Below are 72089 nucleotides of genomic sequence, written 5' to 3'. Positions count from 1 at the left end.
AAAAAAAAAAAAAAAAAAAAACATATGGGGAAATTAGTGGGTACCTATCCCCAACCCATCCCCTGTAGATATTTAAAGAATATCACCTACCTTACCCAATGGATAAGAAAAAGAGGGGAAAACCCATGTATTTGGGTTGGGTCTCCATGGATACACATTTATTTTATTTGGTTCAACAACAAAATCAAATACACATTAATTAATTAATTAACAAGTTTGTTTTATAATAATCAAATATATAATTTTGAGAAAATCAAAAAGTTTGTTTGAAGAAAGTGTTATAAGACTCATATTAAATTGCATCAGGGCATAAACAAGGAATTGTTAGCCACAGACAATTTAGACATTAAACCATCTTTCTCTTAGCAAATTTGAACAATTCATTTTAATTTATCCAAAATCTAATTATACCTTTAACAAATCTGAACCACTCATTTTAATATATCTATGCATTACCACACCCAATCCATCCTCCATCTTCTTCCTTTAGTCCCCCACGAATTTTGTTGTTTGTTACTTTTAAAAAACAAAAAATGTTTTTTCAATTAAATTTTTACTAATTTCACAACACCATCACCACTATTCTCACTTTCACTGTCACACTACCATCACCATAGCCACTACCATCATCACTGCCGCCATCACCCCACCACTATGTAACAATTTCTACTTTCACCTTCGTTCCATCACCACCACCACCAAATATAAAAAAATATATTTTGAATTTTTTTTATAAAAAATATTTTCTATCTAAATAAATGAAGCATAACATTGGGAAACAAGCTGATTTCAGTTAAATCTGTTCATAACTAAGAAAAATTCTTTTAATTTAAAAAAAATTATTTAGTATGACTTTGTATCCCCTTTTTGTTTTTCTAGCAAATAAATCTATGTACCCATCATTTCTAACCAATCACAACTCATGCTTGTTTTGATTCTCTATAATTTCCTTATTTTCAAATACATTCATATATATATATATATATGTTGTATAAATTGTGTGATAACATAAAACAAATAGATTCATACTCGTTAATTGAAATTTCAGAACAAGCAAACCATTCTGAAAATTACAATACACAACAAAATAAAATAACATGGAAAAGCAAACCGAAACCTACACTAGACAATGTCCTTAATTTTTTTTAAATAAATTTAAAAAATTCTAGATATGCATAAAATTTGACAAGAATAATGTGACAATGTTAATTAATGTGTATTTGATTTTATTGTTGAGCCAAATAAAATAAAATAAGATTGAATGTATAGCTTTGGTTGTGAATCTTAAAAAAAAAAAAAAAAATGGTTGTGAACCTTAAAAAAAAAATTAAAAAAAAAGGAAAAAAAAAATTAAATATATATTTAGCTTTGGTTGTGAATCTTAAAAAAAAAAATGGTTGTGAACCTTAAAAAAAATTTAAAAAAGGAAAAAAACTAAATGTATATTTAGCTTTTGTTCTGAATCTTAAAAATTAAAAAAAAAATGGTTGTGGACCTTAAAAATAAAATAAAAAAAGATTGGAGGTATATTTTGTTTTGGTTGTGGATCTTAAAAAAAAAAAAATGGTTGTGAACCTAAATAAATAAATAAATAAATAAAAGAAAAAAGATTGAATGTATATTTAGTTTTAGTTGTGAATCTTAAAAAAAAAAAAAAAAAAAAAAAAAAAAAACATATGGGGAAATTAGTGGGTACCCATCCCCAACCCATCCCCTGTGGATATTTAAAGAATATCACCTACCCTACCCAATGGATAAGAAAAAGAGGGGAAAACCTATGTATTTGGGTTGGGTCTCCATGGATACCCACAGGGTAGGTTATCCATTGCCATCCCTAATTGAAATTAGAAGTAGGGATTCATTCATTGAGTCTGAGAATAACCTAACTGCTAATATCTGTCGCGATGACAACCACTATTAATAAATAATACACACAAATTACGTATATAGAAAAATATTATGCAGATAAATTTTTTTTGCAAATCTTTTTTATAAATTGATGTAAAATGGATTTATACAATTTTAGAATATAAAATGAGGCTTAATTTGTTAAGATTTTAGGTGACACATCAGTTTATAAAAAAAGTTTGTAAGAAAAATTTGTTTATCACTACTCACATATATATTACGTGACAATAATGTTAGGTATCATAAAATAAATGTCATGAAAAATTTTCATAAAAATTCTCTACTATTAAATTAATTTATAGTGTTTGTTTTATTTTATTATATATTATATAATTACTCTTAAATTAACTTCATAATATTTATTTTATAATGCGTAGCAATACCCATTACATGATAATCCAAAGGAAAATAGGTAGCGAAGCTTTAAGTGAAGAAGACCATTCACGAAAAATGCATGACCCCAGACTATGACACCTACGTAGAAAAATTAAGTTAATTAATAATATAATTTTTATCAAGTTAATTAATAATTTATAATGATATTAAAATTTTATTTTAATTAATAATTTAAATAATTTTATCATTTATAAGAGAGTAGTTAAAAATTTTATTCTTTTAATTAGTTCTATTAAATAAATAATTATAACCGAAAATATTTATAATTTTTCAAACTATAGTAAACAATTTATATTTTAAACAAATTTTATGAGATATATTTATAATTTACTAAAAAAAGAAAAATAAACGCATGTTACACAATAAAAATGAAATAAAATAATGAATTTTGATATAACTCTTTACCCTTGGCTTGTCATGGGGATTTAGGCCTCGTTTGGTAAGTGACTAAAGTAGTTAAAAAGTCAAAAAGTTACTATTTTAGCCAAAAAACTAACAATTTATACCAAAAAATCAAAGATTCTCTTTTCTCTCTACTTTTTGCATATCTTTTCGTAAAAAGTCATACTAAATTTTTTTACATCATATTTTAAGTAAAAAATTAAAAAATTACTAAAAAAGTCTATTCCCAAACGAGACCTTAGATTTGCTATTATGTAAATTATTTATCTATTTAGGTGGTTAATTAAATTAAATTTTATGTTCTAATCAAGTCAACATCAAGGTGGTTAATTAAATTAAATTTTATGTTCTAATCAAGTCAACATCAAGGAAAGTTCACTATATTAATTTTTTATTCTTAATTAAATAGTGAAGAACTATGTGTTTTTTATTTTATAAATAAGTGATATTACATACATCAATTAGTGTACTAATTAGTATACCAACACTAGTTATGACTTTATTATTAATCTCACTCATTATACAAATTACAAATATAAAAAATATATTAAATTATACCATATTATCAATTGATATATTAATTAGTACATTAATTGATACATATAGCATTACTCTTTAAAAATAGGACATTAAGGTCCGTTTTGGTGAACTTTTTTGATAAAAATAATAAAAAAGACAAAACAGTTGATTAAAATAATTTAAAAGACAAAATAGCCAATCGTACTATTTTTTTTGATTTTTTTACATATTTTTTCATAAAAAATTTAAAAAATTAATTAAAATAATTAATTCGCCAGCCTAAGTTTAATATTTTTAATAAAAGTAAATGGCATTGAAATTGGTGTGTTGAAGTAGTGGCACGGTTAGAGGCCTCAATTCTAATGACATGGAAGAGAAGTTATTTGTGATTTTTTAATAATGTTTTTCACATAATTTATATAATATTTGTTTTATTATCTCTTAAAAATTAATATAAAGTGATAAGTTTTACCACTTAAATCAATAGAAATCAATTTGGGCAATACAAGCCCACTTTTTGTTAAAAATAATTATTGAGTTCTCTTTCTTGATGGAATTTTTTAGGAAGATGGTAAAAAGTCATCTTCCCAACTTTTTACTCATTTTGAGTCACATCACCTCTTACAAAACTCAACTACTAAAGGACAAAATAAACTAAAAAGGTCAAAAAGTCAACCTTTTACCAACTTTTCAAAACACTCTAAAGTCAATTGATGCTAATGTTCTAATTTGATATAAATTAATTTAAATAACAAAATCTATCACTTTTATGTTAATATTTATACTAATATTTTAGACAAGTATCATTTGATAATTAGGAGTATTTTGAAAAAATAATTAAAAGCTTACTTATAATTTTTTTTAAACTTTTTTTTATAAGAAAAGAAATGAGTTAAAAGTTGAAAAGTGACTTTTAACTCACTTTTCAAAATAAGCCTCAGTGGAAGTGTCACTCTAACGTTCTCTTTTAAGAGTACCACTCTTTTCTTTTCTTTTTCTTTTTTGGTTTGGAGAGTACCAGCACCTGACACTGTAAATTCTTGTATTTTTTAAGGGACAATTATGACATGTACCATCCTACCAGAGAAATTGGATAAATTAGAGCGCTGCAATTAGTAACTTATTAGATTTTTTGGCTTTCAAAAGTTAATAGTGTAAATTTAAATGTATTAATAAAAATCAATCAGTCCTTACAGAGAATTTAATTGCCAACCAATTATCAGACGATTGCGTTAAAGTTCTTTCAGCCTCAATGAAAATGACTTTTACTGATGGCTTTGTTTAGGAGAAACTGGCAAATAATAAAAGGTATAAAACAATTCAAAAACTGAATTTTATTAAGTAAATGAGAACTTACAATGAAGTTACAATAACCCTACCTCGAAGAGGTTCACAGCAATAAACTACTTGAAACTATTCCTAGGGAATAAAGTGCAGTGCGGGAATTGAAGAGCTGGAAATGTAAAAACTAGATAGAAAATATGAAATAAATAAACTAATTTCTAAATCTAAGTCTGCGTCTCTCTTCCGTTGGCCTTCTCTTCTATTTATACTTTCTAATGGTAACCGTCGAAGTGGACTTCTAACCGTCGAAATGCACTTCCATGATATCTGGTCATGGCCTCGCACAGTTAACTTCCACTATGCCATTCTTTCAATTAGGCTTCCCTCTTGAATTTGAATTTGAATTATGAATAACCGTTAAGCCACGTCATTTTGTGCCTTTTAACTGCTTCAGTGCTGCGCAGATCCATCATTACCAATATGAACTGCCACATGTCTATTGCTGATTGGAGACTTGCATTAACTCCCTGAATTACTCTTTGCAATCCATGTGTTAAGCTATGATTGACTTATACAAAATATGTAGCCAACATAACTTATTAATTATTTTGAACTCTTTATTTTCTTGGACCACCATTTATAAATTGTAAATTTTTTTAAATTTTATTTCGTTTTTTAAATAATATCAAAATTATCCTTATAAAAATATTCCACCCATTCAAATGCACACCCCAACACCCAAAAAGCATTTATCTCAAAACCCTAACAAAACCCACGACGTTAGAACCTCAAAAAACTAGTGAAAAAAATTTGTAATGATTAAGAAATTTTTTTCTTTACTTCATTACGAGGCTTGTCAATCTGTTTGATCTTTTTTTTCCTATTACTTCTTTTCATACACACAACACAATTTACTTTCATACTTCTCTGGTTGGTTTTATGTCATTCATCCATGACCTCACTGTACTTGTATACTCTTTGTGTGAGCAAAATTGGACAGGATTTCACTTCTGGGTCGATCGGCCAGTCGACCACCCAATGGTGGTTCAACTTCCTTTGTTTGCCTATTTCCACTGCTGCTTTGGTTATCTATTCCCGAACAAATAAATAATGTTCAGTTACCTGTTCCTACACAAATAAATAATGTTCGGGAGTTCAATCCTAAAAAAATAACGAACAGTTTTTATTATTGTTTTCATTTTTTTCAAAAAACTTATCCTTACAAGGCCAATCTCCTCTAAGCTAAGAACACCATGAAAGCTATGAACCTCTTTTAAACTTTTATTGTTTTACTCCTTCGTCTCATAGAGTTGTGATTGTCGAAAAAAATTTCACTCATTGTCATTATTGGAGAAGTGTATGTAATCAAATGGTTGCCACCGAAATATTGCCGCCGAAATATTGCCCCCCAAAAGATTTTTAAGGTTTTGAGGGTGTGTAGGTTTTCAAGGTGGGATTTAGGAAAGATGAATGAGTGTTGATGAAGTTGAGTGCTCTCATAAAACCTAACTCATGATATAATGGGTATGTAAGCTTAATTGTGAGATGGGGTGTCTCAAAATTATTGATGTCATTTTTAATAATTTCACTTGAGGTTATTATTGTAATAAAAAAAAAGCTAAAAAATAGGAGGTGTGCTGCTATTAGCATCCTATCAATTATTTTGGATTCTCCATTTCTTTGGATCCCTACTTATAATTTTGGAATAATTTCACTTGAGGTTATTATTGTAAATAAAAAAAAGAGCTAAAAATGGTAGGTGTGCTGCTATTAGCACCCTATCAATTATTTTGGATCCTTCATTTCTTTGGACCCCTACTTATAAATTTTAAAATCCTTAAAAAAAATTTATCCCCTTAAATAATATCAAAATTATCCTTGTGAAAACATTCCACCCATTCAATTGAATGCACACACCCCACCACATCCCAAAAAAATCTCTCCTAAAAACCTTAACAAAATTCTCGAAGGTGATTCTAATCCATCTCCAAATACTTGTTCATGACCCTATAGTGAGAAAATATATGTATGATTTTTAATCTTCAATCCTTAGAATATATCAACAAGAAATTGGGTTGGGGTTTTTATGCTTGAGAAAGAAGAAGAATAGCCAAGTGTGATTACTCTCAATTGCCCTAGCTTGGGTTGTGATCTTTGTTGCTTCATCATTTTCTTTGGTCTGACCATTGTCAGAGTTAGTTATTTATTACCGAACAAATAAATAATGTTCAGAGGCATGTATTCCAGAATTTTGGTCATATGTTTGGGAATTTAGTCTAAAAAAATGACGAATAATTGTGTGTGGAATTAATTATGAGATGGAGTGTCTCAAAATTATTGATTTCCTTTTTAATAATTTTATTTGAGGTTATTAATGTAATAAAAAAAAATTAAAAAATAAGGGGTCCAAAAAAATTAATGGGGTGCTAATAGCAACACTCCCAAAATAATTGATGGGGTACTAATAGCAGCACTTATAAATTATTGTGGAAATTACAATTTAGTACATGTTTTTTTTTTTTAAAAATAATTAGTGTAAATTTTATTAATTTTAATAATCAAAATTATAATTTTTTTAATATAAATTTACAAATATTTTGTGAAGGTACTATTAATTTGTAATATTTTGGATAACTTCATATCAGTGGATGTTGGGAAAAATATCTTCAAATGAGTAGTAAATATTATAAACATTAAAAAGTAAAATCATAAATTTTTTCATGAATTTATAATTAATTTTTGAAGATATCTTCTTACATGTAAATTTTTTATTTTTTATTTTTATTTTTTCCAAGTTATTTCATTTCTCTTATAACCTATATATATACTTCGAGAGTATTATATATATATATATATATTTATTTAAATAAATTATAATTAGTGAAAAAGATGAAACTCACTAATTTCTCTTGGTGATAAAGAAGACAACAAAGAAGTATAACATTTGGTTATTGATACATGACTTTAACCACGTTGTAGTCCACATGTGCTGAATAATTTGAAAAATGTTATAGAATATAAATTTTCCATCGAATAAATGATTAAATGTCTTATATGGACATGGGGTATACAAAATTACAGACTATACACCTATGTAAAATATTTGATCATTTATTAAAAAAATTTATATTCCTAACATTACTCGAATAATTTTTATCCAAAATATATAATCAATTTGAACTTCTTATTTAAAATGTCCATGGAGGTTAGCAAAATCCTTTCAAGCATAAATAAGGTAATCCCAAAAAATGCAACTGACGCTGCTTCCAGCAATAATTTCAATCTCAAAGTTCAAATATTTTGTGAGTTGGCAATAAAAAATAATGTATCCACACTCAAGACTCTTATATGAATCCCCCATTCACTGAAATTTTAACACAGCTGATTTTGAAATCTCAGTCACTCATTTGCTAATGAAAGAAACCATCAAGCATACAAGAATCATAAGAGTTAAAAAAATAGGTTTAGAAAGCCCCATTGCGTAAAATAGAGAAATAAAAATAAATAAAATTGTGCACTTTTTTTTTTTATTTCTACCATTAGCAACAAACTACTGCACCCAGTGACCTCAACAACTAATAAGCTTATGCATATTGTGATTATGATTATGATGCACTAAGGTTGGTCCATTAATCTAAATCCTCCAATAAACTAGGTTTACTTATTGGTTTTATTATGGCACACAAAAAATGTCAGAATAGCCAATTTTCCTTCAACTGTGGTACAAAACATGAAAGTATTCAAGTAAAAGCCAGTAGAGGACCAGGAAGATGGCGCAGGCGACACAAAATCAATTCCCCTTATATCATGTCTTAAAATTTTAATGGACCAGCTGAGAAGCAATTAACATCCACAAATCCCCTTTTTCAGGAATATTATTGTTGAGGGAGAACCAAACCAGGTTAATGAATACAGTAATAGCCAAAATGGAACTCTCTGATTCACATCATACCAGAGATAAATAAAAACTTGAACTTGCATGGATTGAAATATTTCACACACACAAACAAAATCCAACTATATAATATATTTCCATTCAAATTTCAATTGAAAGTTGAAACAATTGAAGACCATGCTTCAATTTGAAATATATACTTTCACATCCTGATTTGTTTTCCAATGACTCCATATATACACCTAAATAATAATATTTCCATTCTTTGCGCACCATATCATGCACTACTTTTCTACATTTTAACTTGCAGTAGAAGAGCAAAAAGGCTGGCATCTATGAGGACTTAATGCTTACATTTACTACAGTAGTGAGCTATTATAGGAGATCCGTAGTTGTAACAAAAAGTATGTCCGCACCTGTGATAATCCACAAAAACACAATATACACATATAAGTAAGCAGATAATTGAAGGTAAAAAAAAAAAACAAAAACAAAAATTTAAATGAATCAATATAATCAATTGGAAATGGTTCAGACTGAGTTTGAATCTTCATCAACTGAAGAGAAGCCATGCTTGCTAAAGAAGATCAATCAAACACTACAAATGATATTTATGTTCTCAACTTGAAGACCAAGGTCATATGACATAGGAAGTAGAAATGGAAGAAGGAAAAAAAAAATGAGAGGAAGTTTGACAGAGTTGAGAACTATATCAAGAACAGTACTGTTTATACACCAAACTTACACCATAAGTCGCATTGTCTTTACTTCAGAATAACAAAATTTTGGATCAAAAACATGGCAGCACCATTCAAATATGAATAACCAACTACGAAGATCAAAAGTACAGGACCAAGAAGCAGCTGTCCATGCCACATGAACATTATAACACAAGGGCTACAAAAAGTTATGATCGTAGTTTCTCATCCGGTTAAGAACATAAAATAAATTACTTTTTCTTTCTTTATATATTGATGTACAATTTTGGCATTATGAAGATATACACCATCCATTTTTGTTTGTCACTAAATTTCACCATTTTTTGTGAGAAATGAAACACAAAATAAGAGAAATTTCTTTTTCTTTTTTTCCCTTTCTATTCAGTTCTCATCATTTTTCACTATTTCTCACTTAATTTATAAAGCAAATATGAAAAAGAGTTCAGTTTCTCATAATTTCTTGTCAAATTGTTCAAAGTCACTCTGGAAGCCAAAATTTTAGTTTATAAAGCAAACATGAAAAAGAGTTCAGTTTCTCATATATATATATATATATATATATCTACATATAACAAACAAAGGCCATGAAATCTTACCTTTTTGGTACAGATCAACGGAAAACAGGGAGGAATGGAGTTCAATCGGCTGCGATCTTCCAGATGTGCCAGAGTTCTCGTCGTTGGTCGCCGAAAGGAAAGCAAAAGAGGAGAGGAGAGTGTGAGGGAGAGGCGTCGGTCGCTGACAGGAAAGTAGAAGAGGAGAGTGTGAGGGAGGGACGTCGATCGCCGAGAGACAAGCAGAAGAGGAGAGGAGAGTGTGGAGAGGCGTCGGTTGCAGAGAAGAGGCGAGGAGTGTTGTGAGGGAGAGGAGTGTGCTAGGGCAACCGAAAGAGAGTTTATATAATGGCAATTCTGTAATTTTTGAAGTTTTAGAGGGGCACATAATCCGTGAATCTATCATAAGAGTCAAATGCAATATCGCGGAACTCACTTCGCCGGATGAAATTATGAATTGTCATTGTTGCACAGACAAGTTTAACTTGGGTTGGCCACTTGTAGTTCGGTGGAATATCCTTTATCATCGGCCATCTGGCTTTCCAAACCCCAAACGTTCTTTCTATTACACTTCTAAGTGATGAATGTGCTTGGTTGAATTTTTCTTCTGCATTTTGGGGGGGTTGACCTTGTTCAAATTGAGCTAGATGGTATCTCTCTCTTTTGTGAAAGATGATTGAGATAATACTTCTCACACAACTATAAACACACACCTCACAACATCTAATGAACTAAACATTAATTCATTATCATATCTAAACATTAATTGAATATCATACCAGATTTGTTCAAAATATCACTACAGTCAACATATAAACATTAATTGAAAATATAAACTAAAATTCATAGTCTGAAATGAGACAGGAATTCATATCACCAATGAACTAACTAAAGTCCATATTCATCACCAATGTATAAAAATTACACCTAAAATGAATTAAAGTTGGATGCATTAAAATAAACTGTAAAAACATTTTACAAAGTGTCTAAATGTCATTGAACATGGACAAGTGATCCATATCCTATATACTTTTCTAATTAATGCTGATTGATGCAAAAAGAAATTAAAGTTTAGAAATTATTCATTATTAGCTTCCATGATTGGTGGGAGCTTAAAAATAACTTATTGATAAGTTAATTCCAACATATATAAAGGAGTTATTGATAAATTAATTCCAACATATTCATACTCACAATGAAAAGGAGTTTTGTTCACCAAAAAAATGTCTTTGATAATGATGCTATTGTCAAATGTTATCATTAGTTTACAACTCAGAGCTGGCTAATTTTTATTTATTTATTATTTTCATATTCTTTCTTGTGTTTCTACTTCTTCCCACCTTAAATTTGTCTTTTGACTTAGAATTATGACTACACACATGCAATCAACCAACCAATTATGGGGATGAAAGTTACTTTCCCTTATAATCAGAGCTAAAAATAACAAGAAGTATCATCATCATCATCTTCATCATCATCAATTCCTTTCTCTTTTTGCTTATGGAATTTTTATTAGAAAAAATATCAATTTAGTGCACTCTATAAATTAAAATCTCTGCACTCTATAAATCTACCCTCCATGGTTTTGGACTTAAATGCAATGCTAATTCTGTTAACAAAATTTGTAGAATGACCTTAATACCTTGTTTTCTTTTGAACCACTTATTAATCAATTTAAACCACACCCTGAACAATTTAAACCAACATTAACATAAATTAAACCACATATTAACAAATTCTTAACTCAATCTTCAACTCATATATACACATTATGTATATACCCAAATGGGATCCTGGAACAGGGATAATGCATATATGACTGCAACATAGTCATATATACACATTATGTTTATTTTTCTCTGTTTTTTTTTCCCTATTGCGACAGTCTTAAAAGAGAAAACTTTGTATACCATTAGCTCTTCTCTATGAGAAGAAATAAATTTTATAATTTTTTCAATCAATGTGTCATGCAATAAGAAAATTTTAAAATCCGAACATGAGCTCACAATACTATTACGGATTCGCATTAGTAGGAAAAAACTTGTAAGATTTCTTAGTTTATTTATAAATTATTTTTTTATGACTTTATTGTTTTAAAAAAATTAAAATATGGGGCAGAGTGTTTAACACAACATTTATATACAATTTATGAAGCAATTAATTATTGGGAAGTTAATTATATACAAGGGAAGATTAGGGTTTGTAGCTTTGTTCGTTGATTTTGAACATGGAAGAGATCAATCAAAATCAGAGAGGAAAGGAAAAGAGATCGATGTGTATATATATATATATATATATATCTACATATAACAAACAAAGGCCATGAAATCTTACCTTTTTGGTACAGATCAACGGAAAACAGGGAGGAATGGAGTTCGATCGGCTGCGATCTTCCAGATGTGCCGGAGTTCTTGTCGTCGGTCACCGAAAGGAAAGCAAAAGAGGAGAGGAGAGTGTGAGGGAGAGGCGTCGGTCGCTGACAGGAAAGCAGAAGAGGAGAGTGTGAGGGAGAGACGTCGATCGCCGAGAGACAAGCAGAAGAGGAGTGGAGAGGCGTCGGTCGCAAAGAAGAGGCGAGGAGTGTTGTGAGGGAGAGGAGTGTGCTAGGGCAACCGAAAGAGGGTTTATATAATGGCAATTCTGTAATTTTTGAAGTTTTAGAGGGGCATTTAAGTCATTTCAACACTCCTGAGCGCATAAGCTATTTGCAAAAGCACCTTCAGAGCTGCTTCTCTTTTAAGTTGATAATAGATTATAAATAAGCTATAATCTGAGGATTTAAATTATACCAAACACATATTTATAACTTAAATTAAGTTAAAAGCTGAAATAAACAGCTTATAAGTTGTGCTAAACAGGGCCAGGGACTGATAAGATGAGAGAGTGAGGATTGAGATAGATTAGGGTTCTTTTGTTTGTTTGTTATGGATAGTGAGATAAGATGGATGATCAGATTTGAAATATTAAAAAAATAAAAATAAAATAAGGGTTAATGCGAGCAGGTTGGGCGGGTGCGGTTCAAACCCGTAACCCGCCCACAATCCGAAACTTATATAAAATTCAAACAGCACCCTACCATAATGTGTTTGCAAAATCGTTCATACGTGTGCGGTTCGGATTGGGTATGGCAGTTTGGACGAGTTGGATAACCTTACGCCCAACCTTAACTTCTACAAAAAAAGAAAAGTTCAGTGGGTATATCATAGCTTCTACATACCTTAGCCTTGATATAGTCGGTTGACGATTAAATTTACCCCAACTCAAAGGAAGGGACTCTCGACCGGAGTAGTAGTGGGATCCACACCCACTTTATAACAAGGGTCTTAGGCAATGTTTTGAAAAGCGATTGCGGCCACTATAACAATTGCAATTGAAGGGTGTAAAGGTTGTAGCATAATAGTTGCAGTAATCGAAATCGTGATTTTTTTATTTTTCATACAATTTGCAAAAACTTACTAGTACTCATTTTTTTTCCCTTTCAAAATCACGTTTATTGGGATTTAAAATAGATTTTGATAAATTTTTGTTAGTTTTTAAAAATGATCCAATATATTTCATATTTTTAAATCACTCTAAAAAAATTTCTTTTACATTTTATTTCAATAGTTAATGGCTTTAAAAATAATTTATTTTAAATGTCTATAAAATTATTTTTGAACAATAACTGAACTAACTAAATAAAAAATATTTATAATTATTAAATGAAATAATTATAAAAATAAAAATTGTGCCATAAAAAAAATATTATTTTTGAGCTATTGATTTTTTTTTAAAGATATTTTTTAGACAACACTTTATACCTAACTAAATAAAATTATTTACAATTAAGTATTAAATGAAATGATTATAAAAATAAAAATTATGCTATAAACAAAAATTATTTTTGAGCTATTGATTTTATTTATTTTTGTAAAAGACATTTTTTAGACAACACATTACGGTAACAAAATAAAAAAATATTTACGATAAAATATTAAATAAAATGATTATAAAAATAATACAACCGTTGTTTATATAATTTTTTTATTTTACATATTAATGTAATAAAATAATTTTTTTTAAAAATATAAAGAAAAAATAGTCATACAAAGTTTTTATTTAGGCTTGGATCACTTGAGTATTCCTTTTTTTGTAAATTTAAATTTTTTTTTTTTTTTTTAGAAAGGAAGCTATTCAGAATATTGTAAAAGTGTGTAACGATGTGTAGCGAGCCTTTATGGCTGTTACAGTATCGCTATGGCCGTTATTTAATACCGAAACAATTGTTATACATGCGAATTTTCATCGCACTACAAAGCGGGTGTAACGGGTAGCGTCTATCGCCGTAACCATTACATAACACCGCTTTTTAAAATTTTGATCTTAGGGCTTTTGTAACAAGATTACAACACAGTCTTTTAAAGAAAGTCGTGCCTCTTGAAGGTTGAATGCAAACATCTTGTATGGAAGGAGGGCGAAGCTCCATTGAACCACCATCCCGGTGGTTATTAATGTATTAGTTTGAAACTTCGAGGATGTTGGTGTAAATTATCTTTTATTTTAATGTGTACAACAACATTTGAAGTTCTAAAATTAAAAGGTAAATTTCAATGTATGCGCCTAATAGTTTGACCTATATGCATACAATCTTTGTCATTTGAAAATAAATAAATAATATAAAAATAATAATACTTGTTTGAAAAAAAAAATTATTTTAGTAATTTTTTGATTTTTTGGCTAAAATATAAACTAAAAAAACTAGTATGTTTGGGATGATTTTTTGATTTTTTATGAAAAGATGTGCAAAAATTAGGAAAAAAAAAAATCTTTGACTATTTAGTATAAATTGTTAATTTTTTAGTTTTTTTTAATAACTTTTTAACTTTTAGACTATTTTAGTAACTTGTCAAACAAGGCCAGCCTTTCTGATCTAAACTTGTAATTACTTAAGTTCCATCACAATCCAGCTGCCAATTTGCTTAGAACAAGCCTCATTTGGCAACACAGTTACATAACATCTTATCTAAAAATCAAAAAGTCATTAAAAAAGTTAAAAATTCAACAAACTATACAAAAAAAAAGTCAAAAATTTATTTTCTCTCTACTTTTTGCATCTTTTTGTAAAAAACCAAAAAATCATCCAAAACATATTAATTTTTTTAATCTCATATTTTAACCAAAAAACCAAAAAGTTACTAAAACAAAAACACTCATATAAAATTATGATAAAGATGCTTTGCCAAAACTCCATTGAAATTTTTACATCCATTTCAATGAAGAAAGAAGCTCAAATTCTTACAATGGAAACCTCAAAAGCAATATCCAGAAGGTAAAAGGAACAGAAAAATATTAATCATCTTCAGACCAGAACAACACTGCATTTGATGCACAATTGCTCTTGAAACATTAGACATGCCAAGAAAAAAATTACACAGTTACTTGCATATCAATGAGTTACATAAGATCACGTGTTGAAGAACAAAAAGTCTTCAAGAAAACTTCAAAGGAAATTTTGGGGTGGTGTTGTTAATTAGTCCTTGACATCAGTAACACCTTCTGTAGAAATCTGAAAGCGTGCTTCAGCTTCAGTAAGACAAGGAGAACTTTTTACTTTACAAATGCGTTCGTCACCTCTTATCTTTCTGAGAGCAAGCCTGTTACATAGATGGACAATGACTGGTGAACTTCCAAAAAAGTAACGGGATAAGAATGAAAACCGTTTGTGGCACAAGCATACCTTGTTGTAGAAGCATGAGCCATGATGTTACCACCAATAGGTTTGATTTGAGGCCCGACAAAAATGGCAGAACCATCCACTTGGGCAACAACTTGGTTTGTGATAACAACAGCTACACCAAACTACAATTAAAATAGGCAAAAGGCAAATTATGAAAAATTGGATCCTTCTTTCATGAATTGCATCTAAATCATATGCAAATGCCTGTTGGCATATAAATAAATGAGTAAATAAATCATGGAAAAAGACTAATATTTTCCACGCCATGTAGAAACCCCAGAATCATGATTCTCACAACCTAAAGCTCGAATGATGAGCAAATACCATCCCCTCACATAATATGATGTCAACAATAAACAAGAGAGAAACCTACCTCATCTGCTAATTTGTGAAGACTTCTCAAGAACTTTGCAAGATGCATTTGCCTGGCTGACAGCTCTCCCCTTCCAGAAAAATCCGTTCTATAAAGAGCGGTAGCACTGTCCACTATCGTAAGAGCAAACCTATTTGATGAAAATTTACTAAGTTCAGGTTAAGTCAACCCACATAAACTACTAAAGATATAATAAGGCAGTAATCAGAAATCTCTTTACATGTTAGTCCATTGTTTGTATTAACTATTAGCAGTAACATCTATGAATGCTTCCCAAATGCAACTCCAAAAAGGAAGGAAAAGAGAGCAGATGCTAATCAAAGGGAAACTAGAGGCATTTTAGTTATTGACTCTGCCTGATATGATATTGAGCAACTGGGGGGAAAAAAGTAAACAAAAGAATACCTGGTTTCCACCATCATTGAAGCAGCTTCAAGCAAAAGCCTTGATTGATGATCAGTGTTGTATGCTCTAGCATAGGCCACATTCTCCAAAACATCAGCACCGTTCAATCCAAACCTGCAACATTTACGCCATTAATGACAACTAACACGACAGATGTTTATCTTAAGGTAGCATTACAAATACCTGTCTGCTATCTGTAGGAGTCTCTGTGGTCTGAATGTGCCCTCAGCATCAATGTACATTGCTTTTCCTTCACCACCGCCTTGATCTAACGGAAGCTGATATTTTAAAATGTAGACAAGTATGATGTGACACGTTAACGTGATAACAAAACAGATTGATGTTGCAACTAGCCACTGGGTTAACAAAAATAAAAAAAATTCCAGGCCAATGAATAGTCTAATGAACCTATGACGTAGAAACATCCTACATCTTACTTGGCAAGTGACGCATAGTGTGTGACAAAGCTGAGTCTTTCCAGATCGAAACTCGCCATAAATTTCAGTTATAGATCCAGTCTCAATTCCTCCTGTGAAAGACAACCATGTGAGCTTACAAGACTAGAAGTTATCAATTGCATACAACTACTTCCAGGTTGCAACATTTATGTATCAATTGCAGACATTTATTTATGTATTTTGCATTGTAAAAGAATATCATTATCAATGAAAATTACCCTCTAAGACCTTGTCAAGTTCTCGTGATCCTGAAGTTATCTGAATGATTTCAAGCCTTTGCGCATGGAGTTGGCTAGCACTAGTGAAACCCAAAGGAATCGATTTGGAAGCTGTTAACAAACAATAAAAACTGGAAATTTAATGGTTTTAACATTTCACCGATCATAGAAAATGCATTGAAGGGAAAGCATAAACAAACAACAACAAACAGTGAAAACATGCCTGCCTCGATGATCTTGTCGACTTTTGCTTCACTGATTCCTTTGATTTGCAGAAGTTCTTTCCTTGGAGAGTATGCAACAGATTCAACTGTGCAGAGACCAGCATCTTTAAGCTTCTTTATATCAAGGGAAGCTATTCCAGATGCCTTCAGATGAACAAAGAAATGTCAATGTGTTTCATGGACTCTTTTATTGCCCCCACAGTACCCGTGTCCACTAGATATGACATGGATAAGAGTGTGCGATATGTGTCCGAGACTCGTACCCAATTTAGACACTTGGATCCTTTAATTTGTTGAAATATATGAGAAGAAGAAACTCACATTTGCTAGTAAAACAATATTTTTAGCCTCTCACATGAATTAGAAATAGAACTTTCATATATTTTCTAAATCCTATTTAATATCAGGTACATTCCTATATAATTTACAACATTTCATCCGAGAATATTATATAATATGCAATATAGATGTGTATATGACGTCAATTTCGGATACGTATCAAAGATCCTAAGATTTAAATTAATGAAGGTCTGACACTTGGATACACAACTGCACTCTGTACTCGTACCCAAGTCCATGTAAGGGATTAGATTTGGATCAGGTACATGTAGGTGTTGTAAAAATGTACAGAGCAAAATAATGTAATAACCATTTTTTTTTTCTTTGTGGCTAAGCAAGCATTTAGCGAATAAATTGTTGAGAGTCAATTCTTGATAACTGAACAATTGGTAGAAGATGTCTTAATGAGGTGGTTTTGTCCTTTTGATGTAGCTTGTTTGAGGGTATAAATATCTCTCTCTCTCTCCTTTTCTTTTTTTTGAAAGGGAAACATTTGCTTTACTAGCTACCTCATTGGCAGTAAGAGACATGAAGGGGTCAAAGTTCCCACCAATACTGGAGCTTGCATTTGCCTATGGAGTTGTTGTAAGAACTTTGATCTTATGCAACATCCAACCCTATTTCCTAACGATTAAAATACAAACCCATTAGAAACCCACCCCAAAATGTCGTTATACAGGGTGGCTAGCTTGAATGCTGAAATTAATAGGGTTTGTCAACAAAATACTGTTCACATTATGAGAATTACAGGAGTATTGGACTTGGAAAAAATTCATTCGCAATAGAGCAAAAAAAAAAAAGAAAGTAATTTAGGAGTAGAGAGGTTAGCTAAAAACCTAGCCCTAGAAATGGAAAGAAGTAACAAATGTGAGTAAACACAGTATACAATAGGCAAGAATTAAAGCCAATGCGAAAACCCATTTGTGGATCTTGACAAAGAATCTGATATATAGTACGAAAACAATAACCGAATACAAAAACAAAGAAAAACCCTTTATTTGTTTGGTTTTATTAGAGCAAAATGAATGATACCCATTTGGGCAAAAAATTGGGAAATGTAGAGGGCGGTGGTGGTTGAGAGAGGGTGTGGTGTTACCTGAAGGTGTTCAACAGGAAAAGGACCATGCTGTTGCATATCTTCCACTTGGTCGTGTTCTTGGCCCATCTTCTGGTTTCTTATTACTTGCTCCATGGCCGATCGATCAGTAAATCTCAGAGAGAGAGAGAGAGAGAGAGAGATGATACTAGAATTATATGATGGAATTTTTGAACGCGTTTGCTCGGAGAGAAAGGCGCCAAAAACCAGCGGCAGTGGCTTACAGAGTAAGCTTTATACAGAAAGGAAAGGAGTTACATTACATTTACAATACAAACAATTTCAATCAGAAATACCCAACCCAAACCAACCCAACACCACTCCACTATTGGCCCTGTTTGGTAGAGCTGTGGGAAAGTGCTTATAGCTTATGCCTAAACAGGTTATAGCTTATAACTTTCAGCTTAAGCTGATTTCCAGCTTATTCTTAAAGCATCTCCTGCCCCACTCAAAGAATAAGCTGATTTCTGACTTCCACAAAGCTATAAGCTATAAGCTAAACCAAACACATCAAAATAGCTTAAATTAAGCTGAAAGCTGAAATAAGCTGTAAATAATTTCTGCCAAACAGGCACATTATATTGGTGGGCCGAACTCCAAGCCCAACAATCTCTGTGGGTCGTCCGCACCAAGGTGACCAGGTAATTGTCCGCATCCAAGTGACGTCCGAGCTGACCAGGTAATCGTCCGCACCAAGGTGCTTCAAAGCCTCCACTCTCTTCTTGTCGGAAGAACTAATGACAGTCACGGGATGGCCCATGGCTTTTGCTATCTTCACCCCCATGTGTCCAACCCCTCCAAGCCCCATTATTCCTCCTCTCATCCCACTCTCCTTTAGCCCAAAGTGAGTCAGTGGGCTGTACACTGTCACCCCGGCGCACAGTAGCGGCCGCCTGCTCCACCGCCATACCCTCTGGAATTTTCACCACAAACCTACCAAAAATTGGGGAAAAAACAAAGGTGAAATATAATTATAATCACTAATCCAAATTATTTGAAACATTTGGACTAAGGATTAGTTTGGTCAACTTCATTTGGCTTTTTTATTTTTCAACAATGATTCATACCACTAAAAAAAATACTACTAATAATATTAATGTATTAAGAATGGCAAAAAAAAAAAAAAAAAGGCATAGGCAACGCCCACTGCACATCATTAGTGTTTCCCTAGTACTCATTTTTAGTTCTCTCAACCATTTTTCTTTATTTTTTTAGTTTGAGTTGATTTTTTTTTTTAATTATAAACGAGTAAATTATGCCTGCAATACTGTAATTTATTATTTGTGTCAATTCATTTTCTCAAATTCAAATTGTATTAATTTTGTCATTTAAGTTTTCATATTACGTTAATTTGGTTTAATTAATAAATGCTAAGAAAAACAAAATAGGCTATTTTAGCCACAAAAAACAAAACATCACATCCAACCCATAATCATTACACTCTCCTCTCACAAAAAAAGTCAAAAAAACCAAAAAGCCCTTCTCAAACCAAGCTTTTTAGCCCAGGGCTAAAATAGCCAAAAAAGTCAAAAAGCCAAAAAGCCAACCCACTTCCCAAATGAAGGCCTAGTGCTTGTTTGAGATGTGCTAAAATAACACATATTATTTTAACACATTATCTTATTTGAGTCACAATCATTTTATTTAGGTCACATCACTTCTTATTTGAGTCACATCACCTCTTTACCACATCACTTCAAATCCAACTCATATTTCATATTTTTTCATAAAAAGTCAAAAAGTATACTAATCTAACACTTTCCAAACAACCCCTTAATCTTTCTTATCATATCTGATTTTATCAATTTCAAAATTTCAAAATTTTCTTAATGCAAAACAATTGTTATGGGTATTGTTAATATTAGTACATTTATGGAGCATCCCCGCAATCTCGTTTCATTTATTCTTGACATGGGATTCTATAGAATTTTACAAAACTCCTAAAGTTCTCATTTACACTGAATTGAAAAACAACAAAATTAAACTATAATATGTGATCGATTTCGGTTCAGCAACTACAAAATTGGATGTTTCATTTTGGTGCTAAATTTCTTTTAACCTATCAAACTGAACCAAATTGTTTACACCTGTAGTGGTAGAAAGGGGAAAAAATAAAAAAAATAGAAAGCGATTATGTTTTAAAATGGGTCTTTAATATAAAAACAATATGGCCTTTCATTACCACCTTAACTATTGAAGTATTACACATAGCAAAAAAAAAAACTATAGGGCCTTTAGAAGAATGAGGCCTAAGGCAACTGTCTAAGTTGCTAAATTGTAATGTCGACCCTGAATCCTACCATTGTTGGTCACCACCATCATGACCCCCTTCTCTAGCCCACACCATCGTTAAACTCCCAAATTTCGAAAGAATAAGAATAAGAATAAAAATAAGCAGAAGAAGAAGGAAGTGAGAGGGGGAAGGGCTAGGTTTTCAGATTTGAAGGATGAGGATGTAAGGTGATATGCAGTGGAGAGGAAAGAAGAAGAGGTGGTGAAGGGAAGAGACAACAAGAAGATGGTAGGGTGATAGAAGAGATGATGATGGAAGAGAAATGGTGAAAAGAGTGGCGAAAGAAATAGCCAACAAGAAGATGATGAGACAGAAGAAAGAAAGGAGTTGAGGAGGAGATAGGAAGAGCAGGGGGTTATGCTAGCCCCAACAAAGGCGAAGGTACCAGGGAAGGAAAGGTTATGGGTTGCGATAGTTAGGACTATGCAAAATACCTTTAAATTTGTTAAAATTGCATTAATTCGCACCAATTTATCCGCTAATCGCGAATTAAATTTTGAAATTTATAATCCACCTTTGACATCACTCTACTCCGCTATAGTTAATACATATATTTTTTTTAACCTGTAATGAAATATTAAAGTAAAAATGAATGTGAGAGAGATTTAAGATGTGAAATTTGTTACAAATTAGTAGTTATATATATAAAAAATATTATGTAAAATTAGTTTATGTTATATATATGGAAAATATTATGTAGGTTAGTGTTACATATTATGTAAATGTTTGATAATTATTAAGAATATCTTCAATTAACTAGCAAATTGAAATCACTTCAAATTGTCAAAACTACGGTTTGGTTATTTGTCAATCCGCCATTCGTGGTTTGGTTTGTAATTTTACTCTTACACCGCCTGAATCGCACCACGCACACCCCTGTATTAGGGAATTAGAGAGCACACAAGCGCACAACAACATCAACCTAATTCATTATACATAAACTCCAGAATCCACAAATACCATATCAAGACCAACATACATTATTTGGAACTCTTAGTCACTTAAAAGCGTAAGCATATAATTGGAGAGCCCATCTAATGTATATTAAGACTCATATCTTTTACTCTTTATCCGATGTGGAACTCATTCTTTACATATGCTCCAACATTCTCCCCCTCATGTGTGAACCAAACACTGGGCCTCTCTATGCTCCTCCTCAAGTCACGATCAGCAAGTTTATTGTAGATCATTACACACTCCCCTTTAATCTTGATCAATAACTCTCCAACATCGAGTCTAGCTTGGGCCACCTGTACACATTCCATTGTGAGTCACCATACTCTATTAAAAGCTACCTTCTCACGGTCCAACCTTACCACGTGTACTAGGAATTTTTTTTGCTCTATCAAGAGTTATCATGGATTTTTCTTACTTCATCAAGAGTTTTTGTGCAAGCCCAAGCCCACCAACATTAATGCTTTAGAAGAGTCCGCCCATAGATTGTCTGCCATCATTCTTACTGTAGGAACCAACGCTTTGATACCAGTTGTTAGGGAATTAGGGAGCCCACAAATGCATAGTAACACCGGGCCAATTCATCATAGAGAAACTCCAAAATCCACAAATACCATATCAATGCCTAACATGCATTATTTGGAACTTAAACCCACTTAAAAGCTTAAGTCTATAAGTGGAGAGTCCATTTAATATATATTAAGGGGCAATTTGGGAAGTTGGTAAAAAGCCAATTTTTTTGGCTTTTTAGTTTTTTTAGCCAAAAAAGTTAGTTTTTTTTACCCAAATCACTATCAAAAAAGCTAATTTTTTTGGCTAAAAATATAGCGATCCCGGTTTCCCTTTTCTTTAATTGTTGTATCCGGACTTAGGTTCTGTGGAGTTGGTTGTTGTGTATACCTTATTCACATCCTTTCTTACTTTGTATTTGAGTTATAGGATGTGTTGGGCAGGTTTGTTACAAGTTGGTTGAGGTTTAGGAACCAAAACTAGTTGCCCAGATTTTGACCTGTCCGCTCGAGCGGGGAGTTTGACGCTCGAGCGGGGATCCTTTTGTTGCTTGTCCGCTCGAGCGGGGGTTTTGGCGCTCGAGCGGGAAAAACACCAATCCAGTATCTCCTCTGTAGTGTTGTAAGCTCGAGCGGCGGTTGTGATGCTCGAGCGGGAGTGTGTGAGTGCCGCTCGAGCGGGGAGTTGGACGCTCGAGCGGGAGACCTGTCTGCAAAAGTGCTGGGAGTGTGCATCCGCCGCTCGAGCGGGAGTTTGGCCGCTCAAGCGGGAGTCTGTGAGTGACGCTCGAGCGGGGGTTTGGCCGCTCGAGCGGGGCGACTGGGTTAAAGCTCCGTGTTTTGACTTTTTAAATCACTTTTTCCACTTCTCTTCTCTCTCTTACTTTTCCAAAAACACCATTGTTGAGCTTCTCACTCTAGAGCTCTACCTTCTCTCTAGGTATTGATCTAGTAGGAATGATTTCCTCACCTTTGGCCTTTACAAAAAAGTTGTTGATCGTCGAGGGCTATCTTTTGATCCGAAAAGTTCGTGGTTTGGAGCATTTTCGTTTCCATCATCTTCTTGGTTGGTGTCATTCTTTGAGGTAGGGATAACCTACTCCTCACTATGGATTTTGTCTTTAAATTTTAGCATTTTGAGATGTTGGGGTTGGGTTGGAAATGTTGTGAAAGTTTGGGACTTTTGTGTAAATATACAAAAGTTGGGGTTTTAGCTATATAAAACCTAGATGCATGTTTGGCATGGAAAAGTAAAATTAATGTTAAAACATTAATGAAAATGGAACCTAAGGATTGTAATGTTAATTATGGAAAATACCCTAATTACATTGGTTAATTAATTCGCATAATTAATTATGAGGAATGAGAAATTGATTTGGAAATGTATAGAATTAAAGGGTGTAGTTGGATTATTTATCACTCACCTGGTTGAAATGTTGATTATATATCCATTGTTGCATTTATTTTCTGTATAGAAATAACTGTTTTGGGCTATCGGTGGAGGATAGTCTTGATTGTTGTAGACAATGCATGATGATTAGGCAAACTGAAACTAATCACTGGAATGTGTCATTGAGTATGACGGTTGAAAAAATACATTAAATTTATGTGTTGTGTGATGATGTGTATAATTATTGCTTATATGCATTGTGTCGGGTTGGAGGAGATAGGGGATGTACTCCACGGTTTAGGGGATGATAGGGGATGGACCTCTAAACCGGATGTTGTTGGGAGAAGATAGGGGATGGACTCCATAGATAGAGCTCATATGCTTATCTAGTAATGTGTTGACATAGCTCATATGCTTGTCTTTGGAAGTGTGATAGTGCTCTTATGCATATCCATGGAAGCGATGATATAGCTTATATGCTTATTTGTTGATGTGTTGATATAGCTAGTACGCTTATCTAATATGAAGTGGGAAGAAGTTGAATATGAGTTACTGTCTCATATAGGTTGTTTGGCCAGGTTCTGAGCCATGGTTACAAATTGAGAATTGAAAAGAATTGGAAAATGGATTGTAACATGAACTTGTATGTCACGAAATCGTAAAGTGTGATAAGGGAAAGTACCAGTGCTGGCCATCTATCAACTACTAATCTTTTAGTCATTGTTCATATTTGGTTTAGTGCATTTCTACTGGGCTGTGGCTCACCCTATATGGGAATATCATTTTCAGGTACATGTAGCATGCCACCTCCAAGGACGTAGCTTGGGAGGCTTGAGGCGGGCATACTTTTGTTGTTTAGTTTCTTTAATGTATTACATGTATATTCAAGCCAAGGGCTTAATGTGTAAATGAGTTAGCACTCTTTTGTTGTAACCAAGTGTTAACTTGGAAAGCTGTAAGCCTTTAGGGCATTTGCTTTTGTCGTTAACATGTAATACTTTTTGGTAATGGAACTCTGATGAATAGAAGAATGTGGAGCTTCTATATATATCAATGCATGTCTATATTGATGGGTTTAATGTTATTTTTTTGAGGGCGTTACAAAAAAAGTCAAAAAAACCAAAAAGTTAGCTTTTTACCAGCTTCCCAAAACACCCCTAAGACTCATTTCTTTTACTCTTTGTTTGATGTAAGACTCTACCTTCACACATGCTCCAACACCTAACGATAGTGATGAAGCCTATGAAGGTGGCAACAGAAGATGCTTACAGTTTGAAGATTGAAAGTAAGGATCCTATGAAAATTAAGTGATGTAAACCAAGTAAAAACTAAAAGCTATGTGTGTAAATTGAGTAATGATGTGAAAATGAGTGCGGGAATAGAAGCTCCCTAGTAGGGAAAGAAGGGAGAGTTGTGTGAGTAATGAGATTAAAATTTTGTTTGGCAACTTTTGATTTTAGCTTAAAAGTCAATAGATTATTAAAAAAGTAAAAAAATTAACAAATTACACAAAAAAGTTAAAAGTTCTTTTTTCTTGCTACATTTTTTTACATCTTTTCATATTTTAGCCAAAAAAATAAAAAGTTACTAAAATAGTTTGTTTCCAAAGATAATTATTTCCAATTCTCATGAAACCCAACATTTTTTCATTTTAAATTCCATTCAAATCTCACAAAATCAATCTTAAATTCCATCTATTTTAAACGCATCAAATTTCATTGTCAATTGCTAATTCCACCGTTCTAAACAATTGTTGGGTTTACAGCTTATTAACTTTTTTGGGAGTTGAAAAACTTTTTTGGGGGGTTGTTTTTTTTGCACCTTTTGCTCATGTAATAAAAATTAATCTTATTCTATCCTCCATTTTATTTTTTCCAACAGAGAAGGATAACACACTTTTTGGTGAGTGCAATGTGCAACCCATGCCATGTGCTTCAACTTTTGGTTCTTGCGATGTTCCACCAACTATCCGCACTAGAAAATTATCTCTAAATATAATTTTTATAAAGAAAAATCATCCATCATAATAACGTGATAATGATATTTTTATAATTATTAATATTAATTGTACGTATTTTAGTTAAAAAATACAAAATGTCTCCTCATTATATATATATATATATATATGATAATTTTGAACAATTTTTTTATTTGTATAGAGCATCATACATAAAAAAACCATCAATTACAAAGGTCACTCACTATTTTAGTTAACAAGTAAAAAAAAAAATTATAAAAAAATAAACTATTTTCTCTATTTTTGTATATTTTTTTTATAAAAATTTAAAAATCACAAAAATAGTCAATTCTTAAAACACCTTTAAATATTATAAAGAATAGTATTGGAATTACATACATTCCAACACTAAATTCGGTCGTGGTGTTAATTGGTAATTATTTATTAATTTTGAAATATCACATGCATTGTTTACTTAGGGTTTATTTGAGAAATGAGTTGATTTTTTAGTTTTTTGACTTTTCTGACTATTTTAGCCTGGATTAAGAAGTCTCATTTGTGATGAATTTTTTTGACTTTTTTTGACTTTTGTGAGAGAAAAAACATAATGATTATGAGTTGAATGCGATATTTTATCTTATCGAATCTGTTTTATTTTTTTGTGACTAAAATAATTAAAAAGTCCCGAACTTTTTCTTCTCAAACAAAGTCTTATTTTTTGTCAAAAAAATTGCATAAGTAATATTTTAAAAATATCTAATAATTATTCATGATAAAGATTTGAAGCTTGATACAATGTGGTCTTTTGGCAACTCACAAAAAAAGCTGTGTTTTGCCAACCAAAAACGCAGCCAAATAAAAGCTACAAAAGTTGGAACACATTTGGTAAGTTGGCAAAGCGTAAAGTGTGAATTTACATAACTATCCTCCCTATTCTAACAAGTAGATAAATGATTCGCATGGGTTAAAAAATAAATTTCTTAAATTATGTGAGAAATTTTGATCATTTTATTATGATGTGACATTATAAATAAATATTAAATCAAAAAGTAAAAAGTAACTTTTTACCAACTTTACAAATCACTTTTCAAAAAAATCAAAAAACTTAATAAAAAACCAAAAAATAATTTTTTATCATCTTTTCAAAACACTGCAATACGTCTCATTATAAATTCAAAAGTAAAAAGTGGTACCTGATAGGACAATTGGAATAAGACAGATTAAAGTGCGCAACAAAAAACAAAAAAAAATTAAAAGCAACAAAAAGGGGTACCTGATACGACCATTGCATTAAGACAGATTCCGACTGAGCTTGCTTGCCTTCAGTGGGTAGATCGGGGGGGCATTTTGGTGATGTGGGATGAGCGAGTTGTTTCTTAATGTGAAACTATATGTAGCGACCCTAATTTTTCTTAAGTATTTATTTATTCATTATTACTTTATTTTATTTTTAGTTTTATTAATTGTGTGGGTATATGAGAATTTAAGGTGGTATTTAATTAATTTAATGTGGTATTTAGTTAATTTAATATGATAGTTAATTATATATAATTAATTTGAATATTTATATTTATATTTTAAAAAAAAGAAAGATGGAACATATATTGATTTTATAAAATATATTTATATATGTTGTAGTTATTTATTAAAATAAAATATATATTATATTTATTTATGTGGTATTTATATTATATTATAGTATATAATATAATGTGATTAGGTGATAAATTCTATTAGGTTATCAAACCATGGAACGGAGCACGGCGCACAGAGACGGAGAGAGAGAGAGAGAGAGAGAGAGAGAGAGAGAGTTTGATTCGAGGGGGTAAATCTGGGGAGAAGAAGGAAGAAAAGAAAAGTAAAGAAAAAAAGAAAAGGTTTTGGGTTTTATCTTGGTAGTTCATTCAATCTTCTCAGAATTTCTTCTATCTTCAAGAAATAAATATAGTGAGTACAAACCCTATAACCCTTGATTATGTTTTAATCGTTATTTTATTTAGTTATTTATTTATTTCATTAGGTTTATGTGATTTGATTTTTAGTACATGTGGGAGATTGATTAATTTAATGATTTTGATTAATGTATATGTGCTGATTAGGGTTCTTAGATGAGTGATCTATTTTATTTAATTTGTTTGGTGGTATATACGAGGTTTAGGGTGGTTAATTGATTATTAATTTTAATTATTTTTTTTATGAGATGTGTATCTCATGTTTATTTTTTTTATATGGCATAGTTTATGGTGGTAGTTATGTTCTTGGTTTTGCGATAATTAAAATAAACTCGGAACTCATAGGTAAATTCCTTATATTCCACCATGACTCTTTGGATTGTTAAAAAAAAAAGAGTTGTTTAATGCCTTATGCCCGGCATGATTATATTTGTCTCATGATGTTGATGAGATGTGATTTATATTTTACTCGTTCTCATGAGTAGACGAGTGTTGTGATTTACGCGCGTACGTATATGCTAATCATCCGGTAGTGTTAGTCGACTTGGGACGATACCCCGTACAAGGTTCGGCGCTCCGGAGCGGGTTAGGTATACGGGAGACACATGGGATATATGTGTAGGCCGTAGGGAAGGGCCGAAGTGGTGGAGTTAAGGTACAAAGATTTATTACGAACTTATATGTGTAGCTGGTTTTGTTTTGATTGAGTCAAGGTGTGATGAATGATTTATGAACTTATATGATAGTTCGGATTATGTAAGTGTGAAACGATGCATTTAGTTATTTCTTCATAAGGTTAATTATGATGAAATTATGCTAACTTTATTTTCTCGCAAGATGGTGGGTCTTACTAATTTTTTTTATGCAGGGCTGAGCCACCATGTTTTTATGTTTATTTTTATTTATTTATTTATCTTTAAACTATAATTAGTTGTGTGTGGGTAAGAAACTAAATGCCATCGTATCTCGGGAAACTACCCCTTGTCTCGGTGCGATGGAACTACTTGTCTTATACCGTAATAGGGGAACATAATAAGAATTAAATATAATTTTTTTTTATTTGTGTCTGGTGGGCATGTGGGTATTTGATTGTTGTACTCATACCAGTATACTTGTATACTGACCCGTTTTGTCTCTTGACAACTCGGGTGTGTTCTTTTTAAGCGTAGCCGAATATCCTTTGCAGGAATAATTGGGGCGATGGTGAAGTCAAGAAATAGTTATAGTGGATAGACCTATTATTTTTATTTATTTATTTTTACTTCGTTTGATTTCCTTGAACTTAAGGACTTATTTTAGTTTATGTAATTTTATTTTATTTCTATTGGTTATGACTCTAGTATTTGGACTAGTTGTCAGGAGTTGTAAACGTTACTTTATTTAAGTTGTTTTGAAGTTTTTTTTTTTTTTTTTTTTTTTTGTTATTGTTACTTTAACATTAAAGAGATTGGGTAGTTTATGAAGTTATGATGCAAGGTTTGATCGGTATTTGGTTAGTACCTTATTGAGACTAGAATGTTTAGATTTTTGTTTCACTCCTAGGATTTGGATGATGGAATATTGATTGGGATTTAGTCCTAATTGAATATTTAATTGTCCGAATTTTGGGGGGTGACACTATAGTGGGGGAGTTTTCATTATCAATTAGGTTTCGCAATTTTGACAATATAAAGTGGTGGTTGACAGGGGTTTATGGTCCTAACATACCGTCTAGGAGAAAGGATCTATGGGATGAGCTATATGGGTTATCTGGGCTGTGTTCCCCTAATTGGTGTTTAGGGAAAGATTTTAATGTGGTTAGGAAAAGCTCAGAAAAACTCAATGGAATTCGAACCATTAGGGGCATGAGGGATTTTGATTTGTTTATCAAAGATTGTGAGTTGGTGGACCTTCCTTTGTGTAATACTAGATTTACATGGTCTAATTTGCAAGAGAATTTGGTGTGTTGTAGATTGGATAGATTTTTGTTTTCCATGGGGTGGGAAGGTTTTTTTTCCAATTTAAGGCAGGAATCATTACCGAGATTAACGTCAAATCATTGTCCTATTATGCTTGAAAGTTGTCCAGTAAAGTGGGGCCCAAAGCCTTTTAGATTTGAAAACATGAGGTTGGAGCATCCATTTTTTAAGAGAAAGTTCGAGGAATGGTGGACCAATGCTAGTTGCTATGGATGGGAGGGTTTTAAGTTTATGAAAAAGTTGAAGGTGGTCAAGGAAAATGTGAAGTGTTGGAATTGGGAGGTGTTTGGGAATTTGGAGTTTTCTAAGGAGGTATTGAGTAGGATCGAAGAGTTAGATGTATTGGAGGTGCAGGGGGGTTTGGAAGAGTCCTTTAGGAGGGAGCGATCCCACTTGAGATTGAAATTTGAAGAATTGGTATTTAGGGAGCAAATTTATTGGGCTCAAAAAGAAAAGGTTAAATGGTTGAAGGAAGGGGATGTGAATTCAAAAAATTTTCATAGGGTGGCAGATGGGAAAAGAAAAAAGAAGTTCATCAAGAGATTAGAAGTATGCCCAGGGGTAGTGGTGGAACGGGAGAATCAGATTGTCAATGGATTTTATGACTTTTATTCCAAACTTTATTCGAAGGAGGAGATGACTAGACCGAGGATTGAAGGTCTTCAATGGGGATCTATTGATCAAACAGTTACAGCATGGCTTGAAAGACCTTTTGATGAATTGGAAATTCGGAAGGCAATTTTTGATTGTAAGAGAGATAAAGCTCCAGGTCCGGATGGTTTTTCCATGGCTGTATTTCAAGACTGTTAAGAGGTGGTGAAATAGGACTTGTTGGGAGTTTTTTCAGAATTTCATGAGTCAGGAGTTGTTAATTTGAGCTCAAATGCCACATTCATTTGTTTAATTCCCAAGAAAGCGGATGCGGTAAGAATTAGAGATTTCAGGCCTATTAGCTTGGTCACATCACTTTATAAGATTTTGGGGAAGGTTTTATCAAAACGACTAAGAATTTCATTAGGGGAGACTGTGTCGATGGCGCAGGGGGCTTTTGTGAAAGGAAGACAAATCTTAGATGTAGTTCTAGTGGCGAATAAAGTTGTGGAGGAATATAAAGTTCAGGTAAGGAGGGAATTCTTTTTAAGGTGGATTTCGAGAAGGCATATGATCACGTGGATTGGCAGTTTTTGGATTTTGTATTGGAAAATGAGGGTTATGGTGGGAGGTGGAGATCATGGATTAGGGGATGTTTGTCAACGTACAATATGTCTGTTTTAGTTAATGGTAAACCAGGGAAATGTTTCAAGGCTTCGCGAGGATTACGACAAGGAGATCCACTATCTCCTTTTTTTTTTTTTTGGTGGCAGATGTACTGGGCAGGATGGTCGATAGAGCTAGAGAAGTAGGTCTCTTTGCAGGATTGGAGGTGGGGGGGAATAGAGTTAGTGTCACACATTTACAGTATGCGGATGATACCATATTTTTCTCAACAGGGGATGAAAGTCATATAGTTAATCTTTATTCAATTTTGAGACTTTTTGGGGTAATTTCGGGGCTTAAGGTAAATTTGGAGAAAAGTAGTGTGGTAGGAATTAATATACAGCAAGATCTGCTTTGGAACAGGGCGTCTCTTTTAGGATGTGGTATAGAGGGACTTCCGTTTAAGTATTTAGGTCTTCCATTGAGGGGTAATCCTAGAAGTGAAGTTTTTTGGAATCCAGTTGTAGATAAGATTGGTAAGAGGCTAGAAGGGTGGAGTAAGGCTTTGTTGTCACGCGGGGGTAGATACACTTTGGTTAAGTCGGTTCTGAGTGGTATTCCTATTTATTTTTTTATCTTTGTTTAAGATATCGGTTAAGGTGGCAAAGACATTAGAAAAGTTGGTGAGAGATTTTCTTTGGGAGGGTAAAGATGAGGGGAAGAAGGATCATCTGGTGAGTTGGGATTTAGTTTCGTTACTTGAGGAAAAAGGGGGTTTGGCTATTGGTAACATTTTGGCTAAGAATATGGCTCTTCTTGGTAAATGGTTATGGAGATTTCCACTTGAGTGATTCACTATGGCATTTGGTTATTAGAAGCAAGTATGAGATTCAAGACAATGGTAGGGACTCACAGGTGGTTTTACGGGGTAACTGTCGTGCTCCTTGGAAATCAATTTCGCACATCTGCTCCTGTTGGTATTGTCATCTCTTTGTCAGGGTAGGCAATGGGGTACTTGTTCGTTTTTGGGAGGATGTTTGGATGGGTCAATCTTCTTTTGCTTTTGATTTTCCACATCTCTATAGAGTGGCTCGATCTCATAACTCTTTTATTGCTTCCATGGCTTGTTCACTTTTGGCTCCAATTTCCTGGAATTTTGATTTTTCTAGAAATTTTAATGATAAGGAGGTTGCACAGTTAGCGTCTTTGTTGTCCAGAATTAATAATTTCTCTTTGGCTCCTCTTTTGGAGGACAAGAGGGTTTGGGCTCTTCATTCATCTGGAATATTTTCTCGTAAGTCCTTTTTTGATAATCTCATTGATAGTCCTCATGTTACTCAATTTCCTTCTTGCAAAAGAATTTGGAAGGCTTGTGCTCCTCTTAAGGTGAAGGTGTTTATGTGGGCTTTGGTTCATGGAGGCATTTTGACAAATGATATATTGCAGAAACGGAGACCTAATCGATTTCTAAATCCTCAGTGGTACATTATGTGTTGTAAGAATGAGAAATCCATAGATCATTTATTTTTGCATTGCCCAATTACTTTGATTATATGGCACAAATTGTTTTTGTTGGGGGACGTTATGTGGGTAGCCCCGCAAAGGAGTGCGCATATGCTGCAAGTTGACTTTCGCGCTTTTGCAGGATCGAAGAGAGCCAAAATGTTATGGTCTATTGCGGTCTTTGCAACTTTTTAGGTTCTATGGCTTGAAAGAAATACAAGGGTGTTTGAAGACAAGTCCAGAGAGATAGACTGCATATGGGATTGTGTGTGTCATCTAACTTCTTTTCGAGTTTCAGGGAATCCTCTTTTTAAGGGGGTCCCACCTTTTTTATTAGCTAGAGATTGGTTGGCAGTGTGATATGTAAAATTTTGTTTTAAGATTTTTTTGTTAGGTTTAGTTTTGTGTTTTTTCCTTTTCCTTTGTAAGAGGATTCCTCATCCTCATTTTCTTTTTTGAGTTTGTTAATAAAGTGCTTTGTTGTTGATCAAAAAAAAAAAAAAAAATGATGGAAAAAATCATTTTAAAACTTTCTTCATGGGCTCACCACGAATGAGAGGAAATTTGCACAAAAGTTGTTGCATGAAATACATTAAGCAAAAGATACAAATATATAAACAAAATTTAAAGATTTTGCTCTTGAATTTCTCTACATTTTCTCTTCTCAACCATGAGAAATAATTTTCCTTTCCTTCTTTCCTGTCTTTTTTCTTCATTTATTTTAACTTCTCTTCTATTTTTCTCACCTACCAAACATAGCATTTTGGCTACATAAACCCTATTTCACCATTTTGATTTGTCTAGGGCTGAACTCACTGTTAGTGTATATAGTGATGCTTTTTTTGTAATCTTTCTTGCTACATCAACTTTCCTAGAATGCATTCAACAAAAATTAACATCTTAAAGTCGGTGCCATAAGATTGAAAAAGAGGGCTCCCATTTGATATAACAGGGCAGTTTAACCCAAAGACAATTATCACAGTAAAACTGACATTCTTTGTATGTTGAATATTTCGATCAAGAAAGTTATACTATTCATCTTAAAAGTCACTAACAGAAAAAAAAATAATGATAATAATAATTCATTTGCAATGATGGAGAACGGAAGGTAATCTGAGAAAGAATGATGATCATTTGTAGTTAAAATGTTGTTCAGAGTCAAATATGAAAAAAAATATTCAATTCCCATAAATTTATTTTTACCTGTCTAAGAAAGCATGCTAAACAATTATGAAGACAGTTGCCATCATTGTTTTTTCTGTTGAAAACCTTGCTAATGGGGAGAAGGTGCTTCTAATGGATGTTGAATCCAAAAAGGATGGGTAACAAGCTAAACATTTCTTTGTCTGAAAAACCAACCTTCTTTGTCTTTCTAGAAGCATTTGGCTATAGCATAATAGAAGGTCATTTGAGGATGTTGAGTGGCTAGTGTGAAATCTTACGCTACCTCTTTTTTTTGAATATTCTACATTCTTTTGGTTCTCAAAGCATGGGCTTTCTGCTATAGATCTTTTTGTGGAGTCTACTACTAGATTCAGTTTTTTGGGTAGAAATAAGATTTAGCCCCTCCTTGTATATGCAAATGAATTCTATTGCCCTATTGCAGTCTTCAATTGATATATTTTCTTGTTTATTTGAAAAAGAGAGAAGGAAAAAAAAAAAAAAACGAAGACAAGAAATCAAGTGGCTTACCTGATTCGTATTGACCAAAACTGCTTCAATAGCCCCCGATTCTTCCACAGTGCAGTGCTTAGTTGAAATGGATAAACCATTATCTTGTCCATGTACACGCTCCTGGGACTACAAAAGCAAAAGCTCGCTAATTGGCATGAAATTGTTGCACTGAAACATAAGCATTCACAGAGGTTGTAACGCATTATAGCACAGTGATGAGTCTCACCAATTTGACAGGATAAGGTTGCTCGGCAAATGCATGAGAAAGTGCTACTATTGCTGCTTGTTGCTGCTCTGTCAACGGAGCATTCTGCACAAACAAAAATTGCAGGACATAATGACTCACCCACAAAACCTCTACTAAAAGTGGTTTTACTACTATAAAAAAATAAAAATAAAAAAAACACCCAAACACACAAACAGATCACAGTGGCAAAGCTGAGAAATTTATCGAGAGGGGGCATGTATTTTGTATAGTGTGTATATATAATATATCATCAAAACCTAATTTGAGAAATATAAAACTAATTTTTCACATATTTTTAGGAAATAGAAACCCTCGTTTTCCGATTTCCAAAATCCTAATATGGGTTTCTTGTCCCTATAATAATTAGCCATAACACAACACATAATTCCTCATAATTTATTTTTAAAATCAACAAACCAAATTTAACCAAATCACAATATCAAAACACATAAGAAAACCACAGATCAAATGAGGGAGAGGAGAAATGAAAAAAGGGGGAAAATGAAGAAAATTACAACCTCCTTGGATGCCATTGTGGCATATGCAGACCTTAAAAATATTTGACAAAAAAACAAACATTTTGCAAAGACACCAAAAATAGATATAGATATAGATATATAAAATGGATAAAGAAACAAGGAAGAATGAAACCTGTTCCCAAGTAAAAGCGAAGTTGTAGCCTTTTGAAATGGCTCCGGATTTGGGAAGGCTTGGAGAGGCACCTGTTGCTGCTGCTGCTTTGGTCGTCGACATTTTTTTTTTCCTTCTAGAGATCTGCGGCTGATACTCGTTGTTGTTGTTACTGTTGCTGTTGTTGCTTTGGTCGTCATTGTTGTTGGGGTCACTTGGATCTAAATTCTTCTCAAACCATCTTTCGAGCGTTGAGATCCTCTAGAGTCATTTCCTAGAGTGATCTCCTACAGTGAAGAAAGGATGCCCAACACGTGTTCCACTCAGCCTTTCAAGGGTTGAGATTCAAACTCACAAAAATGACGTCGTTTTAGTGAGTAAATTGAAAAAAAGAAAGAAATATTTCAACGATGCAGACATGAAAGTTGGGTTCTCTGGAAACAAGAAGAAGAAGCCATAAATGCAATGGAAGCTGGGTTTTCTGGAAACAACAAGAAAAAGCCATATATGTAAACAATATAAGGAAATGTCTAGGTTCCATTGCTGCAACTTCCAACAATGGTAGTAAGATGACCAACAATGGTGAAAAAAAATCTTAACCAGAATATGTGATTTGGGTCAGTGAGTACTAAATTAGAACATGACATTGAGTTTTCAGTGAAACAAATTAAACGAAAAATACAGGAAACAAAAAAGGATCCAAATTAGAACATGAAATTTTAATGGCAAACACAAGTAACCCAAAAAACAGATCTGAAGTTTGAATCAAGAGTTGATAAATGGATGTTATCAAGCAAGCTTACTAAGACCCAATTGACAGACCCATGGAGAGAGAGAGAGAGAGAGAAATTTATGGATGAAATTTTGAACTTTTTTTTTATTGAGATTAAGAAAGAGAGATTATAACTTGTTTTTCACATTTTTAACTTTTTTTTAATTGACATTGAGAAAGAGAGAAAACCCACCATCCTTCTTATTCTTCTTTTTCTTTCGATCCAGGAGTCTAGTTGTTGCGGCGGAGGCGGCGACGGCAACGGCGGCGGTCTCTAGGGAAGATGAGAGCACAAACCATAGATCTATGTTTTTCAGATTGCATTAGGGTTTAGAGAGAGAAATGAGGAAGATGAGGAAGAAGATGAAGAAGGGTAGAAGGAAGACAGCTATTTTCGATTTTTTTTTTATAAAATTTTGCCCAAAATGACGTTGTTTTGGAGAGTTTGAATCTCAGCCTTTGGTTTGATGAGTGGGCTACGTGTCGACTGCTTGTGTTACACTGTAGGAGATCACCGTAGGGACAGTACTCTAGAGGATCCTTACGCATCTCGCGACTCCCTCCCATCATTCAACAATTTTTACATCTAATTTTTTGATATAAATTATTTTAAATTTTGTCATTTTTTTTAACAAAATCTTTTTAAAAAATCTCATCTCATTCCAAAATTTTCTTTATAATTTTTTTTTTCAATACTTCATATTTTTAAATTTTTATCAAATTTAAATAAAAAACTAATTTTTATCATCAAAACCTAATTTGAGAAATAGAGAACTAATTTTTTGCATATTTTTAGGAAATAGAAACCCTCATTTTCCGATTTCCAAAATCCTAATATGGGTTTCTTGTCCCTATAATAATTAGCCATAACACAACACATAATTCCTCATAATTTATTTTTAAAATCAGCAAACCAAATTTAACCAAATCACAATATCAAAACACATAAGAAAACCACAGATCAAATGAAGGAGATGAGAAATGAAAAAAGTGGGAAAATGAAGAAAATTACAACCTTCTTGGATGCCATTGTGGCATATGAAGACCTTAAAAATATTTGACAAAAAAGCAAACATTTTGCAAAGACACCAAAAATAGATATAGATATAGATATATAAAATGGATAAAGAAGCAAGGAAGAATGAAACCTGTTTCCAAGTAGAAGCGAAGTTGTAGCCTTTTGAAATGGCTCCAGATTTGGGAAGGCTTGGAGAGGCACCTGTTGCTACTGCTGCTTTGGTCATCGACATTTTTTTTCTCTTTCTCCAAGAGATCTGCGGCTGATACTTGTTGTTGTTGTTATTATTGCTACTGTTGCTTTGGTCGTCGTTGTTGTTGGGGTCACTTGGATCTAAATTCCTTTCAAACCATCTCCTGAGCGTTGAGATCCTCTAGAGTCATTTCCTAGAGTGATCTCCTACAGTGAAGAAAGGATGGCCAACACGTGTTCCACTCAGCCTTTCAAGGGATGAGATTCAAAGCCACAAAAACGACGTCGTTTTGGTGAGTAAATTGAAAAAAGAAGAAGAAATATTTCAACGATACAGACATGAAAGCTGGGTTCTCTGGAAACAAGAATAAGAAGCCATAAATGCAATGGAAGCTGGGTTCTCTGGAAACAACAAGAAGAAGCCATATATGCAAACAATATAAGGAAATGTGTAGGTTCCATTGCTGCAACTTCCAACAATAGTAGTAAGATGACCAACAATGGTGAAAAAAAATCCTAACCAGAATATGGGATTTGGGTCAGTGAGTACTAAATTAGAACATGACATTGAGTTTTCAGTGAAACAAATTAAACGAAAAATACAGGAAACAAAAAAGGATCCAAATTAGAACATGAAATTTTAATGGCAAACACAAGTAACCCAAAAAACAGATCTGAAGTTTGAATCAAGAGTTGATAAATGGATGTTATCAAGCAAGCTTACTAAGACCCAATTGACAGACCCATGGAGAGAGAGAGAGAGAGAGAGAGAGAGAGAGAGAAGTTGATGGATGAAATTTTGAACTTTTTTTTTATTGAGATTAAGAAAGAGAGATTAGAACTTGTTTTTCACATTTTTGACTTTTTTTTTATTGACATTGAGAAAGAGAGAAAGCCCACCATCCTTCTTATTCTTCTTTTTCTTTCGATCCAGGAGGCTAGTTGTTGCGGTGGAGGCGGCGACGACAACGGCGGCAGTCTCTAGGGAAGATGAGAGCACAAACCATAGATCTATGTTTTTCAGATTGCGTTAGGGTTTAGAGAGAGAAATGAGGAAGATGGGGATGTTGATGAAGAGGGGTAGAAGGAAGACATCTATTTTCGATTTTTTATTATTTTTTTAAATTTTGCCCAAAACGACGTCGTTTTGGAGAGTTTGAATCTCAGCCTTTGGTTTGATGAGTGGGCTACGTGTCGATTGCTTGTGTTGCACTGTAGAAGATCACTGTAGGGACAGTACTCTAGAGGATCCTTACGCATCTCGCAACTCCCTCCCACTATTCAACAATTTTTACATCTAATTTTTTTACATAAATTATTTTAAAATTTGTCATTTTTTTTAACAAAATCTTTTAAAAAAATCTCATCTCGTTCCAAAATTTTCTTTATAAAACTTTTTTTTTTTTTTCAATACTTCATCTTTTTCAATTTTTATCAAATTTACATACAAAACTAATTTTTATCATCAAAACCTAATTTGAGAAATAGAGAACTAATTTTTCGCATATTTTTAGGAAATAGAAACCCTCGTTTTCCGATTTCCAAAATCCTAATATGGGTTTCTTATCCCTATAATAATTAGCCATAACACAACACATAATTCCTCATAATTTATTTTTAAAATCAGCAAACCAAATTTAACCAAATCACAATATTAAAACACATAAGAAAACCACAGATCAAATGAAGGAGATGAGAAATGAAAAAAGGGTGAAAATGAAGAAAATTACAACCTCCTTGGATGCCATTGTGGCATATGCAGACCTTAAAAATATTTGACAAAAAAGCAAACATTTTGCAAAGACAACAAAAATAGATATAGATATAGATATATAAAATGGATAAAGAAACAAGGAAGAATGAAACCTGTTCCCACGTAGAAGTGAAGTTGTAGCCTTTTGAAATGACTCCAGATTTAGGAAGGCATGGAGAGGCACCTGTTGCTAGTGCTGCTTTGGTCGTCGACATTTTTTTTTTCTCCCAAAGATCTGCGGCTAATACTCGTACTTGTATAATTACAAATGGCTCTCTGGTCGTCTGTGCTGCAGCAGCATTCATACAATTTTAACGACAGTTATTCGTGATCAAGAAAAACTACGATATCAAATCTCGTCACAAGTAAAGAAATATATGGGGAACTAAATTATATTCAAAATACTAAAATCAGAAAAGAGATATGCTGATTTTTCAATTATTGTGAGATATTTCAAAACTAGGAACTCTCTCTCTCACTTTCTTCCTCATTCAAATTGATTCAGATTGTGGCGACAAATTGGGCGTGCATACCTGGGAGGGAGAGTGGGAGGGTTTCGGAGATCGGGGGACTGTTTTTTCACTGCCTATTTGTTGGCGATTCGGAGGATTCAGAGCGCGCTCTTTCGATCTCGATCTCGATCTCAATCTCACTGCTGTTGATAAATTGATAATAGACTGATGAAATGAAATTGAAACGAAACAGCTAGCTAGTCAACCGATCGCTTTGTCATAAACCGCTACCGTTTCAATTCGCTTAAACAACTCAATTGTTGTTGTTGTGGTTGTTGTTGTTGTTGTGGTTGTTGTTGCTGTCATTGTTGTTGTGGTTGTTGTCGTTGTCATTGTTGTTGTTGTTGTCGTTGTCATTGTTGTTGTTGTTGTTGTCATTGTCGTTGTTGTTGTTGTTGTTGTCGTCGTCGACATTTTTTTTTCACCCAGAGTGTTTTCACCCAGAGTGTTGTTGTTGTTGTTCTTGTTGTCGTTGTCATCGTTGTCGTTGTTGTTGTTGTTGTCGTTGTTGTCGTCGTCGTCGTTGTCGTCGTCGTCGTTGTTGTTGTTGTCGTTGTTATTGTCGTCGTTGTTGTCGTTATCGTTGTCGTTGTTGTTGTCGTCGTTGTTATTGTCGTCGTTGTCGTTGTTGTTATCGTTGTTGTCTTCGTTCTTGTTGTCGTTGTCATCGATATTTTTTTTTCTCCCAGAGATCTGCGGCTAATACTCATACTTGTATAATTACAAATGGCTCTCTGGTCATCTGCGCTGCAACAACATTCATACAATTTTAATGATAGTTATTCATGATCAAGAAAAACTACCATATCAGATCTCATCACAAGTAAATAAATATATGGGGAACTAAATTATATTCAAAATACTAAAATCAGAACAGAGATATGCTGATTTTTTAATTATTGTGAGATATCTCAAAAGTAGGAACTCTCTCTCTCGCTTTCTTCCTCATTAAAATTGATTCAGATTGTGGCGACAGATTGGGCGTGCTTGCTTGGGAGGGAGAGTGGGAGGGTTCCAGAGATCGGGGAACTGCTTTTTCACTTCCTGTTTGTTGGCGATTCAGAGGACTCAGAGCGCGCTCTCTCGATCTCGATCTCGATCTCTCTGCTGCTGATAAATCGATAACAGACTGATGAAATGAAATTGAAACGAAACAGCTAGCTAGTCAACCGGCCGCTTTATCATAAACCGCTACCGCTTCAATTCGCTTAAGCAACTCAATTGTTGGCGTTGTTGTTGTTGTTGTGAAATTGAAACGAAACAGCTAGCTAGTCAACCGACTACTTTGTCATAAACCGCTACCGCTTCAATTCACTTAAGCAACTCAATTTGTTATTATTGTTGTTGTTGATATTGTTGTTGTTGTGGTTGTTGTTGTTGTTGTTGTTGCGGTTGTTGTTATTGTGGTTGTTGTTGTTGTCGTCGTCGTCGACATTTTTTTTTCTCCCAGAGTGTTGTTGTTATTATTGTTGTTATGGTTATTGCTATTGTTGTTGTCGTCGTCGTTATTGTTGTTGTTGTTGTCGTTGTTGTCGTCATCATTGTTGTTGTCATTGTTGTTGTTATTGTTATCGTCGTCGTCGTTGTCGTCGACATTTTTTTTTCCTCCCAGAGATCTGCGGATGATACTCGTACTTGTATAATTACAAAGGGCTCTCTGGTCGTCTGTGATGCAGCAGTATTCATACAATTTTAACGATAGTTATTCGTGATCAAGAAAAATACTAAAATCAGAACAGAAATATGTTGATTTTTTAATTATTGTGAGATATCTCAAAACTAGGAACTCTCACTCTCGCTTTCTTTCTCATTAAAATTGAATCAGATTGTGGTGACAGATTGGGCGTGCTTACCTGGGAGGGAGAGTGGGAGGGTTCCGGAGATCGGGGAACTACTTTTTCACTGCTTGTTTGTTGGCGATTCGGAGGACTCAAAGCGCGATCTCTCGATCTCGATCTCGATCTCGATCTCTCTGCTGCTGATAAATTGATAATAGTCTGATGAAATGAAATTGAAACGAAACAGCTAGCTAGTCAACCGACCACTTGGTTATAAACCGTTACTGCTTTAATTTGCTTAAGCAAATCAATTGTTGTTGTTGTTGTTGTTGTGAAATTGAAACGAAACAGCTACCTAGTTAACCGGCTGCTTTGTCATAAACCGCTACCATTTCAATTAACTTAAGCAACTCAATTGTTGTTATTGTGGTTATTGTGGTTGTTGTTGTTGTTGTGGTTGTTGTCGTTGTGGTTGTTGTCGTTATTGTTGTTGTTGTTGTTGTCGTTTTCGTTGTTGTTATTGTTGTCATCATCGTTGTCGACATTTTTTTTTCTTCCAGAGTGTTGTTGTTGTTATTGTTGTGGTGGTGGTTGTTGTTGCCGTTGTCGTCGTCGTTGTTGTGGTTATTGTTGTTTTTGTTGTTGTCGTTGTCATTGTCGTCGTCGTCGTTGTTGTTGTCGTCGTTGTTGTCATTGTTATTGTTGTTGTTGTTATTGTTGTTGTTGTTGTCATCATCCATATTTTTTTTTTCTCCTAAAGATTTGCGGCTAATACTCGTACTTGTATAATTATAAACGGCTCTCTGGTCGCCTGTGCTGCAGTAGCATTCATACAATTTTAACGATAGTTATTCGTGATCAAGAAAAATTACGATATCAGATCTCGTCACAAGTAAATAAATATATGGGGAACTAAATTATATTCAAAATACAAAATCAGAACAGAGATATGCTGATTTTTCAATTATTATGAGATATCTCAAAACTAGGAACTCTCTCTCTCGCTTTCTTCCTCATTTAAATTGATTCAGATTGTGGCGACAGATTAGGCGTGCTTACCTGGGAGGAAGAGTGGGAGGGTTTCGAAGATCGGGGGATTGCTTTTTCGCTGCCTGTTTGTTGGCAATTCGGGGGACTCAGAGCGTGCTCTCTCGATCTCGATCTCGATCTCTCTGCTGTTGATAAATTGACAATAGACTGATGAAATGAAATTGAAACGAAACAGCTAGCTAGTCAACCGACCACTTTATCATAAACCGCTACTCTTCAATTTGCTTAAGCAACTCAATTGTTGTTGTTGTGAAATTGAAACGAAACAACTAGCTAGTCAGCTGACTGCTTTGTCATAAACCGCTACGGCTTCAATTCGCTTAAGCAACTCAATTGTTGTGGTTGTTGTTGTTGTGGTTGTTATTATCGTTGTCGTTATGGTTGTTGTCGTTGTTGTTTTCGTTGTCGTTGTTGTCATTGTTGTCGTCGTCGTCGTTGACATTTTTTTTTCCTCCCAGAATGTTGTTATTGTTGTTGTTGTGGTTGTTGTACTTGTTGTTGTCGTCGTCGTTGTTGTGGTTGTTGTTGTTGTTGTCGTTGTGATGGTTGTTGTTGTTGTCGTCATTGTTGTTGTTGTTGTCATCGTTGTTGTTGTCGTTGTCGTTGTTGTTGTTGTCGTCGTCGTCGTCGTCGATATTTTTTTTTTTCTCCTAGAGATTTGCGGCTGCTACTCGTACTTGTATAATTACATATGGTTCTCTGGTCGTCTGTGCTGCAACAACATTTATACAATTTTAACAATAGTTATTCGTGATCAAGAAAAACTACGATATCAGATCTCGTCACAAGTAAATAAATATATGGGAAAGTAAATTATATTCAAAATACTAAAATCAGAACAGAGATATGTTGATTTTTTAATTATTGTGAGATATCTCAAAACTAGGAACTCTCTCTCTCGCTTTCTTCCTCATCAAAATTGATTCAGATTGTGGCGACAGATTGTGCGTGCTTACCTGGGAGGAAGAGTGGGAGGGTTTCGGAGATCGGGGGACTTTTTTTCACTGCCTGTTTGTTGGCGATTCAGAGGACTCAGAGCGCGCTCTCTCGATCTTGATCTCGATCTCAATCTCTCTGCTGCTGATAAATTGATAATAGACTGATGAAATGAAATAGAAATGAAATAGCTAGCTAGTCAACCAATCGCTTTGTCATAAATCGCTACCGTTTCAATTCGCTTAAACAACTCAATTATTGTTGTTGTTGTTGTTGTGGTTGTTGTGGTTGTTGTTGCTGTTGTTGCTGTCATTGTTGTTGTGGTTGTTGTCGGTTTCGTTGTTATCGTTGTTATCGTTGTTGTTGTTGTTGTCGTTGTCATTGTTGTTGTTGTTGTTGTTGTCGTTGTCGTTGCTGTTGTTGTTGTCGTCGACATTTTTTTTTCACCCAGAGTGTTGTTGTTGTTGTTGTTGTTGTCATCGTCGTCGTTGTTGTAGTTGTTGTCGTTGTCGTTGTCGTTGTCGTCGTTGTTGTTGTCGTTGTTATTGTCGTCGTTGTTGTCGTTGTAGTTGTTGTGTTGTTGTTGTTGTCGTCGTTGTTATTGTCGCCGTTGTTGTCGTTGTCGTTGTTGTTATTGTTGTTGTTGTTGTCGTCATTGTTATCGTCGTCATCAATATTTTTTTTTCTGCTAGAGATCTGCGTCTAATACTCGTACTTGTATAATTACAAATGGCTCTCTGGTCGTCTGTGCTGCGGTAGCATTCATACAATTTTAACGATAGTTATTCATGATCAAGAAAATCTACCATATCAGATCTCGTCACAAGTAAATAAATATATGGGGAACTAAATTATATTCAAAATACTAAAATCAGAACAGAGATATGCTGATTTTTTAATTATTGTGAGATATCTCAAAACTAGGAACTCTCTCTCTCGCTTTTTTCCTCATTAAAATTGATTCAGATTGTGGCGATAGATTGGGCGTGCTTACCTGCGAGGGAGAGTGGGAGGGTTCCAGAGATCGAGGAACTGCTTTTTCACTACCTGTTTCTTGGCGACTCGAAGGACTCAGAACGCGCTCTCTCGATCCTGATCTCGATCTCGATCTCGATCTCTCTGCTGCTGATAAATCGATAATAGACTGATTAAATGAAATTGAAACGAAACAGCTAGCTAGTCAACCGACCGCTTTATCATAAACCGCTACCGCTTCAATTCGCTTAAGCAACTCAATTGTTGGTGTTGTTGTTGTTGTTGTGAAATTGAAACGAAACAGCTAGCTAGTCAACCGACTACTTTGTCATAAACCGCTACCGCTTCAATTCACTTAAGCAACTCAATTTGTTATAATTGTTGTTGTTGATATTGTTATTGTCGTGGTTGTTGTTGTTGTTGTTGCCGTTGTTGTTATTGTGGTTGTTGTTATTGTCATCGTCGTTGACATTTTTTTTCCCCAGAGTGTTGTGGTTGTTGTTGTTGTCGTCGTCGTCGACATTTTTTTTTTCTTTCTCCCAGAGTGTTGTTGTTGTTATTGTTGTTGTGGTTGTTGTTGTTGTTGTCGTCGTCATCGTCGTTGTTGTTGTTGTCGTCGTTGTCGTTGTTGTCGTCGTTGTCGTCATCATTGTTGTTGTTGTTGTCATCGTTGTTGTCGTTGTCATTGTTGTTGTTATTGTTATCGTTGTCGTCGTTGTCGTCGACATTTTTTTTTCCTCCCAGAGATCTGCGGGTGATACTTGTACTTATATAATTACAAATGGCTCTCTGGTCGTTTGTGATGCTGCAATATTCATACAATTTTAACGATAGTTATTTGTGATCAAGAAAAACTACAATATTAGATCTCGTCACAAGTAAATAAATATATGGGGAACTAAATTATATTCAAAATACTAAAATCAGAACAGAAATATGTTGATTTTTTAATTATTGTGAGATATCTCAAAACTAGGAACTCTTTCTCTCGCTTTTTTCCTCATTAAAATTGATTCAGATTGTGGCGACAGATTGGGCGTGCTTACTTGGGAGGAAGAGTGGGAGGGTTCCAGAGATCGGGGAACTGCTTTTTCATTGCCTTTTGTTAGCGATTCGGAGGACTCAGAGCGCGCTCTCTCGATCTCGATCTCGATCTCTCTGCTGCTGATAAATTGATAATAGACTGATGAAATGAAATTGAAACGAAACAGCTAGCTAGTCAACCGACCACTTTGTCATAAACCGCTACCGCTTCAATTTGCTTAAGCAAATCAATTTTTGTTGTTGCTGTTGTTGTGAAATTGAAACGAAACAGCTAGCTAGTTAACCGGCTGCTTTGTCATAAACCGCTATGCTTCAATTCGCTTAAGCAACTCAATTGTTGTTATTGTGGTTATTGTGGTTGTTGTTGTTGTTGTGGTTGTTGTCGTTATTGTTGTTGTTGTTGTTGTTGTTGTTGTTGTCATTGTCGTTGTTGTTATTGTTGTCGTCATCGTCGTCGACATTTTTTTTTCTCCCAGAGTGTTGTTGTTGTTGTGGTGGTGGTGGTTGTTGTTGTTGTCGTCGTCGTCGTCGTTGTTGTGGTTATTGTTGTTTTTGTTATTGTCGTTGTCATTGTCGTCGTCGTCGTCGTCGTTGTTGTTGTCGTCATTGTTGTCGTTGTCGTTGTTGTGATTGTTATTGTCGTTGTTGTTGCTGTCATCGTCCACATTTTTTTTTCTCCTAAAGATTTGCGGCTAACACTCGTACTTGTATAATTACAAACGGCTCTCTGGTCGTTTGTGCTGTAGTAGCATTCATACAATTTTAACGATAGTTATTCGTGATCAAGAAAAATTACGATATCAGTTCTCGTCACAAGTAAATAAATATATGGGGAACTAAATTATATTCAAAATACAAAATCAGAACAGAGATATGCTGATTTTTCAATTATTGTGAGATATCTCAAAACAACTGTAGACACCCCATTTTTGACCGACCTTAAGACTCAGACGTCACCGATTGAGCGCTTGGTGATGTTGCATAATGTGCTTGTTCAGAAGTTTCAGAGTCACGGCCGTGAGCCCTACCTCCGGACTTCCGAACCCTCTTTTGTGCTTTGCCTCGGTTTGCGAATCAGGCTCGGTTTTCTTTGTTTCTTTTCTTGAGGGAAGGGAGAGGTCCCGTAGACCATCTCTCAATGTCCGTAGGCTACATTTGGTGGCCGTAGGCCATTTTTCCCATTTCGGAGTCCGGTTTCCGGTTTTCGGAGCCGTCAGGCCGTGTGCCTTGGTTCGGGACCGCTTAACCATCTCCTATTGCTCCGGTTTTTGGCATACTTCCTATTTTCTCCCTTTTGAGGGACACTGGGGTCTGAGAAACCCACTTCGTGGTCGAATGCCACTTTCGGTGCTTAATAGCCCATTTTCGGGACCTCGAACTGTGCGTTTTGGCCCCCGAACATTCGTTTTGCATCGGTTTTCGTTCATTTTTGGTAGGTACCTCTGTTTTATTACCGGGGAGGTCACTGAAGGGTGAGAAGCCAGTAATTGTTGTAGCAACCAGTTATACATCCTCCGACGTCCTCCGGCGCCCGTTTTTCACACTTCCGGGCTAATGTTTAACACCTTGGGCCCATTTTCTCGAACTTTGAACCACATATTTGTGATGTACACACATGGGAGGACCCTAAAAGTTGGTGGCCGGCCATTAATGTTACTTGACCCTTTTGACCCCCTCCTTCCGGGCTAATGTTGAACACCTTGGGCCCATTTTCTTGAACTTTGAACCACATATTTGTGATGTACACACATGAGAGGACCCTAAAAATTGGTGGCCGGCCAATAATTCCACCTGACCCTTTTGACCCCCTCCTTCCGGGCTAATGTTGAACCCCTTGGACCCACTTCTTAGACTTTTAACCACAGGGTTGTGCTGTACACAGATAGGAGGACACCATCAGTTGGTGGCCGGCCACTAAATCAGATTGACCCTTTTGACCCCTAGCCGGCCGGCTAGGGGGTGTGGCCGGCCGGCCACCTACAGCAAAGATACCTGGCCGGCCGAGATCCTCACACTGTGCACTTTACAGCTGTAGGGCTTTATCCCCCAGAAAATATCTTTATCCGGGGGATATTTTGTGGGGGAAAGTTTGTCTCCTTTTCCCCCACCTTTACACCCCCTTTTTGGCCCTTATAACCAGCATTCCATATCATCTTTTGGGGTTAGAAAAATTTGTCTTCAAGCTTCCATACACAAATCCCTCTCTATACTTCTCATTTCCTTGAAAACTTCTAAGTCCCTAATCACCATTTCTTCTACACCACCAAGCTCTACCATCACCACTTCATTTCCAGCAACAAGGAGAGCTTCTCAAAGGCTAAAGGAGCTGCAAATTGGTCCAAGAAGCAACAAAAGATTTAGTCTTCAAGGGTGAGTAACATTTCTACTCTTTTGAGCCCTCCATGATGCACTTGCTTCATTGATCCTCTTATATGTCATAATCTTGCATGCTATTTTTGGCCCATGAGTAATCTGTTTTTGAGCATGTTGTAAACTGATATTAGGCTTATTTTGAGCCCCTCTTCAACATTGAAGAAGGGCTCAACACCATTTGGGACTTCCATGTTATACTTACCTTTATACTCCCTTTTTAGTCCCATTTTTGCATGCTATGGCAGCCTGCCATGCTTTCGTTTTTGGCCATTTTACAGTTCTGAAAATAGTCTTATTTTGGTCCATTCTTCATGTTTCATTTAGGGCTTTTCATGGTTTGGGACCTCCATATGCCACTTCATGTTATATCTCTCTTTTATTCCCCATTCTTGCATGTTTTGTTAGCCTATCATGCTTTTGTTTTTGGCCATTTTACAGGCCTAGAGATAGTCTTATTTTGGCCTATACTTCATGTTTCATTAACATTTTTTTTCTGTTTGGTGATTATTTTGTATACTTCATGTTATAGCACCTTTTGAGCCTCAATCTTGTGCCTTTTTTTAGCATGTTTGTATATTGATTTGAGGTTTTCCATATACTGTAAATATTCATATTTTTGGTCCCTCTCCAATGTTGTAGAAGGAAATGTTTCAGTTTGGATTTTTCTTATATCACTTGCTTCATTACCCCTCTTTTGGCCCCTATTCTTGCATGCCATTTTTGCCCTACCTATGCTTGCTGTTTGACCATGTTTATAACTGTGAAAGTGCCTTTTTTGGGACTGCCTAGCTTCTGTCTTTGCATTACATGTCCATATTGTGCATGTTTGGCATAGTTATAGGCCATTTCGGGTGCCTAAATTCGCATTTCGGGACAATTCCATGCATTTAGTGTCATTTCGCCTCATTTCGGGACTGTTTTCCCCCATATTTTAGTGCTGAAATTCTATTAGAATGATTGCTTTCCATTTCTATGTCATTGCATTGCATTCTGCCATTGCCTCGGTTTGCGTGCCCGTGTGCACGCATTTCGAGGCGCCTCATTTTCATCCATCGGCATCCTATGTGAGTGTGGCTGAGGCTCACTCATGTTGGTATAAGCCCATATCACATTCTCATGTCATCGCATCACATTCTATCATCGCCTCGGTTTGCGTGCTCGTGTGCACGCATTTCGAGGCACCTCATTTTCATCCTTCGGCATCCTATGTGAGTGTGGCTGAGGCTCACTAATGTTGGTATAAGCCCATATCACATTCTCATGCCATTACACCGCATTCTACCATCGCCTCAGTTTGTGTGCCCGTGTGCACGCATTTCGAGGCACTTCATTTTTATCCGCCGGCATCCTATGTGAGTGTGGCTGAGGCTCACTCATGTTGGTATAAGCCCATGTTACATTTTCCATGTCATTTGCATTGTGTATGTCATTTTCTCGGTTTGCGTGCCCGTGTGCACGCATTTCGAGGCATCTCACTTTCATAGCATGGCGTATGTTAGGATTGCATCTTAGTTGCATGTCATGCATATTGCATTGTGTCCGGAATAGGAGTTAGCCCGGGCACGGGAAACGAGGTGCATTTCGTACTCCGAGTGACGGAATGTGTCTCAATTCCCCAGTCACCGACACTCCGGATTATCCATGATGGAGTTAGGTTTTAGCTGTAGTTTCATGTGCATTCATCCTATATTGAGTTGTGCATTTCGACTCCTCGGCCATCATGCCTCGGTATGCGTGATTGGTAGCACGAGGATCGAGACATGCATATATCTGTGCAAATACATTGCTATGCCCCTTTTCTGCTCTCTGTTGCAGCAAAACGAAGAATCAGCAACTTTTTGGGGCTTGGCACGCTTTTCAAGTACAGGTGTAAACAGAGGCTAATTGGGGCATTCCGGTGGATTTCCGCGCAAGACAACCCGGACATGCATCATCCATCAGAAGCAAGGCAGTCCCTGGCTTGCATACCAGTTTTATTTATTTTCTTAGTTAATTTGTTAATTAATTAGGATTTTGTAATATTTTGGACTGTAATATTCTTTCATTCGGGACTGTAATATTTGGACTGTATTATTTATTCGGACCCTCTGCGCGAGGGCACAACTGTAATAAGTGTGCGTGAGTGTGATGTATGTCTTCCAACCCCACGTCTTTCTTCACTTTTATTTATCCGCTTATGATGGTTAGATTAGGGCATATTTCAATTAGCATACAGTATGACAGCATGTTTGCATTCATTCATCAGTTTTGCATGCACCGGCCTCGGCGCATCATACTAACTGCATTGTATTTTTCAATTCTAAATTGAATACATGATAGTTGTAGCATTTCATATACCATCTTAGAATAGCCGAGCCTGCTATAGTTGCATTTTGCATGTGTTGCATTAGACATTTCTGTATACTTAGGATTCATACATGATTTCTAATGAGTTTCTATTTTGGCTTGGAGTACTCGGTAAGTTTTATGCTTTAGCATCCTTGCATGCGTGTGAGTGCTGCCATGAATAGCATGCTTACTATGAGGCTATGTGCTTATATGATATAACTGCCTGAATGCCTGTGGGTGAAGGTCGAGTTACTTGAATTGGGATAAATCATCAACTATTTGTTTTAAGCCCACTAGATAGTGGCAAAACCATCTTTTCTAAGCCCACCCGAGGGTGGCAAAATCTGCATTTTAAGCCTACTTGCGAGTAGCAAACCATCTTTCAAAAAAAACAAACATGAAATGTTTTGTTCCAATTCAGGCGACCCGGTCTATACTTATATGCTGTGTGCATCACATAGTGACCTAGGCTAATAACCGGAATAAGGACACACAAAGTTTTCAAAAATTGATATCATGGTTAGTAGAGGCCGATCTTTGATCGGGCGAGCGGGGGTGCTCACGAAGTGACCTTCCCCAATCGTACCCAAGTTCCCGAGCCGAGGCAACTTTGGTGATGACGGACACGTGGCCTTTGGCACCGAGTCAGGGTTTCCTAAATTTCCCATTAAAAAACATTGAGGTGGCGACTCTGTATCTGGCAAAGCAGTCCATGTTTGGCACTTCTTTCAAAATCTGTTTTTTCTCAAAACGATTTGCCGGATTTGGACTCTTTGGTTCAGACTTAGAACCGTGACTACACAAAAGTCGAGTCCGAGCTGTAGCGAGGTCCCCCGCGGGCTTGTTACAATTTCTGGCGACTCTGCTGGGGATTTAGAGAACTTGACTCGAACTCGTGATATCTGTTTTTGACTACACTTGTGTGCTTCTTTGCATCGCATTTGCATTGGTGCGCCTAGGACACCGTGTTTGCCATCTGCTATTCCTGAACGGTTTGCCGGAGGCTTGTCTTGTCAAGGCATGACCATAAGGCTGACCGGTTGTGGGCTCTGCCAGTATGGGAACACAAACCCCGGTTTTACCGGGGCACCCTCTTTGACCATTCGACCTAGTGCATATTCGGATCCTTAGTGACCATTCCAAATTAGGATAGGTTGCTTACCCGTTTATAGGTTGTTTGAAACCACTGTGTGCGTAGTGAAACCCTAGCTCCTGACAAAATAGGACAGGGAAACCCTACCCCAACATAGGGGTGTTTTGGCTCTCACTTATCTGTTATGTGCTTTAGAGTGCCTCTCTACAGGAATGTATGTATCAGTATATGAGTTTGGGCGTCAGGCCTGCGGGCATCAGTTCAGTACATGAGTTTGGGTATCAGGCCTGCAGGCATCAGTTCAGTATTGTCAGTATCAGGCCTGCGGGCATTAGTTCAGTACATGAGTTTGGGTATCAGGCCTGCGGGCATCAGCCAGTATTTGAGAATTAGTTATCTGCGGATATCAGATTCTGTTTTAGGGGACAGTGATACAGGGATAATAATCAGTGTTTGAGGACAGTGTGTTATTCAGCTTATTGACTGTGTGTTGATTATGCCCGGCTGTGTGTCATGCATTTTATTTTAAGCTGTTATGCTGTCCGTTTATCTGTTTATTTATTTCCTTTTCGCTTTATTTATCTTTTGCTAGGTCAGTTTTTAGCACAATTGCTTCCAACCCAGCAGGCATTTCCCAAGCACTTTGGACACGAGGTCGTCGACTCCATCGATCTGAGGATCTAATCGACGGACAGCCAGTGTTCCATTCTCTACCCCCTATTACCAGAAGGAAGCAGAAAAAGCGCAGTGTATCTGAACAGAGATCACCAGAACAGTGGTTTCCCCCATCAGTGGACAGTCGGATTGAGATCCCCATTGAGACAGATCTGCCAGTAGTTCAGACAAATCAAAACAGTATGACGGCACCAATAGGAGTTGAGGAAATGATGCGCCAAATGCAGGAAACCATGCGGGCCATGCAGCAGGATACCGTTCGCTAGGATGAACTCGCTAAGCAACAGGCCGAAATTATGACCCAGCAGGCTGAGCTGATTACCAGACTGCAACAACAGAATACAGCATCTGCTTCACACCAAATTCCTCCTCCGGCAGGGGCCCCATTACCTGAGTAGACACCTGCTGTTCAGAACGCTCCTCCAAACACCCAGAATACTGTACCGACTATCCAAAACTTACAAGAAGATACGAATCTTCCAACGGGGCCAGCTCCGCCCCCGCTTCCACCACAACTGTCCAAGGTCCATGCACCCAATCGCCCCGACTCTCCCTTCGAGTTCGAGGTTGATCATACAGCTCTGAAATTGAGCAAACTTGAGAAACTCTTTAAGAAATCCCAAGGGGTCAAGGCTATGCCGGATATCGAAGACAGATATACCGAGGAGGCCGTAACACTCCCCGATAGGTTCAAAATGCCACAAATCGACCGCTTTGACGGGTCCGGCGACCCCATGGTCCATCTCCGACTGTTTGCAGACATCTTGCGGCCAATGGGCCTAACACGACCACAGAAGCTTTCACTATTCGGTCGAACCCTGTCGGGTGTGGCCGCCCACTGGTACGCAAAGTTACAAGATGAAGTGAAGAAGAATTGGGATGAAATGGCTGAGGCCTTTGTCGTGCAATATTCATACAACACTCAGATCGAGATCACAACTCGTGATCTCGAAACGACAAGGCAAGAGCCCAAGGAAACTTTCTCGGACTTTGTGATCCGATGGAGGGCAAAGGCGTCAATGATGACTTTAAGGCCCACTGACAAAGATCAAATCCGGATGATTGTGCGCAATCTCCACCCAAAGTTGATGCAGAGAATGATTGTAGTCCCCTTCCCTACTTTCGCAGATTTACATGAGATGGGGGTGCAAATCGAAGATGCAATGAAACAAGGTCTATTTGACCACGACAGAGAACAACCGAGGAGGACTTTCAACCGCAACAACAATGCGGGCCCGAGTGGCGCTGCAAATACGAGAGCCTTGGAAGTTAGTATGGTCACTACCACTCCCCCTCCCCCTCCAAGGCCTATGGCTGCCACACCCTTCTCCGGCGCGTCCGGAAGCAACACACAAACCAACAGATTCCAACCGCGAGGCCAAAGGACCTTTACCCCACTATATATGCCTCTGACCAAAGTTCTGGGAATATTGATTAGAAAAAATCATTTGAAACCCCTGGAGCCAAAGCCATTACCAAATCCACTCCCCCCCTCTTATGACCCAGCAAAATACTGTGCGTACCACCAACAACACGGTCATGACACCGACCGTTGTTACAGATTGCGTCATGAGATCCAGGATCTTATTGACAAACAGGTGATCGCGCCTCCTGATAAACCCAATGTCACAACCAACCCTCTCCCACCACATAACCAACCTCCCCCTCCCAACAGAATTAATTTTATCCAGACTGGGGTCGCATCTTACGATCCTAGTATCTATATTACTCCCACCCACCTACCCAAGCCGGAGGTGCTCCTCCCCGATTGCACTGATTTCTTGTGCATGGTGGACATCTCCAAAACCCAACTAGAACCGACGGTGGTGACCGTCGAAGATAGGGCAGGGCAGATTTTGGGAGAGAATGAGATTGTTGAATCTGGGACTGGACAGAGTTTTGCTGGGGGAGTCTATGATCCAAGCAAGTACATCCTATCAACGAGCCGAATTGGGCCAGGTATAGAATTGCCAGAGACAGGAGAGCTATGCATGATCCGGGGGGATGGATCTGGGCTATGGGCAGATGATATGACAGCCGTAGAGGAGGACTTTGCCAACTTGCAATTTTTCGATGACTAAGAACTGGGGGATACGTCAATCAACTGGTATGATTATGAGGGATCAGCGGAGGCCACTGGATGGCTCGAGGATCAACCAGATGCAGTGGGGGAAGCCCAACCAGAACAGAGCCCGGCAGGGTCGGAAGTATCAGTTGTGGCCGGAATGGCCGAAAGTCAAGTTGTATCGCCGGAGAGCGCCGGTGCTAAGAATTCCGCTCGGGACATGGGCATTATGGATACGGGAATTGTTGAACAAACAGCTGTACTGATGCAGCTGGAACGAGAAAAGTTTGAGGAGGCTGAGAGAATTAGGAAAGCTAAAGGCCCCGAGGGGACTGAAAGTGCTGCGTGCACGAAGATGGAGAATGCTGCGAGCATGTGGACAGGGAGTACTGCGAGTGCAACTAAACCGGAGCCAGACAGGTGTCTGTTGGCTGCCGATGGAATGTGGTGGGAAGACGATGACTTATGTCTTGTCCACACGGATGAAGATTGGGGAAATAATCAACCGGATGACACTTGGTACCTCGATGAGGTTGACCATATGACAAGAAGTGGGCGGTATTTCAAACCCCTACACCTGGACCAACCCGAGGCATCCAGGAAGGATAGAGAAGCGGAGAAACAGAAGGAGAGGCAGATTGAAGATGAAGCTGTGCTGAAACAATTAAAGAAGATACAAGCAGACATCTCCATCTGGGGACTGCTAATGGCATCACGAGTACATAGAGAAGCTGTCCTATCTGCTATGGACAAGTCTAAACTCTCCATAGACACCACGCCTGAACAGCTGGTTGGGCTGGTTTTTCCGGGAGGAGGTTCCCCGGCATTAACCTTTTCGGACAAGGAACTACCGCCTGAGGGCACAAATCATAACAAACCTCTCTATATTTCTGTGGAATGTAGAGATAAGTGGATACCGGTGGTACTTGTTGATACCGGGTCTGCGATTAATGTCTGCCCGACCAGAACGGCATATGCAATCGGGTTAAAGCCCGTGGACTTCGTCCCAACTACCCAAGTGATCAGAGCATACGACAATACCAGCAGAGAAGTGATGGGGACTGTTAAAATTCAAACCAAGGTTGGTCCAGGACAACACAGCATCGAATTTCATATTTTGGACGTTCCCGCAACCTTTAACCTACTTTTGGGGCGACCGTGGTTGCACCAGGTCAAAGCAGTCTCTTCCACTCTACATCAGATGCTAAAGTACCCTCACGGGAAAGGGGTAGCGATCGTTTTTGGGAATTCATCAATCCATCCGCCACCGGAAGTGTCCACACCTGTCTTGGAGATCAAGCACGGCACGGAGGATGTGTTTTTGTCGGGGTTCACTTTGGCCGAGGCTCAAGTGGTGCAGAATGTCATGGCTGTGAATGAGGGTATGTACGTTAGTGCTCAATCTATCTACCTCATGAACAAGCTAAAACATACTCCCGGGATGGGATTAGGGAGAAGCGGCCGGAAGGGCGTCTCAGTGTTGGCCGAAGTGCCACACAACCCTCATGCCTTTGGACTGGATTATCTGCCCACCAAAGAGGACTGGGTGAGGAAAGGGAAAGAAATGGCCGGAAGGGCCAGAGCAAAGAAGGCTGGGAAGCCATTTGAGTTAATGCATAGGCCCATCTGGGGTACTCTAAACGGACGTTTCGTCCGGGAGGGGGAAGATTTTCCATTCTGCGGCTTCCCGGAGCCATGGCTAAACGCGGAGGGGAAGCGCGCGCCTGGTTTTGAAATCTTCTTCGACATACAATTATCTGGGGATGACGTTGCCGAGGCGCTGACAGACCCACCAACTGAGGTTGAGCAATGTGAAGCAGTGGATCCTGAGAGCACAGAGCTTGAAATGGGGGTAGCACTGGCGAGTCTACTATCAGATCCTCCGATCGACCAAGAGTGCTTGGGGGATAACTCTTCGGTTTCTATGATTGGAGATGAAATAGCTGCAGGCTTTCCAGCGCCGATCTTGGATGCATCTATCGCACCTTCTCTCATCTGGCAATATGAAGAAGGCTTTTTATCTAGCAGCTCCGGGTCAGGTAGTGAGCCGGAATCTGATTCTACCGAATCTTGTGCGTCGGAATCAGATTCTAGCTCAACTGAGTCTGAGTCCGGTATTCCTGGGGGTGATAACCCAGATGCCACAGTCCTGTCTAGGTCGTCTTTTTCATTTTCTTTTGAGTCTGTTGTAACAGAGGAATCTGACGGCTTGGAAATATTTAATGAGAATGATGTGGATGTGGTTTCTGAGTATTTTTCTGTGCCTTTGATTTATTGCTTAAATCAGGATTTTCAAAATTTTGATGAAAACAACGAGGGAGAAATTCCCCCAGTTTTGCAACGATTAATTGATCAAGAGCAGGAAAGATTTGTTAAACCTTTAATGGATGAAATCACTACTGTGAATGTTGGTACTGAGAAGGACCCGTGGCTGGTCCAGATCGGGTCCACGTTGTCTTCGGAGGAGCGCGAGCGCTTAGTCGCTTTATTAAAAGATTTCAAAGATGTTTTCGCGTGGTCCTACGAAGACATGCCTAGAATCGATCCTGAGATTGTACAGCACCGGATCCCTCTTGATCCCGAGGCCCGCCCTGTCAAACAGAAACTCAGAAGGATTCGCCCGGACTGGGCTCTCAAAATTAAGGAAGAGGTCACCAAGCAAATTGACGCAGGGTTCCTGCTGGTATCTGAATACCTAACTTGGTTGGCCAACATTGTTCCGGTGCCAAAGAAGGACGGCAGAATTCGGGTCTGTGTAGACTTCAGAGATTTGAACAGGGCCAGCCCAAAGGACGACTTTCCCTTGCCACACATTGATGAATTGGTGGATTTCACGGCAGGACACGCCTTGCTTTCGTTTATGGATGGTTTCTCAGGGTATAATTAGATAGCAATGGCACCCGAAGACCGGGAGAAGACTGCGTTCACTACCCCGTGGGGTACATATTGTTATAGAGTGATGCCATTCGGGTTGAAAAATGCTGGAGCTACGTATCAACGGGCAGCAACTACAATATTGCATGATATGATCCATAAAGAGGTCGAGGTGTATGTGGACGACATGATTGTCAAGTCCAAAGAAAGAGAGGGCCACTACACCGCCTTACAAAAATTCTTTCAAAGGATCAAAGAGTTTCGGCTGCGACTGAATCCCCAGAAATGCACGTTTGGTGTTACAGCAGGGAAGATGCTAGGGTTTCTGATTACACAAAGGGGCATCGAGGTCGACCCTTCCAAAATCAAGGCCATCTTAGAAATGCCACCACCAAGGACTGAAAAGGAGATGCAAGGCTTTCTAAATTAACCTTGACTTGTGAACCACTTTTTGGTCTCCTGAAGAAAGGAAAGAAATTCCAATGGGACGGCCGATGTCAAGCAGCTTTTGAGCAGATCAAAGAGTATCTACAGAACCCGCCCGTGTTGTTACCACCAGAGCCAGAGAGACCGTTGATATTGTACCTTTCGGTAACTGAGACTACCATGGGCTGCATGCTCGCGCAGGAGTCAGAAGACAAAGTGGAAAGAGCCATCTACTATCTGAGCAAAAAGATGCTGGATTACGAGACCCGCTATACACCGCTGGAGAAGGCTTGCTTGGCCTTGGTATGGGCAACCAGGAAGCTGCGGCACTACCTGTTAGCTCACTCTGTAATGTTGGTTTCGCGTTTGGATCCCGTCAAATATCTCTTCGAGAAACCAGCACTTACGGGTAGGCTAGCTCGTTGGCTGCTGTTGCTCTCCGAATTTGATTTGAAGTATGTAACGCGCAAGTCAGTAAAAGGGAGAGCGGTAGCGGAGTTCCTTGCCGACCACCCGGTTGAGGGGGATGAAGCGGTTGAGTATCTATTCCCAGATGAAGCCATTTTGCACGTCGAAGATGAAACTTGGACGATGTACTTTGACGGAGCGTCAAACCAGTATGGGTATGGGATAGGGGTGTTGCTGATAGCGCCTGACGATTCTCGTATCCCTTTAGCATTCAAACTCCAGTTCAAAGTCTCGAACAATGAGGCAGAGTATAAGGCATGTATTGCTGGCCTGGAAGCAGCCCTAGAACTAGGGGCAAGACGATTGGACGTCATTGGGGACTCAAACCTTGTTGTGTCTCAAGCAAAAGGAGACTGGAAAGTCAAGGAGGAAAGGATGATAATTTACCACCAAACCTTGGATTTGTTAATTCCTCAGTTTGAGAAGCTAAATTTCACCCACCTTGTAAGGGAGAACAACAGGTTCGCAGATTCACTAACAACTCTATCTTCTATGATAGACATCCCGTCCGGAGTCCGGATGCGTCCAGTCATTATTGATCAAAAGTTTACGCCAGCATACGAGTCGATTTCCGCCATAGGGGAGGCTCAAGACGGCAACCCCTGGTATTACGACATCTGGAACTTCTTGGAAAAGGAGATGTATCCACTAGGGGCAAATGCCAAGGATAAGAGGGCAATCAGAAGAATGGCTGCTCAGTTCATTATCTGCGGGGGAAAGCTGTACAAAAGGGGTCATCTGGGAATGCATAAGCTCTGTGTAGAAGCTGAAGAGTCGAAGCGCCTGATGGAGGCCATCCATGGGGGGGAGTGCGGTACACACATGAATGGAGTAATGCTGGCCAGAAAGATCCTCAGACAGGGCTACTACTGGTCAACCATGGAGGAGGATTGTATTAGTTTTGTTCGACGATGCCACAAGTGTCAAATTCATGCAAACCGCATGAACATCCCGCCGTCAAAGCTGTATAACATGACTTCACCATGGCCTTTTTCGGTCTGGGGAATTGATGTGATCGGAGCTGTTACCCCGAAGGGGTCAAACGGGCATGAGTTTATCCTAGTAGCGATAGATTATTTCACGAAGTGGGTCGAGGCCCAATCATACGTGGTGTTGAAGGCGTCGCACGTCGCAAAGTTCATCAGAAACAACATCATCTGTCGCTGCGGGGTGCCAAACGAGATAATTTCAGATAATGGTTCCCACTTCAAGAAAGAAGTGATAGACTTGTTGGAGAAATACAATGTGGCATTCCATAAGTCATCTACATACCGGCCGCAGACCAACGGAGCGGTTGAGGCCGCCAACAAGAATATCAAGCATATACTGCAGAAGATGGTGGGAACCTATCGGGATTGGCCAGACAAGCTGCCATTTGCTCTGTGGGGCTACAGGACTTCAATCAGAACTTCTACTGGAGCAACTCCATATTCATTGGTCTATGGAATGGAGGCTGTTCTACCCATTGAGATTGAGGTTCCGTCGTTACGAGTATTGGCTGAATGCCAGATAGCCGAAGCAGATTGGCAGCAAAGCAGATTCGAAGAACTCATGCTCTTTGATGAAAGAAGACTGAAAGCACTATACCACATCCAAGGCTATCAACGCAGAATTGCCCGGGCTTTCAACAAGAAGGTTAAGTCCAGGAATCTGAAAGAGGGAGATTTGGTGCTCAAAGACAACCGAGCTCCCATCCACGACCCAAGGGGCAAGTTCAAACCCAATTGGACTGGTCCTTACATCATCAAAGTTATCTGGTCAGGTGGGGCTGTGGTTCTGATGGATCTAGATGGCTTGGAGTTCTCACAACCGATCAATATGGACAAGTTGAAGAAATACTATCCTTGAGAGGCTCGCTAGGCTGAAAACCCGAAAGGGCGACCTAGGCAAAAGTCAGAGCACAAAAAATTAGAAAATATAAAAACTGAGCTCGCAAGGTTGAAAACCCGCAAAGGGCGGCCTTGGCAAAAGTTAGAGCGCAAAAGGAGAGTGAAAATACTCGAGTGAACCTCGGCTTGAACTACGTAAGGCTTGATTCCCATCTTTGGGATACGTAGGCAACTTCACCTTGAAGTTCAGCCATAAACTCTTCCCCGATCAACTTTGTCCATTTTGATCATCTCAGTCATCTTTATCCATCAGCATTTATCGCAATCTCCGGTACAGTGCTGTTCAGACTAGGGGCAACTTTCCGTTGCTATGAAGTGCCGCATTGTTCTTCAGACTAGGGACAACTTTCCAGTTGCAGGGATCTGGGGTTGTGCATTTCAGTGACAGATCTTCGGCGTGTCCAGTTCTGATCCACATCGAAAATAGTTTTGAAAAGTTTTAATGAAAGTTGACTTTGTTCAAATCAATCTTTTACGACTAAGACCATTTTTTGGACCAAAAACGGAAAATTTTCAGTACCACAACTTTCAATTTCATTGATTTCAAAACTGAGTTCTCCTGCTCTTGCATTACAATCGAAGTTGCTTTTTAGTACATTCATAAAGAAAACTTGAAAATGCTAAATAAGCAATAAATTTGGGGCATAGTTGAATCAAGTATCTCTGCGTCCCCTCCCAGAGCTGGACGAAGCATCTGATGCCAAGCTAGGCCCAACCTGTGCCTCCTCATTGAGCCAATCCAAGCACTCATCGGACAAAGTGCAACTGAAAGTGGGAGCAGGGGCCAAGAGCTCTCTAGTCCTCCATGCTGTGGCATATCAGGCAAGTTGTGCACCCCGGATCGGGAAAGCGGCTGGGTACTCAATCCCCTCCGGTGGGCAGATCTGATCATGACCAAACTGACGCAGAAACCGGAACGGAAAATAGAATACGCAGTGGGTTAGACCAATCAATTGGATCCCAATCAGCCGAGACATACTATAGCTCATTGCTGGGAGGCTGAGCCAAGGACAACTCCAAGCAATGCCGTCTGCGGACAAGTTGCACATCCAATCGAACCACCACCTTTCGTCAAGAGCATTGACTAGGCGCTGTCGAAAGAAATAGCCTCGAGCTGAATAAGCTGGGCAAGAGTCCACAACCTGCAATTTATCCATTAACCATACCTAGGGGAGGGATGGAAAATGAGAGAATAAAGAACAGAGAGATGTACGATGAGAGAAAAGTAAGACAAGGGTTTTGTGAGAAAAACCGAGCCTGAGGGTCGAGTGATGTGAGCAAATATATATGCGAGGTCGGGTGGGAAATATTACCTGCAGCAGCAGTGGACTCCCGGCAAACCTAGTCGCCTCCCGGCGATAGACAGAATCTAAGCCCATCAGTGTCTCGGCCAAGGTCATGGCAATACAGCTCTTCCCTTCTCTCAAGCCTTGGGCGACTTCAATCAGGCGAATGCTAGCCCCGCCGAAGCCCGAGGAAAGCAGAAAGTGAGACAACAAACATAAGCAGAGGGCGTGTTGCCGGAAACCCTGCCAATAATGGTTGCTGCGGTCACCGGCGTCGGAAAAACGGTGGATCAAGCCGAGGATGTCCAGTTCCCCGCTGCAGATCAGAGATCGAGCGTCGTGCGCTGTAAGCCCACACATCCGCCCTAAAGCCTGAGCATGGCCAAAACGGAGCTGGGGCAAGATCACTTCAGAGCATTCAGACTCCATCAAAACCTGAAAATCTTCGAAAGTGGGACACATCTCTTGGCCGCCAAAGCTAAAAACATGCGTCACTGGGTTCCAGAACCTTGCCGCGGCATGGAGAAAAGGGAGCTGCAGCGGAGTACGGCTCAGCGTGAATAGTGCATTCAAGCCGAAACCCCGGAAGTTCAGCTTTTCCGAACCATCTAGAGAAGAGATCCAAGATGTGAGATTTTCTGCGAGAAACGCCTCCATCTTTGTCTAAAACTAAGATGAAATGAATGTTCCCGAAGTTGAGGCTTTTATAGAAGGAAAAACACTATTCACAGGGACACGTGTCAAAAACCAGGAGGCTGCAGGAATAGCTGGCCGGCCGGCCACCTTTTCTGGCTGGCCAGCCATTTACTTTTTACAAAAATGGCCGGCCAGCTGTCTCTCTCCACAAAATTGGCCGGCCGGCCCCCAAAGGTGGCCGGCAATGCTGCAGTGTATCTCCTTGGCCCTGTTTTACTTCTTCGAGGGGAAGTTTCAAGCATTTCCATGCAACGGGAGAGTCAAAGGCCTTCATCTCCCTCCGTTTCGGATGCGTTCCGGTGCCCAGATCGTCCGAAGTACACTCTGTTATTGCTGAGTTTTGATTATCGAGTTGTTGTTTTGCTTATCGAGTTGTTTGTCGAGCGGACGTGTTTCGTGTTTTTGAGTCATTGCGCTCTGTTCAGGCAATCTTTGTTAAAGTCTTGTTTATTTGCGTTGTCAACATTGTTGCATTTTGCTTATCGAGTTGTAAACTTCCTAAGGTCCTGTTATATCTTAGTAAGTTGAGTTGCTTAGTTTGTTGCGTCGGTTCACTACCTGACTTGGTGATTACACAATGCACATTCCCATTCAATTTCATTTTTGTGCGAAATAAATTGATGCGATACGATGCTAAAAGTTTAAAATACAAACACCTTTTCAAAAGCTATTTCATTCCATCATGCTTTACAACGAACAAAGGTACAAGTTTTACAAAAAATAAAACTGCCTAACAATGTGCAAAGTGCTACAAACTACTAGCAAAAAGAAAAATAAAGCAGGAAACAGCGGCATCAATGTCCTCGGGAACGGAAATGAGAAGCACTCCTTATCCTCTTCTGCGGGACAACCTCTACGCCATCATCATCATCTGGGTCGGAGCTGTCATCCTCAGGATCCCCCTCAGCCTCACCTCTGTTCCCCGAACCAAAACCGGAGCCCCCCTCCTCAGCAGATGTTTCTGATTGACGGTCGGTAGCCTCCTCCTCCTCCTCAACATCCTCCTCCTCCTCATCAGGCTCCACCTCTACAACGTGAGTCCTGCGTCTGCGGACAGACCCTCCTCGAGCTCCTCGAGCTCCTCGGGAAGGCCGGGATGGCCCCGCCCCCTGAAAAGGCCCGGGTGACCCAACTCCCTGAAAAGGCCCAGATGGCCCAGCTCCCCAAGGAGGCCCGGGTGGCCTGGCCTGCGGCTGACCGGACCATGAAGGCATCTGAAAACAAAGAGTTCAATTCAAATACATCAGTCCAAATATATACATCAGATGCAGATACAAGCAAAGGCTACGTGAAGTGGGTGCATGTAAATGCAGTGTCCAAGTGGGGTGTGTGTCAGATGTGCTCTACACAAGTAGTCTATCGATGCAGTAGAAATCAGCATGTCATCAGAAGTATGATAAATGCCAGAAAACTGAAGGGTACCTGAATGCCCGCGACAGACAACTGTGCCTCCCTACGCAGGACCATGCCCTCGAGTGTGGCCACCAGTCCAACCACCTCTTCCATGTACCCTCGCGGTGGCTGCAAATATGAGCTCATAATCATCAGTGAACAAAAATGTCTAAACATCTGAATGATGAAAGAAAAACAGTGGAGCATACCAGCGGTGAGTCAGGATCAATGGCATATCGATCACTGGGCATCGGAGGCTCTAGTGGGATCGGGGTCGGAGAGATAGCCCCATACTGCCACGCCATTAACTCAGTCGGCATATCTGGCCATCCAGGATGAGGATAAGTCGACGAAATTGGAGGAACCGGTCTACTCCCACCTCTAGATGTACCAGCCCTGCTAGTAGAAGGGGCGTCTGCAGCCCGAGCCCGAGCCTGGCCCGAGGATGACATACCGGCAGGCCTCATCATCAGGATACGAGCTCCCGTCAATAGAGGCATCAAATATATGTGACGGTAAGTGGCGTAGTCGCCCTCCTCAATATATAGTAAAGCATCACTACCCAGCATGGCGCCGACTACCTCTGAGTAAGAGAGCCTGTCAGCAGTCCGCATACTGACTGGGGGTACTGCGGGAGGATCCTGAGAAAGATACCCCCATACCTGGCGCAGAAAGCGTTCCCCCAGGAACCATGCCCTGCCAACCGGCCCCTCGAGCAAGACCCTATACTGGGAGATATCCGACCCTCCGGTATACTGAAGTCGGAGACCATCACCCAGGGACACCCAGGGCTGCCATGTGATCTGCGGATGATAAATGCATAAACCAATCAGAAATCGAGAATATACAGAGCAAATCAAAGATGAGAATGAAAGGAACTGAAAGTTCTGAGGTACCTCTGAATGTCGCACAGTGTCAAAGTACTGTCGCAGGTAAAGGAGGGTCTCTCGAGGTCTCGACCGGTGCGGGCCCTCGAACATCAGTGAATATGGGGTCATGGGGAGCCCTACCACCTCCAACTCTGGGGCTAATGCTGGGAAATATACATAGACCCATAGCTGAGAAAAGCAGTGCAGAATGTAAGTACGAAATGCTGAGAGCAAAATACAGACTGTAAAAGTGCGCTGTGTGTGCAATGTACAAGTAATGAAGAGCAAAAATGTAAATCAAGAGGACAGAAAAGTACCTCCCAGGCTCTCCAGTAGTCGCCAAGTAAATCGCCTCGCCCGCGGGAGGTCGCGCTCATGTAAAAGTAAAGGGTAGCCAGGCCGGCGCCACCCCAGTCATATCGATGGACCTGTGATAGGTCAACCAGAGCGCTCAGCAGGTATAGCCCGACTGTGTTCCCTCTATCGGCGAACAGGGTAGTCCCGAAGAGGAACATATGGAAACCACGGGCGTACTGCTCCGTCTCCTCGGGAGTCTCAGGCACCATCTCCGCCCGCCGGAGGTGGGAAGAGAACCAAGTGTATCGGACTCTCCCAGAAACCCTGTCAACAGGCGGGCGAGCCCCCAATAGGTATGTCCAAGCGGCCTCCCACTCGCCCATATCCTCATCATAGGGGATGGGCCAACCTCCTATGTCTAAGCCAGTCAACACAGCGAAGTCTAGAGGCGTCATGGTCATGTCTCCAGTGGCAGAGAAATGAAAGGAGTTGGTGGTGTTCCACCATCTCTCTACGAAGGCTGCCATCAATGTCCTCCTGGCAGGACAACGTGACAACCCGACGCAGAAGGGCCCGAACCCTGCCAAGTCTACTAAGTCTCGGACACCCTCCGGGAGCTCAGCGTACCAGTCCCGCGCGATGGTGGAACCATACCCCCGCACACTGCGGGAACCAACCTGCATTCAGAATGAATACATGTGTCAATAATGAAATGAATGGGCTGTGTGCCAATGAGATGAAATGGGCTGTGTGCCGATGAAATGAACCGGGCTGTGTGCCAATGAGATGAACTGGGCTGCGTGCCAATGGAATGAAATGGGCTGTATGCCGATGAAGTGAAATAAGCTACATGCAAATTTAATCTGGGCTGCGTGTTCAGAAAATTTAAACTTTGGGCTGCGTGTTCAACTTTCTATCAGTGTGGGCTGCGTGTTCACTATCTAATCTGGGCTGCGTGTTCAGAAAATTTGAAGTGTGGGCTGCGTGTTCACTATTCTAATCTGGGCTGCGTGTTCAGAAAATTTGAAGTGTGGGCTGCGTGTTCAATATTCTAATCTGGGCTGCGTGTTCAGAAAATTTAAAGTTTGGGCTGCGTGTTCAACTTTCTGTCAGTCTGGGCTGCGTGTTCACTATTTAACCTGGGCTGCGTGTTCAGAAAATTTAAAGTTTGGGCTGCGTGTTCAACTTTCAATCAGTGTGGGCTGCGTGTTCACTATCTAATCTGGGCTGCGTGTTCAGAAAATTTGAAGTGTGGGCTGCGTGTTCACTATTCTAATATGGGCTGCGTGTTCAGAAAATTTGAAGTGTGGGCTGCGTGTTCACTATTCTAATCTGGGCTGCGTGTTCAGAAAATTTAAAGTTTGGGCTGCGTGTTCAACTTTCTATCAGTGTGGGCTGCGTGTTCACTATTTAATCTGGGCTGCGTGTTCAGAAAATTTAAAGTTTGGGCTGCGTGTTCAACTTTCTATCAGTGTGGGCTGCGTGTTCACTATTTAATCTGGGCTGCGTGTTCAGAAAATTTGAAGTTTGGGCTGCGTGTTCAACTTTCAATCAGTGTGGGCTGCGTGTTCACTATTTAATCTGGGCTGCGTGTTCAGAAAATTTAAAGTTTGGGCTGCGTGTTCAACTTTCAATCAGTGTGGGCTGCGTGTTCACTATTTAACCTGGGCTGCGTGTTCAGAAAATTTAAAGTTTGGGCTGCGTGTTCAACTTTCTGTCAGTGTGGGCTGCGTGTTCACTATTTAACCTGGGCTGCGTGTTCAGAAAATTTAAAGTTTGGGCTGCGTGTTCAACTTTCAATCAGTGTGGGCTGCGTGTTCACTATTTAATCTGGGCTGCGTGTTCAGAAAATTTAAAGTTTGGGCTGCGTGTTCAACTTTCTATCAGTGTGGGCTGCGTGTTCACTATTTAATCTGGGCTGCATGTTCAGAAAATTTAAAGTTTGGGCTGCGTGTTCAACTTTCTATCAGTGTGGGCTGCGTGTTCACTATTTAATCTGGGCTGCGTGTTCAGAAAATTTAAAGTTTGGGCTGCGTGTTCAACTTTCTATCAGTGTGGGCTGCGTGTTCACTATTCTAGTCTGGGCTGCGTGTTCAGAAAATTTAAAGTGTGGGCTGTGTGTTCACTTTCGAATTCGGGCTGTGTGTTCGACAAATCAGTGTTTGAGTCGTGTGTTCGCCTCTTAACTAATGTGTACTGTGCGTTCGCAATTAATTAATGAGCCGAGTGTTCAGAAATTCGAGTGTTGAAACAACATGTTCAGGATGCAAGCAAAGTACTATGTCATAAGCTAAACTGCGTGTTCAAGCATGGCAAAGGTGCGAAATGTACGAAAAATACAGAAAATGAAGTAAATACCTCTCGGGCCTCATGAGAGAGGTGATGCTCCGGCTCTCGGAGAAGTAGATCCCCGGGTGCTCGCTCGTCAAAGCTAGTGAAGTGACGGAAGACGGCACGCGGAAGGACATGTGCTGGCGGGTTGTACCTCCCGGGAATAAAAGGTCGGGTCCTCGGGGGTAGAGTCATGGGATCAAAATCGTCTCCGGCACCTGGAAAGCCTCCGCCGTGGGGAGAATTGCCCGCCATTTTCAAAGAATCTGCAAAAGGAGCAAAAATGAGCGAAAATGAGCCAAAATTGGAAAAAGTCAACAAAAGTCAACACTCGGGAAATGAAAAAGTCAACAAAAGTCAACTCCCGAGAAAATCTTCCAAATATTGAGACAAACTTACCTCAAGTGGCGAAAATGCGAAAAGAAGCTCCGAAACCGAAATTTAATCGCTTCAAAGTGCTTGAAACCGAATATTTTTGCGAAAACAATTTGCACGGGGCGTTGGAAAACGCGTATGAAACTCAGATCTGGAGAAGAAAGTGTTGTAGGAGGCAAGAAAGGAAGGGATCTCGGCTGCCTTATATAGGCTCAAGGTCTTGGTTGAAGAAGCATAAAGAAAAGGAAGTGAAAAGACCAAAGTGCGCCCGGATTTGGGCATATGGCCGGCCGGCCCTCTTTTCTAGCCGGCCAGCCATTTCTTTTTTGGAAAACTGGCCGGCCAGCTATTTACTTTTTGGAAAACCGGTTGGCCACCTCCCCTTGGGAAGATAAACGGACGGCCATGTCCCCCACAGGCCCACCTAGCTCCCTACAAATTTTGAGGAAGATTGGAGTTCCCGGGACCCGAAAAAGTTCAAGAAAAGTACACTTCCGGTCGCGAATTTGCTCCGTTGGAACTTCAGCTTCAAGATCTGACATGTGTCTCATCATCACTCATCAAAATCAAAGTGTATCCTTTTTGAATGAGTTGTAACCTTTCAGGGAAGCGGATCGGAGGCCGTGATCGAGTCGCCTTCGCCGAAACGCGCATTTCCATACTCGTTACTTCATGACAAACGGGCACCCTGATTCATGCTCGTTTCGCACTATCATGCACATAACTTGCATTCTCATGAGCATACTCTCATTCTTATGCACACTTCTTGATATTGGCATACCTCTATGTTTGAGCATACATTGTCACGCATGTTCCACTCTTGCATTGTGATGCATTCACTCACCGGCACTGCGTGTGTCGAACTTTCGGAATCACATTAAATATATGTTGGTAGCATATTGTACTTGTTGCAATTTCTCTCTTTTTGCAGGCACGATATTGTATGTACGGTTCAATTGAGGCTGGTGCGACCAGACGAATCGCGCAGGTATCGTATCTTCTCCGTGTGAGACGTGGCGGGGATTGAATAATCCTCCGCATTCTTAACTGCATGAAATGTAGTTGTTGCTTTGCATTCTTGCTTAAAACTGTTGCATCTATTTGCGAATACTTGCCTCATTACAGCTTGCTGCATTTGCACGATCATTGAGTTATGTTCGGCCTCTTGCATATCATTTGCACTTTGCCCCTGCCTGCGGGCACATCTCTGTTTATCTTGTACGTCTGTCTAAGTCTTCGGCCTTGTCAAAAATGGGTCGTCTCTGGGCTTTGACATTCACTCCCGTCACTTGTGACTTTCGAGTTCTGTCAAAGAGGGGCAACTGTAGACACCCCATTTTTGACCGACCTTAAGACTCAGACGTCACCAATTGAGCGCTTGGTGATGTTGCATAATGTGCTTGTTCAGAAGTTTCAGAGTCACGGCCGTGAGCCCTGCCTCCGGACTTGCGAACCCTCTTTTGTGCTTTGCCTCGGTTTGCGAACCAGGCTCGGTTTTCTTTGTTTCTTTTCCTGAGGGAAGGGAGAGGTCCCATAGACCATCTCTCAATGTCTGTAGGCTACATTTGGTGGCCGTAGGCCATTTTTCCCATTTCGGAGTCCGGTTTCCGGTTTTCGGAGCCGTCAGGCCGTGTGCCTCGGTTCGGGACCGCTTAACCATCTCCTATTGCTCCGGTTTTTGGCATACTTCCTATTTTCTCCCTTTTGAGGAACACTGGGGTCTGAGAAACCCACTTCGTGGTCGAATGCCACTTTCGGTGCTTAACAGCCCATTTTCGGGACCTCGAACTGCGCGTTTTGGCCCCCGAACATTCGTTTTGCATCGGTTTTTGTTCATTTTTGGCAGGTACCTCTGTTTTATTACCGGGGAGGTCACTGAAGGGTGAGAGGCCAGTAATTGTTACAGCAACCAGTTACACATCCTCCGACGTCCTCCGGCGCCCGTTTTTCACACTTCCGGGCTAATGTTGAACACCTTGGGCCCATTTTCTCGAACTTTGAACCACATATTTGTGATGTACACACATGGGAGGACCCTAAAAGTTGGTGGCCGGCCATTAATGTTACTTGACCCTTTTGACCCCCTCCTTCCGGGCTAATGTTGAACACTTTGGGCCCATTTTCTTGAACTTTGAACCACATATTTGTGATGTACACACATGAGAGGACCCTAAAAATTTGTGGCCGGCCAATAATTCCACCTGACCCTTTTGACCCCCTCCTTCCGGGCTAATGTTGAACCCCTTGGACCCACTTTCTTGGACTTTTAACCACAGGGTTGTGTTGTACACAGATAGGAGGACACCATCAGTTGGTGGCCGGCCACTAAATAAGATTGACCCTTTTGACCCTTAGCCGGCCGGCTAGGGGGTGTGGCCGGCCGGCCACCTGCAGCAAAGATACCTGGCCGGCCGAGATCCTCACACTGTGCACTTTACAGCTGTAGGGCTTTATCCCCCAGAAAATATCTTTATCCGGGGGATATTTTGTGGGAGAAAGTTTGTCTCCTTTTCCCCCACCTTTACACCCCCTTTTTGGCCCTTATAACCAGCATTCCATATCATCTTTTGGGGTTAGAAAAATTTGTCTTCAAGCTTCCATACACAAATCCCTCTCTATACTTCTCATTTCCTTGAAAACTTCTAAGTCCCTAATCACCATTTCTTCTACACCACCAAGCTCTACCATCACCACTTCATTTCCAGCAACAAGGAGAGCTTCTCAAAGGCTAAAGGAGCTGCAAATTGGTCCAAGAAGCAACAAAAGATTTAGTCTTCAAGGGTGAGTAACATTTCTACTCTTTTGACCCTTTTTCTTGATCCATTTGTAAGCCCCATATGCTTTTTGTTTCAAGCTCCGGCCCTAACTGAAAGGGGCCCTCTTTTGAGCTCATCTTCATTCTTCATTAAGGGCTCAACCCTGTTTGAGCCCTCCATGATGCACTTGCTTCATTGATCCTCTTATATGTCATAATCTTGCATGCTATTTTTGGCCCATGAGTAATCTGTTTTTGAGCATGTTGTAAACTGATATTAGGCTTATTTTGAGCCCCTCTTCAACATTGAAGAAGGGCTCAACACCATTTGGGACTTCCATGTTATACTTACCTTTATACACCCTTTTTAGTCCCATTTTTGCATGCTATGGCAGCCTGCCATGCTTTCGTTTTTGGCCATTTTACAGTTCTGAAAATAGTCTTATTTTGGTCCATTCTTCATGTTTCATTTAGGGCCTTTCATGGTTTGGGACCTCCATATGCCACTTCATGTTATATCTCTCTTTTATTCCCCATTCTTTCATGTTTTGTTAGCCTATCATGCTTTTAGTTTTGGCCATTTTACAGGCCTAGAGATAGTCTTATTTTGGCCTATACTTCATGTTTAATTAACATTTTTTTTCTGTTTGGTGATTATTTTGTATACTTCATGTTATAGCACCTTTTGAGCCTCAATCTTGTGCCTTTTTTTAGCATGTTTGTATATTGATTTGAGGTTTGCCATATACTGTAAATATTCATATTTTTGGTCCCTCTCCAATGTTGTAGAAGGAAATTTTTCAGTTTGGATTTTGCTTATATCACTTGCTTCATTACCCCTCTTTTGGCCCCTATTCTTGCATGCCATTTTTGCCCTACCTATGCTTGCTGTTTGGCCATGTTTATAACTGTGAAAGTGCCTTTTTTGGGACTGCCTAGCTTCTGTCTTTGCATTACATGTCCATATTGTGCATGTTTGGCATAGTTATAGGCCATTTCGGGTGCCTAAATTCGCATTTCGGGACAATTCCATGCATTTAGTGTCATTTCGCCTCATTTCGGGACTGTTTTCCCCCATATTTTAGTGCTGAAATTCTATTAGAATGATTTCTTTCCATTTCTATGTCATTGCATCGCATTCTGCCATTGCCTCGGTTTGCGTGCCCGTGTGCACGCATTTCGAGGCGCCTCATTTTCATCCATCGGCATCCTATGTGAGTGTGGCTGAGGCTCACTCATGTTGGTATAAGCCCATATCACATTCTCATGTCATCGCATCGCATTCTATCATCGCCTCGGTTTGCGTACCCGTGTGCACGCATTTCGAGGCACCTCATTTTCATCCTTCGGCATCCTATGTGAGTGTGGCTGAGGCTCACTCATGTTGGTATAAGCCCATATCACATTCTCATGCCATTACACCGCATTCTACCATCACCTCGGTTTGCGTGCCCGTGTGCACGCATTTCGAGGCACTTCATTTTTATCCGCCGGCATCCTATGTGAGTGTGGCTGAGGCTCACTCATGTTGGTATAAGCCCATGTTACATTTTCCATGTCATTTGCATTGCGTATGCCATTTTCTCAGTTTGCGTGTCCCTGTGCACGCATTTTGAGGCATCTCATTTTCATAGCATAGTGCATACTAGGTTGTATCTTAGATTGCATTCTGTCATTTTCTCGGTTTGCGTGCCCGTGTGCACGCATTTTGAGGCATCTCACTTTCATAGCATGGCGTATGTTAGGATTGCATCTTAGTTGCGTGTCATGCATATTGCATCGTGTCCGGAATAGGAGTTAGCCCGGGCACGGGAAACGAGGTGCATTTCGTACTCCGAGTGACGGAATGTGTCTCAATTCCCCAGTCACCGACACTCCGGATTATCCATGATGGAGTTAGGTTTTAGCTGTAGTTTCATGTGCATTCATCCTATATTGAGTTGTGCATTTCGACTCCTCGGCCATCATGCCTCGGTATGCGTGATTGGTAGCACGAGGATCGAGACATGCATATATCTGTGCAAATACATTGCTATGCCCCTTTTCTGCTCTCTGTTGCAGCAAAATGAAGAATCAGCAACTTTTTGGGGCTTGGCACGCTTTTCAAGTACAGGTGTAAACAAAGGCTAATTGGGGCATTCCGGTGGATTTCCGCGCAAGACAACCCGGACATGCATCATCCATCAGAAGCAAGGCAGTCCCTGGCTTGCATACCAGTTTTATTTATTTTCTTAGTTAATTTGTTAATTAATTAGGATTTTGTAATATTTTGGACTGTAATATTCTTTCATTCGGGACTGTAATATTTGGACTGTATTATTTATTCGAACCTTCTGCGCGAGGGCACAACTGTAATAAGTGTACGTGAGTGTGATGTATGTCTTCCAACCCCACGTCTTTCTTCCCTTTTATTTATCCGCTTATGATGGTTAGATTAGGGCATATTTCAATTAGCATACAGTATGACAGCATGTTTGCATTCATTCATCAGTTTTGCATGCACCGGGCTCGGCGCATCATACTAACTGCATTGTATTTTTCAATTCTAAATTGAATACATGATAGTTGTAGCATTTCATATACCATCTTAGAATAGCCGAGCCTGCTATAGTTGCATTTTGCATGTGTTGCATTAGATATTTCTGTATACTTAGGATTCATGCATGATTTCTAATGAGTTTCTATTTTGGCTTGGAGTACTCGGTAAGCTTTATGCTTTAGCATCCTTGCATGCGTGTGAGTGCTGCCATGAATAGCATGCTTACCATGAGGCTATGTGCTTATATGATATAACTGCCTGAATGCCTGTGGGTGACGGTCGGGTTACTTGAATTGGAATAAATCATCAACTATTTGTTTTAAGCCCACTAGATAGTGGCAAAACCATCTTTTCTAAGCCCACCCGAGGGTGGCAAAATCTGCATTTTAAGCCTACTTGCGAGTAGCAAACCATCTTTCAAAAAAAACAAACATGAAATGTTTTGTTCCAATTCAGGCGACCCGGTCTATACTTATATGCTGTGTGCGTCACATAGTGACCTAGGCTAATAACCGGAATAAGGACACACAAAGTTTTCAAAAATTGATATCATGGTTA

The 72089-nt window shown here is 38.5% G+C and overlaps 3 protein-coding genes and 1 pseudogene across 4 annotated transcripts; 2 read left to right on the top strand and 2 right to left on the bottom strand.

The window, feature by feature from the left end:
* Nucleotides 1–15186: 15186 nt before the first annotated feature.
* LOC114290586 (DNA repair protein RAD51 homolog) lies at nucleotides 15187–18602 on the bottom strand (annotated as a pseudogene). The gene is made up of 8 exons (XR_014358050.1): nucleotides 18507–18602; nucleotides 16848–17215; nucleotides 16609–16700; nucleotides 16355–16449; nucleotides 16172–16285; nucleotides 15767–15896; nucleotides 15394–15515; nucleotides 15187–15310 (listed from the first exon to the last, which is right to left on the bottom strand). The product of XR_014358050.1 is annotated as a DNA repair protein RAD51 homolog (transcript).
* A 6283-nt stretch (nucleotides 18603–24885) lies between these two features.
* LOC145814812 (uncharacterized) lies at nucleotides 24886–30329 on the top strand. The gene is made up of 2 exons (XM_082911750.1): nucleotides 24886–24937; nucleotides 29248–30329. Exons 1-2 carry the CDS (start codon nucleotides 24886–24888, stop codon nucleotides 30327–30329), a joined length of 1134 nt encoding a protein of 377 aa, XP_082767876.1.
* Nucleotides 30330–30551: 222 nt separating this feature from the next.
* Nucleotides 30552–32428, top strand: LOC145814811 (uncharacterized). The gene is made up of 6 exons (XM_082911749.1): nucleotides 30552–30638; nucleotides 30701–30800; nucleotides 30884–31077; nucleotides 31364–31542; nucleotides 31715–32197; nucleotides 32362–32428. Exons 1-6 carry the CDS (start codon nucleotides 30552–30554, stop codon nucleotides 32426–32428), a joined length of 1110 nt encoding a protein of 369 aa, XP_082767875.1.
* A 1084-nt stretch (nucleotides 32429–33512) lies between these two features.
* Nucleotides 33513–34925, bottom strand: LOC145814810 (conserved oligomeric Golgi complex subunit 3-like). Its single transcript, XM_082911748.1, has 4 exons — nucleotides 34792–34925; nucleotides 34120–34203; nucleotides 33912–34019; nucleotides 33513–33605 (listed from the first exon to the last, which is right to left on the bottom strand). The coding sequence occupies exons 1-4, from the start codon at nucleotides 34891–34893 to the stop codon at nucleotides 33513–33515; spliced, it is 387 nt and encodes a 128-aa protein (XP_082767874.1). The 5' UTR covers nucleotides 34894–34925.
* Between the last annotated feature and the right edge of the window lie 37164 nt (nucleotides 34926–72089).

This window comes from Camellia sinensis, unplaced genomic scaffold, assembly GCF_055761805.1.
Source record: "Camellia sinensis isolate YWXY unplaced genomic scaffold, ASM5576180v1 Unanchor13, whole genome shotgun sequence".
In the NCBI taxonomy this organism is placed as follows: Eukaryota; Viridiplantae; Streptophyta; class Magnoliopsida; order Ericales; family Theaceae; genus Camellia; species Camellia sinensis.
The sequence above is the reverse complement of the archived record's forward strand: the minus strand, read 5'-3'. Positions and strand labels throughout refer to the sequence as shown.

Bases quoted from the DNA above. Each gene is read 5' to 3' on its own strand.
- LOC145814811 (XM_082911749.1), top strand. From the start codon at position 30,552: ATGGCGCAGGGGGCTTTTGTGAAAGGAAGACAAATCTTAGATGTAGTT. The intron at 31,543-31,714 runs GTTATGGAGATT...TCTCTTTGTCAG, and splicing joins ATGGCTCTTCTTGGTAAATG to GGTAGGCAATGGGGTACTTG. The intron at 32,198-32,361 runs GTACATTATGTG...GCGCTTTTGCAG, and splicing joins CGATTTCTAAATCCTCAGTG to GATCGAAGAGAGCCAAAATG.
- LOC145814812 (XM_082911750.1), top strand. From the start codon at position 24,886: ATGAAGCCTATGAAGGTGGCAACAGAAGATGCTTACAGTTTGAAGATT. The intron at 24,938-29,247 runs GTAAGGATCCTA...GGTGGTTGACAG, and splicing joins TTACAGTTTGAAGATTGAAA to GGGTTTATGGTCCTAACATA.
- LOC145814810 (XM_082911748.1), bottom strand. From the start codon at position 34,893: ATGTCGACGACCAAAGCAGCAGCAGCAACAGGTGCCTCTCCAAGCCTT. The intron at 34,020-34,119 runs GTGAGACTCATC...TTGCTTTTGTAG, and splicing joins AACCTTATCCTGTCAAATTG to TCCCAGGAGCGTGTACATGG. The intron at 33,606-33,911 runs GTAAGCCACTTG...ATTATGCTATAG, and splicing joins TTTTGGTCAATACGAATCAG to CCAAATGCTTCTAGAAAGAC.